Source organism: Lolium rigidum, chromosome 3 (genome assembly GCF_022539505.1).
Source record: "Lolium rigidum isolate FL_2022 chromosome 3, APGP_CSIRO_Lrig_0.1, whole genome shotgun sequence".
NCBI lineage: Eukaryota > Viridiplantae > Streptophyta > Magnoliopsida > Poales > Poaceae > Lolium > Lolium rigidum.
The window spans coordinates 345125725-345197813 of record NC_061510.1 but is presented as its reverse complement, the minus strand read 5'-3'; positions in this window follow the sequence as shown (position 1 = coordinate 345197813).

The window sequence follows — 72089 nt, the reverse complement described above, 5'->3', positions numbered from 1 at the left end:
CCATCCAAGTAGTGGCTAGCTTCTTCTCGCCACTGGGACAAGGCCGAGGGGATAGTACTTGCCCGGCCGTAACTTCCTAAGCAAAGCTCCAATCATGCCGCTAGGCGTGCGCCCCTTGACCCCCGGAGGAAATATCCAATTGCCGCACATGAAAATCAAACATTAGCACATGAAAATCAAACATTAGTACATGAAAATCGAAATTGCCAAATTAGTACACTTACTCGTGGCCACCAGGAATAATAAGGGTCTTCGCCTCATGGGTCTTAGGCTCCTTCCTCTCGTCGGGGACTCTCGCTTCCCCACGAATCTTCACTGCCTTCGGCCGCCCATCCTCCTCCGGAGTCTCAAACCCGCGGCTAGAGTCCTCCTCGGCTCTAGACTCCGTCTCCGCCTCCTCTCTAGACGTCCCCTCCAAAAAGAACCCGAAGCAACGTCGCTCGAAGCCGAGGGTGGTGGCTCAAAGTCCGGTCCTCCCCAGCCCACCTCCACCTCCACCTCCACCTCCTCCCAAGCCACCTCCACCTCCACCACCTCGTCCCCGTCCCTCGTCCTCGTCCTCGTCCTCCTCCTCCTACCGCAAAGTCCTCGTAACGCGGATTGCGACGCGGTTCCCTCTCACTCCTTCTAACATTGTTCTTGCGTTGTTGCATCTTCTTAAGCAAGCTCGACGAGTCCTCCTTGCCGCCGCTCATATTGTTCAATCACCCGCATTGAGAAAGAGAAAACAATTAAGAAGCATGTTGAAAAATATATAAATAGTAAGCATAAAGACACTAAACAATTAAGAAGCATGTTCAAGAATATATAAATACTAAGCATAAAGATACTAAACAATAAAGAAGCATGTTGAAAAAAATATAAATACTAAGCATAAAGATACTAAACAAATAAGAAGCATGTTGAAATATAAACACATAAAAGACCCTCACCAGACTCGTCATCAATCTCATCGTCAATCTCATTTTGTTTCTCCTTGCCACTATCACTATCACTATCTTTTGAGTAGTAAGTTGGATTTTGATAGACGGGTGGAGGCTCATCATCGCTATCATCTTCCACTTGTAACTTCTCGAGCATATCTATGTCCTTTAGATCCACCACCGACTCACCACGAGTTTCGCATCGTTCCCGAGGTCCTCTTCAAGAACACATTCTAACTCAAAGTGCCCGAAGTCCTCTTCCTCTTGATAGAAAATTCCCTCGTATGTTACAGGGTCAATATTGTTGTAATCGTTCTCGGAGGGAATCGGTAGGTTACCATGTGGCGATACCTGAAACACGACTTGCCAGCTCTTAAGTTCCGCTTTCTAGCATGGATAGGGCAAATAATAAACTTGCTTGGGTTGGTGAGCCACAATATAGACATCGGCTCCACTATAGGTGGTTAAAGGCCCAACTCAACTAACCCAATGGACTTGGTAATTTTTTTGTCCACCTCTTGGGTCGAACCAATGACACTTGAACACAACGAGATTGAGTTGTTTGTTTGTACGGTTGAAGGTCAGCTCGTATACATTCTCTAACCTCCCGTAGTAATCAAAGGTATCGGATCCTTTAGTGAAGACACCAGTATTTATCGTTTTTGGATTCGCCCGGCCCTTCCGGTGTGTCTCGTATGGAATCGAAACCCATTCACGTCATACTTCTCATACTTCATGACGTCACTGGTTACAACCTTGGGAAACACATCTCAACTCATCTCGTCATCTCAACGTTTGCATCAGCTCCCTACAATCACGGTTCAAATTTGTTGTGTGCATTAGTTACGTGGAATAACAGGGACAAGTCACATATTGGTAGGTAAGAGGGACAGCTTAGACATTACTTTTTTCATGAACCAAGACACAAAGTTTATTTTTACTTCGGGAGCACCCTCTTTCGGCAGAGTCTCCAACTCCGCGCCCGTGGGATCGCGCGGAAGCCACCACCGTTCATCCGTGAATTCGCCGAAAGGATACAATAAGCATTAGACCGAGTTGAGTGTAGGTGATCGAAACTAGATACAATAAGCATTACACCATGTTACCTAATGAAATCGTGACCGCCATCGTCGTCGTCCCCCCACCACTTCCTTCATGTTCATAAGCACATAGAGCATTATGCAATCCTTCTCTTCCCTCTCCAATCTATATTTTTGTCCTTTACCAGCCTTGCCACCGGGACATTGGAATAGTTGAAGCTTGGGGTCATTCATGGGCACGTCGACATTGTAACGAGAGACCGGGTTATGCGTAGTGGGAACTTCATCGAGATAGTACGTTGTTGCGGCATCCGCCATCTCCCGAAGGCACGTTGCCTCAGCCTATGCATGCTTCAATCTTGGCTTTGTTTCCAGCTTATCTTCCGAATATACTTGAACTCTCTCTCAATACAAAACCGCCACCGAAACCGCACTCGGGCCACCCAATAGTGCCTCGTTTGCGAGGTGCACAATGAGATGTGCCATCGGAGTAAAGAAGCCCGGCGGAAAGATCATCTCCAAATTGCATAGCAACTCCGGCACTTGAACTTGCAAGCTTCTCAATAACCGTAGGACATATCCGCTAGCACAGCAGCGTGCGGAAGAAATGGCTCAACTCCACGAGCACTCGCCATATTTTCTCGGGGAGATACCCTCGAAGCATCACCGGCATCAGCCGCTCAATCCATATATGATAGTCATGACTCTTGAGCCCGGTGACTTTTCCCGTCGAAAGATTGACTCCCTTGCTCATATTCGAACAATAACCATCGTGGAACATCACAACGTATTTTAGCCACTTGAATGCCTCCTTCTTTTGGATGGAATCAAGGCAGAAGTCGGCGTGCGGCTTGAACCAATTCTTTCGACGGCCGCAGGGACGTTGCATGTGTAATTTCTTCCTATCACGGAGCTTCTCAACATCGACTCTAGCCTTGACATTATCCTTTGACTTCCCGGGAATGTTTAGGCACGTGTGAAATAAGGACTCCGCGACATTCTTTACGGTGTGCATCACATCGATGTTATGGGGAAGTTCGAGGTCCTTGTAATACTCGAGCTTCGTTAAGGCTGCCTCGTGAGTCCAGGTTGTGCGTTACACCATATCCCTCAAATTGATGGCCGGATTCCGATGCCGCCGGCACGAGAGCACGTAGCTCGGCATCAACAGCTATACCATCGAACTTTGGCACCTCTCGTTACTTCATGCACAACTTTGCCTTTCTTGAAGTTCTTTTGTCTTCTCCGAACGGATGCCTCCGTTTGAGGTACTCGCCGATTCGTGTCAAACGCAACATACTTGCGACCCTTATTTAGCCAAAGGAACTCAAGTCGATGCCTCGCACACCGGGCATGGCCATTTACCAGCCGTACACCATCCGCATGTTAGGGCGTACCGGGCATGTCATGCATGGTATACCGCAACCAAACTTTCATGCGTAAGTTTGTCTTCGATGCTCGGTCGTACGTCAACGTCCCGTGGTGCCAAGAGTGGTTCAAATCTTCCACAATCGGCTGCATGTAGACACTCAAGTTCTTCCCCGGTAATGGGGCCCCGGAATGATCGGCGACGAAACATGGTCTTCCTCGTCATTAGGACTCCGGGAGGGAGATTGAGCGGAATTACAAACACGGGCCAACAACTGTAATTGGCATTCGACATACCATATGGATTGAAGCCATCCGTAGCTATCGCAATTCTCGACATTCCGAGCATCCGTCTGCCCTATGGGGGTATTTTCTATCAAAGTTCTTCCATGCATTGCCATCAGATGGATGTCCCATCTTCGTCCGCCCTCGATTGTCCTTTATTCGAGTCCCCATCTTGTGCCACGTCATCCGTTTGGCGGTCTCCTCGCTCAAGTAAAGCCGCTGGATTCTTTTTATGAATGGGAGATACCGAAGAATCGACTTTGCGATCTTTGACCGCCTCACCCGACCATCCTTTCCCGTTACCTCTTCATACCTAGAGGCCTTACAAATGGGACAAGTACTTGTCCTCCGCAAACTCGTTTCCGAAGAGAACACAGCCTTTTTCACAACAGCTCTATCCTTTGATAATCCATGTTGAGCGCCGACATGAGTTGCCTCGTCTCGTGCGTGCTTTTAGGCGTACAATGCCCTTTGGGCAACATGTTACCGCTTGTTTTCAGACTTGCTTCGAAGCCGTCACGGGTGGTGTTGTACCGGGTCTTGTCGGCTAGACATTGGGAGATGGCATCGAGCCGAGAAATCTCGGCGCCATCGTACGGAGGCGTCTTAGCGGCGGCTATCATATCATAGAAGGCCTTCGCGGCCGGCTCTGGTTCCTCCGGCTTCGGGAGGTTCCTCCCGGCTCCGGCGGTTCCTCCCGTGAAGGTGGCGACTCCGGCATGTGGGCATCGACAAGATCATCTAGAAAGTCTCTAACCCCATCGTACTCATTGCCATTGAGCCGCCGCCGCATCACCTCACCTCTCGTCACGTTCGTGCTCATCAAAGTCGATCCGCGTGACGTAACGAGGCATATACCCATATTGCGTAAGGTGTTTAAACATGTCATCCTTTCCACGACGGTGATGCTTCAAGCAACGATTGCACGGGCAAAGTGGCTGAACCTTCTGTTTTGTACCACGCGCCAACTCCTTCACTAAATGCCAAGTCTTCCTTATCCACTCATCTCGTTTTATTAGTCGCACTAACACGGCCGGTGTACATCCATCCATTATCAGCCATCCTCTCGCTCTATTGGAAGCCAAACGACAAGCATAGCATTTATATCAAATAGGAAAATGCATCATATTTTAATTTTTTTAACGAGCAAAACGAATGCATCAACCTACATCTCTACTAGGTGGGCTCCTAGCAGCCGCCGGATCCGTAGATTGAGTACGTTCTCCATGCTCTACCCGGTCCGAGTCAAGCTTCGGCAGCACCTCCCGCTGCTCTCCCGATACACGTCTCGCCAAAAGACAAGAGGATGTGCATCCGGAGAACAACGGTGAGGCGCTGCCGAAATCCTGACTCGGACCGGAGCGAGCATGGAGAACGTACCCAACTACGGATCCGCCGACTGTCCCGTAAATGCCGCAAGCGTTACGGTTGAAAATATGCCGACCACTAATGCATATTTATCCGCGTAACGCTTGAGGACGGGAAGTGACACCTAGGTTACGCAACTTGACTTGGAAAATGAATCTAGTGACATAAATAAAATGCGGAGAAGAAGTTGGAAATTTTGCTCACCCTCGGCTGTAGAGGAAGTAGTCGAACAAGCGAGTGTCGATGTCGGTGACCGTCGAGAAGCGCGTCAAGATCCGGGATCGTCACGCCGGGGTGCTCACGACGAGGCGGTCACGGCATGGCCTATTACAAATCCATATTATTAGAAGAAATTCACATTTGCATTTCTATTTCCATTATTAAACATAGCATTTCAATTTCAACTACACATTTCTATTTCTTTCCAAATGTCCAGGATTCTATTTCTATTACTATTTCAAATCAATCCTATTTCTATTTTTTTCTACTATTTACACTATTCTATTTCTATCCCCACTATCTATGTTTGTATTTCCAAATAACTTTGGTTGTCCTTCCAAATGATTAATTTCCAAAAACAATTACAGTAAGAGATTTGGATCGGTGACCATCGGCACACGAGACACAAGGTCGACTTACGCAAGCTACGCACACAAGTACATCTTGCACGGTAATGATTAGGTCACTGAAAACTACAGCGAGATGTGATTTCCGCCGCCTGCACAGTGCAAGATCTCACGAATAGCGTACGGTTGGCTAATAAGTTTCCAACAAAACAACTTGCGCGTAGGTAATGGATGAACAAATCCGGATCACACGGGAATAGCAAACTATGTATTATCCCGTATGAGGAACGGCGGGGCGCGCGGATTGATCTAGGAGCACGCGAGAGATGAGCGGAGGAGGAGGGAGGGGAGAAGAATGGTGGATACCTGGAGCGAGGAGGGAGGCGCGGCGGGCGAGCGAGGAGGAGGCCGGGAGTGAGGAGGAGCGGGGGCGGCGGGCCGGGTCAGGGGCGGCGGCGGGTCGGCGGGCGGCGGCGGGGCGAGAGGAGGAGGGCGGGGGCGGAGGAGGGAGCGGGCGGCGGCGGGTCGCGCGGGCGGCGGCGGGTCAGCGAGCGGCGGCGGGTGAGGAGGCGGCGGCGGCGGCGGGTAGGAGGCGGCGGCGGCGGCGGCGGGTAGGAGGCGGCGGCCGTGGTGTTTCGGGCGGAGAGGGCGGGGAGAACGCGAGCACGGGGCGGGGACTTGGCGAAAACGCGTGCCGACCGGTGTTTTGGAGCACGGCATGTGCCCTACGCCGAGGGCCACCGTCGGCTTAGCGCGTTGAGGTCGGACGCCGGGGCCACCCGCTAGGGCTTGGATACGCCGAGGGCCACCCTCGGCTTATGCTAGTGTCGCCCGGCTAGACCGGTGGGACAGTGGACCTGGATACGCCGAGGGCCACCCTCGGCATACTTTTTTTTTTGTTTTTCTTTCCTTGTTTCTTCTAACCATAATTAATATACTAGTGGGAGAATTATTAAGACGAGATTATTAAGGGACGAAACGCCGTGGCGGTTACCGCTTTTGCCCGTCTTCGATCGGGCGGTCTACCTCGACCTCCATCGGCGGTGCCTCCATAGGAACAAGTAGTACGAATTAATTATATCATCTTACGCCGAAGATTCCCTACTGGTACATGAAACGCTAACCTCATCAAAATTAATTTTTAGGCTCCGTTTGCTTTGCCAACCTGCGCAAAACGGGCGCACGGGACATGCGGTATGGCCGCACGGGCGCGCGCGTGCACCCGTCCGCCAACGCGCGAAACGGAAAACATTTAGCACATAAAATGACGCGTCCTAGACCTAAAAACATTTTTCCCTCCATTTATTGAGCGAAGGAAAGTGTCGCCCCAGCTCAAATCCGGTCAGTTTCCGACGGATTCGGCGAGGCACCGCAGGAAGCGGGTGGGATTCCCGGATGGCTTCCGCGCGCATATGGCATGTGATAGGTGGTGCGTAGGAGGTATCCCTACCGCCGCGCGGAGGTCCCGCGCGATACCGAAATGCGCACCATGTAGCCGCTTCACAAAAAAAGCCCTTCCAAGCACTCCGAAAATGGAAAACCGTCGCCCGTGGTTCGGATTGGAAATCCGCGACCGGGGCCTTGCTTCCCATCCTAAGGCCCACGCACGTGCCAAATATGGCCTCGTTCCGACAAACTATGTGGTGAAACGGGCCGTTTCCTACTCATTTCCCCTAAAAGCCATAGAACTCCGGGCGAGATAGCCCTGTTCGTGAAGGGTTCTCCAAGATAATTGCCGTATCCCAGTTCCGTCTTTTGAAGTGGTTACTAGGACACATAAAATGACGCCACGCGGCTCCGCTCGATTTTTTGGCTCCGTTTGCTTTGCCAACTGCGCAAAACGGGGCCGCCGGGACATGCGGTATGGCCGTACCGGGCGCGCGCGTGCACCCGTCCGCCAACGCGCGAAACGGAAAACATTTAGCACATAAAATGACGCGTCCTAGACCTAAAAACATTTTTCCCTCCATTTATTGAGCGAAGGAAAGTGTCGCCCCGGCTCAAATCCGGACAGCTTCCGACGGATTCGGCGGGCACCGCAGAAGCGGGTGGGATTCCCGGATGGCTTCCGCGCGCATATGGCATGTGATAGGTGGTGCGTAGGAGGTATCCTACCGCTGCGCGGAGGTCCCGCGCGATACTGAAATGCGCACCATGTAGCTGCTTCACAAAAAAAAGCCCTTCCCGCACCCCGAAAATGGAAAAACCGTCGCCCGTGGTTCGGATTGGAAATCCGCGACCGGGGCCTTGCTTCCCATCCTAAGGCCCACGCACGTGCCAAATATGGCCTCGTTCCGACAAACTATGTGGTGAAACGGGCCGTTTCCTACTCATTTCCCCTAAAAGCCATAGAACTCCGGACGAGATAGCCCCGTTCGTGAAGGGTTCTCCAAGATAATTGCCGTATCCCGGCTCCGTCTTTTGCAGTGGTTACTAGGACACATAAAATGACGCCACGCGGCTCCGCTCGATTTTTTGGCTCCGTTTGCTTTGCCAACCGCGCAAAACGGGGCCGCCGGACATGCGGTATGGCCGTACCGGCGCGCGCGTGCACCCGTCCGCCAACGCGCGAAACGGAAAACATTTAGCACATAAAATGACGCGTCCTAGACCTAAAAACATTTTTCCCTCCATTTATTGAGCGAAGGAAAGTGTCGCCCCGGCTCAAATCCGACAGCTTCCGGCGGATTCGGCGGGCACCGCAGAAGCGGGTGGGATTCCTGGATGGCTTCCGCGCGCATATGGCATGTGATAGGTGGTGCGTAGGAGGTATCCTACCGCCGCGCGGAGGTCCCGCGCGATACTCGAAATGCGCACCATGTAGCCGCTTCACAAAAAAGCCCTTCCGGCACCCCGAAAATGGAAAAACCGTCGCCCGTGGTTCGGATTGGAAATCCGCGACCGGGGCCTTGCTTCCCATCCTAAGGCCCACGCACGTGCCAAATATGGCCTCGTTCCGACAAACTATGTGGTGAAACGGGCCGTTTCCTACTCATTTCCCCTAAAAGCCATAGAACTCCGGACGAGATAGCCCTCGTTCGTGAAGGGTTCTCCAAGATAATTGCCGTATCCCAGCTTCCGTCTTTTGCAAGTGGTTACTAGGACACATAAAATGACGCCACGCGGCTCCGCTCGATTTTTGGCTCCGTTTGCTTTGCCAACTGCGCAAAACGGGCCGCCGGGACATGCGGTATGGCCGCACGGGCGCGCGCGTGCACCCGTCCGCCAACGCGCGAAACGGAAAACATTTAGCACATAAAATGACGCGTCCTAGACCTAAAAACATTTTTCCCTCCATTTATTGAGCGAAGGAAAGTGTCGCCCGGCTCAAATCCGGACAGTTTCCAGCGGATTCGACGGGGCACCGCGAGAAGCGGGTGGGATTCCCGCATGGCTTCCGCGCGCATATGGCATGTGATAGGTGGTGCGTAGGAGGTATCCTACCGCCGCGCGGAGGTCCCGCGCGATACCGAAATGCGCACCATGTAGCCGCTTCACAAAAAAGCCCTTCCGGCACCCCGAAAATGGAAAAACCGTCGCTCGTGGTTCGGATTGGAAATCCGCGACCGGGGCCTTGCTTCCCATCCTAAGGCCCACGCACGTGCCAAATATGGCCTCGTTCCGACAAACTATGTGGTGAAACGGGCCGTTTCCTACTCATTTCCCCTAAAAGCCATAGAACTCCGGACGAGATAGCCCCTGTTCGTGAAGGGTTCTCCAAGATAATTGCCGTATCCCAGTTCCGTCTTTTGCAGTGGTTACTAGGACACATAAAATGACGCCACGCGGCTCCGCTCGATTTTTTGGCTCCGTTTGCTTTGCCAACCGCGCAAAACGGGCCGCCGGGACATGCGGTATGGCCGTACGGGCGCGCGCGTGCACCCGTCCGCCAACGCGCGAAACGGAAAACATTTAGCACATAAAATGACGCGTCCTAGACCTAAAAACATTTTTCCCTCCATTTATTGAGCGAAGGAAAGTGTCGCCCCAGTTCAAATCCGGACAGTTTCAAGCGGATTCGACGGGGCACCGCAGGAAGCGGGTGGGATTCCCAGATGGCTTTCGCGCGCATATAGCATGTGATAGGTGGTGCGTAGGAGGTATCCTACCGCCGCGCGGAGGTCCCGCGCGATACTGAAATGCGCACCATGTAGCTGCTTCACAAAAAAAAGCCCTTCCGGGCACCCCGAAAATGGAAAAACCGTCGCCCGTGGTTCGGATTGGAAATCCGCGACCGGGGCCTTGCTTCCCATCCTAAGGCCCACGCACGTGCCAAATATGGCCTCGTTCCGACAAACTATGTGGTGAAACGGGCCGTTTCCTACTCATTTCCCCTAAAAGCCATAGAACTCCGGACGAGATAGCCCCGTTCGTGAAGGGTTCTCCAAGATAATTGCCGTATCCCGGTTCCGTCTTTTGCGGTGGTTACTAGGACACATAAAATGACGCCACGCGGCTCCGCTCGATTTTTTGGCTCCGTTTGCTTTGCCAACCGCGCAAAACGGGGCCGCCGGACATGCGGTATGGCCGTACCGGGCGCGCGCGTGCACCCGTCCGCCAACGCGCGAAACGGAAAACATTTAGCACATAAAATGACGCGTCCTAGACCTAAAAACATTTTTCCCTCCATTTATTGAGCGAAGGAAAGTGTCGCCCCGGCTCAAATCCGGACAGCTTCCGACGGATTCGGCGGGGCACCGCAGAAGCGGGTGGGATTCCCGGATGGCTTTCGCGCGCATATAGCATGTGATAGGTGGTGCGTAGGAGGTATCCTACCGCCGCGCGGAGGTCCCGCGCGATACCGAAATGCGCACCATGTAGGCCGCTTCACAAAAAAAGCCCTTCCGACACCCCGAAAATGGAAAAACCGTCGCCGTGGTTCGGATTGGAAATCCGCGACCGGGGCCTTGCTTCCCATCCTAAGGCCCACGCACGTGCCAAATATGGCCTCGTTCCGACAAACTATGTGGTGAAACGGGCCGTTTCCTACTCATTTCCCCTAAAAGCCATAGAACTCCGGACGAGATAGCCCTGTTCGTGAAGGGTTCTCCAAGATAATTGCCGTATCCCAGTTCCGTCTTTTGCAGTGGTTACTAGGACACATAAAATGACGCCACGCGGCTCCGCTCGATTTTTTTTGGCTCCGTTTGCTTTGCCAACTGCGCAAAACGGGGCCGCCGGGACATGCGGTATGGCCGTACCGGGCGCGCGCGTGCACCCGTCCGCCAACGCGCGAAACGGAAAACATTTAGCACATAAAATGACGCGTCACACTTGTACACATATGTTATGGGCATATGCAAGTTTTCCAGCGATTCGACGATTCGATGGTCCGTATCTTGAAAAACCCTAGGGCGGGGACCCCGCGGATCTACCCCTATAGCTTTCTCCGTGTGAGGGTTTACCAATGGACTTTTTTACTTGCTTTGGTTTGTTTAGGACATATGTATATGGAAACCATAGGTTGTGCATACTTTACCATAAAATAGGCTATGTTTGAGCAGTGGCGGGAGTTTCCACATACAGATCCTGCATTTCACCAAGTGCTAGCCCATGTATGCGGAAATCGTCAACGCCGGGTACATGCAAGGTTAGACAAACCTTACATCACACTTGTACACATATGTTAGGGACAAATGCAAGTTTTCAAGCGATTCCGACGCTCCGGTGATCTCGTATCTTGGGAAACCCTAGGGCGGGGACCCCGCGGATCTACCCCTATAGCTTTCTCCGTGCGAGGGTTTACCAATGGATTTTTTTATTTGCTTTGCTTTGTTTAGGACATATGCACATGGAAACCATAGGTTTGGAATGAAATAGGCCCGGATGAGCCGTAAGGCGGAGTTTCCACATACAAATCCCGGATTTTACCAAGTGTGGGCCCATGTATGCGGAAATCGTCAACGCCGGTACATGCAAGGTTAGACAAACCTTACATCACACTTGTACACATATGTTAGGGACAAATGCAAGTTTTCAAGCGATTCCGACGCTCCGGTGATCTCGTATCTTGGGAAACCCTAGGGCGGGGACCCTGCAGATCTACCCCTATAGCTTTCTCCGTGCGAGGGTTTACCAATGGATTTTTTTATTTGCTTTGCTTTGTTTAGGACATATGCACATGGAAACCATAGGTTTGGAATGAAATAGGCCCGGATGAGCCGTAGCAGGAGTTTCCACATACAAATCCTGGATTTTACCAAGTGTGGGCCCATGTATGCGGAAATCGTCAACGCCGGGTACATGCAAGGTTAGACAAAACTTACATCACACTTGTACACATATGTTAGGGACAAATGCAAGTTTTCAAGCGATTCCGACGCTCCGGTGATCCGTATCTTGGGAAACCCTAGGGCGGGGACCCTGCGGATCTACCCCTATAGCTTTCTCCGTGCGAGGGTTTACCAATGGATTTTTTTATTTGCTTTGCTTTGTGTAGGACATATGCACATGGAAACCATAGGTTTGGAATGAAATAGGCCCCGGATGAGCCGTAGCGAGAGTTTCCACATACAAATCCTGGATTTTACCAAGTGTGGGCCCATGTATGCGGAAATCGTCAACGCCGGGTACATGCAAGGTTAGACAAACCTTACATCACACTTGTACACATATGTTAGGGACAAATGCAAGTTTTCAAGCGATTCCGACGCTCCGGTGATCCGTATCTTGGGAAACCCTAGGCGTGGGACCCTGCAGATCTACCCCTATAGCTTTTTTCGTGCGAGGGTTCACCAATGGATTTTTTTAATTTCTTTGCTTTGTGTAGGACATATGCACATGGAAACCATAGGTTTGGAATGAAATAGGCCCTGGATGAGCCGTAGCGAGAGTTTCCACCGATTCGGACGCTCCGGTGGTTTGTATCTAGGGAAACCCTAGGGGCGGGGACCTCGCAAATCTACCCCTAGGGTTAGGGTTAGGGTTAGAGTTAGGGTTAGCAATGGACTTTTTTCCTTTGTTTTAGGACATATGTACATCGATAGCAGATGTTGGGCCCACTCGGATCCCGTCGACCCGTCTACGAAGAGCGTCACTCGTGGGATCTACATAAGCCATCTACCATTTTTTTCTTTAAAAAAGTAACTATTTTTACATAATTCATACTAGTACATAAATAAAACAAACATAATATAAAGTTAATGACCAAAAAGAAAAAAAGAAAAAAAAAATGTATGCCGAGGGTGGCCGTCGGCATAGGTGGGTGATGCCCTATGCCGAGGGTGGCCCTCGGCGCCTCGCCGACGCCGTGACCGGGCCGTCACGGCCGGAGCGGGACCGGAGCGGATGCTCGTGCTACGCCGACGGCCTTGGGTACGCCGAGGGTGGCCGTCGGCGTATCCGTCTCTACGCCGAGGGGATGTCTACGCCGAGGGGCTCGTTGGGCCGCTGCCCTGGACCGGACGTACGCCGACGGCCCCGACATTTGGCCGTCGGCGTACGCCACGGCCGTCGGCGCATCGCGCCATTCCTGTAGTGAATGAAGGCGACGAACTCGCTCTCACACATGACACATCCCATGTTCTGCGTTGTTGCATTATTCATTCAGGCCAAGCTTAGGGGTCTACCACAGGCATTGATCTATATATATATTACTAGTAGCTAGCCAAGCAAGCTCTTGGACCTACCGACACTGTCATGCCGACTTGCTCCGATATATCCTTGACCCCATGTCCTGCATACGGGTTACGCTTTTGCAGTGTCAGCGGCGAATATGGAGAGGGATTTCTCGTTTATCAGTGGATGTACCGTTGCCGAATACGTACGTTCTGGACGTTTACTAGTAAGCTAGCGAGCGAGCGGATCAAGCTTGCAGACGAGCCGAGCATGTGCATGCGAGGACCAAGTTGAGATCCAAGGACAACATCCATCGCATTCCTTCCCGCATGGCTTTGTGGCGCTGCATGCTAGATCTAACAGTCATGTGGATGTGTTTCTGGGCCTCTGGCCATTCATAGTTGCCAGTGCCGACATGTGATGCCTGTTTTTATTATCATGCATGCTTGCGTGTCATGCGGACCCCCCATGCATGCATGGCTGCAACTTCTGGGCGACGAGTTGTGTAGATTTGTAACTATACACTAGGCTGTATTTGGCATGCACACAAACATTCACAGGGATTAACAGTCCATTTACTCTCAAGTGAGGATGAATGGGCCTGCCTGGTTCGATCTGTATCTACACTGGACTGGAAATCTGGAGATCCTGCCGGCTACGATTCACAGTGATAAGTTACTGCTTACGCTCCATGAAAGAAATCGAGCCCGGTACAGACGATGAAAGCCGTGACTCGGCGTGCAATATTGCAATGCATGTCAGCTGAGACGTCTCTTGGGCATGATAATGCATAGTTCCATGGACAGGAACGATGCATACATGTCACCTTCTGTTTCCCACATGTACATCACAGCTGGGCTGATGGTGCACGCACGCTATTTGCTTTTCAACACACGAGCCTTTCAGATGTCCCGCTCCATCGGCGAGGCTCCGTCTCCAAGCCATGGAAAGCCGATCAACTGGACATGCATGAGGTCCACGCTTTGTGTGCAACCAACACCACTAACTCGATTCGACCGGACAAGAAATGGATTTGCCACCCCCTCATCTATTAGGCCATCTCCAAGCGGGAGACGCAAACAGACGCCGACCGTTTGCGACGGTCCAAAAATGCACCTAATACGCCGCTCGGGACAGTCGAAAGTGGCTGGCGAAGATAGGCATGACATCAAAATATCTAATTGTTCGACTAATGGGTCAACACGAAATGATATATATGAGCGTAGCAGTGGTGTGGCCGCTCGTGTAGTTTTGTCGCTGGAACGGTTGTGTTAGAAAAAGATGTGTGAGCCAGATAGTTAAGCAACTAAGAATTGTGATTTTTAGACGAAAATTGAACGATTTCGTTGAATCTTGATCAGTCTGACATTGCGTCCAGGAAGACGTTCCTGCTGTGCCTTGGAGATGTAGTGCCCACACTCATTCTCACTACTCCCAGTTAAAACAGCATTAACAATAACACGGTTCCTCGTGCCGTGAAAGCGTATTCTAATCTGTCCAGCGCACAATATTTAGAGAGAGGTGCTGGTCCGAGATCGCCAGATTTCTGAACCCGTAAAAGGAATCTCACAGCTCCCGAAATCAGTGCTGTTTGAAATGAAAAATCTACTCGGTTCTGAAGATCGACGCAGAGACCACTGTGCAGCATTTCGATCCTCTCAAAACGCAGGCTATTCTGATGGAATGCTTGGTTCCACCCGCACAACACAGCTCACTGGAGCAGCTCGTAGATGAGGTAGATGTTTCAGGCAGGCAATCTAGTAAATAAATTCCTGCAGAAGACAACCGATTTTTTTAAAATAATACGAATTTTTTATTTAATTCTAGGAATAGCGCGCGATTTCGAAAAAGTGCAAAAGTGTGATCTGATCGGTCAGCTAATGACCGATCGGTCAGTAGCAGGCCGACTCCCAGTTGGCTGTTGCGCCCCTGTCAGGGGTAGTACTAGTTGGTCGATAGCTGATCAATTGGTCAGCTACAGACCAATTAGCCAGCTACAGACCAATTGGCCAGCTACTATCCGACTAGTGCATGGATTTAGTTTAGGTCATTAGCTGACCGACCAGATCACACTTTTGCACTTTTTTAAAATCGCGCGCTATTTCTAGAATTAAATAAAAATTTTGTATTATTTAAAAAAAAATCGCCAGAAGACATGGGTATATATCGTGGCCAGGGAGATCAAATGGGAGAATGCAGTCTACTAGTCCAGGCACAGTAACCAGCGGTGCTGTTACCAAACAGATTACTGTTATCCAATCCTGGCTTCGATCGGGGCTCGTGTATCGACGGGCGAAAGGAGACCAGATCGGCAGAAACGGATCAGGCAGCTTGTCATAGATCCTCTGCATCACAGCCCGTGTGACCCCAAGGATTTACTTGCTTGCTCATCCGATGACATTTTTCGTTTGAGGTTCAGAAACTATGAGCAAGAAATATTTTTTCCTTCCCAAGGTAATGTCAGCCATTTTATCTGGTGCAGAGTGCCTCCGGCCACATCTTCCCCTTCGGTTAGCATCGGAACGCAGACGATCCTAAAACAGCAACGGAGATAGTGCTACCACCGGGACATCTACAGGCACGGCTGAGAGCTGTGACCACTGACGCTAGACACGGAAGTGCCCAGCCACCCATGCGATATTCAGTCGGCGCAGGGTCGTATCGCATGTATACACGGACTCCAGGACAAGCAATCGACTTTCCAAGGGATTATTAAGCTCGCTTAGAGCAATTCCAATAGTATAGCCAACTGTTGGCTATAACAAGTTGTCATATCATTTGTAGTCATCATATAGCTAACATGTACAATAGTTGGCTATAAGAATGTAATCTTTACTTAATATATGGCCCGCCTTTCACTCTCATGAGTGCCTTAGGAGCGTGTCTAAGAAGTGTATTATGCGTAGTAAGCACCACCTCCTTCTCTCTCCTCTTCTCTCTCCTCCAACTCATCTAAAATATATTATTTAATGTCTTATAGTCAGCTGACTGGACTCTATTGTACTTGCTCTTAAACTACTGCCCCCAAGTGCCAACTAATCGAGCTTAGTTTAAGCATTCCAAGAGCGAGAGAGGTGATCAAGGAGGGAATCCATTTATGTCAATTATATACTCGAGTGATCAGATTGTTACAGAGCCAGTGTGAGCAGCAACTATAGTATACAACGTGCGATTGATTCCTTGTGTTGGTACACCTGTTGTGAATTTGACGGACCAAACTGACTTGGCAAGGTCGAGGTCTTGGTGCGAGCACACAATATTAATTGAGGGTATTTTAGGATCTCGAGACACATCCTGTTTTGCCACTCTGAAGTCCAGCTTTCAGGCGTCGCCCTGAAACGGTTGCCAATGCAGAGGCTGTTGCAGTTTGTTAGGCAGGCAGCTATTTTGTGCTGACGGGCGCAGAACGCCTGCGTCAGGCATCATCGGCGACGGGTGCCTAATCTAATGCGTCCGTTACAAGGACGTATATATGTGCAAGTGGTGGCTAATTCCGATGTTATTAGGCTGGAGCTTTCGACTCACCTTTGGATCAAAGTAGGCACAGGCCGGAGCACAAGCTTGTGTAGCCTTCAGTACATCATTGACCCGTCTGTTCTAGCACCGTACATGTCACCAGTAAGCAGTCTATCTATTATATACTAAAAGACAATACGAAGGTCTAAAATAGAGGCACCACGTTAATCCACATCATTTAAATTATTTAGACTGTTAGATGTATAACCTGTGGCTATGATTTAATTAAAATTATAGACTACGTAACACATTAGACGTGACAGGACCAGTCAAGTTGTGGAACTCACGGAAACATTCTAACAAAAAAATCTCACGCGGAGGCATTGGTCCATCTCCATCCATGATATATAAAGAAAGTTAAAAAAAAGCTCCCACCTAAAGTACCGTATAGATTGATCACTCCAGATTAAAAAAATGAATATACCTACACACCGAAGCGCCTATAGATATATTCATTTAATAAAAAACAAAAACATCTTATAATAGTGAAAGTAAGTATATATCTACATCACCGAATAAATATAAAAAATGAAAAAACATAATTTTTAAGAGTTTTATTAATCTTGCTGGTTTTAAAAATGTGATTGACTTCCGAGATTAGGACCTAAATCGTCAGATGCATGATGATTCCACATGCACAATCCTCGAAAGACAGACTATGCAGACACTCTATCGTTCACTATTATAAGACCGTATACACATTTTATACTATACTAGATACATACCAAAATAAATGAACCTACACCTTGAAGCGCTTCTACGTACATTAATTTAGAAAAGGCTGAAACATCTTATAATAGTGAATGGATGAAGTATGTATATATCTACATCAGTGAATACATATAAAATTTGAGAAAACGTAATTTGTAAGAGTTTTACTCACTCCGATCCATATTACTTTATGCTAAAATGGATGTATCTACAACTAAATGATTCTAGATATTTTTATATTAGCATCAAAAAATATGAATCGGAGGACAAAAATACGACTAATGACTTCCGAGAGTAGGACCTAAGTTAGTCGGGTGCACGTGATTCTAGAGGTACGATCCTGGCAAGATAGGCTGTGCAAACACTATCGTCAACTTGAAAAATTATGAAATCAATCATAAATACAATCCATACCTAGGATTCAGTCAACTTAAGAGCAGACGTAGTTCCAATCGCATAATTAAATCGATGATTAATTAAAAGGTTAGGACTATCCAATACAAGCCACGTCATGCTAATATCAAATGCATGCGATCGAGTTTGTAGAACCACTACATCAAGATCGATGTAACATGGATATATTTAAATAAAACAGATCAAAAAATAATGTACCAAAATAATTGACGTTCAATAAACTTGAAGTGGTATTTTGCTATCTTTGACTACCGTGGTATAAATATGTTAATGGAAATATTGGATAGAAAAAATACGTGTAAGTACAAAAGTATTTGTCAAAAATAATGTTACTAATTTTATCTCTCTATTTATCATTAATTTTTAAATATGATAATATAATAAATGGTCAAAACATTATTGTGGAGACTATTAAATATTTAAAATGTCAAACTTCTTGAAACTACTCATATAATGTGCTGAACAAATATGGAACAATGTAACAATTCTAACGGCTTAATTTGGCCTACCTATCAACAAGGATGATTATTCTTCTTTTAGTTCATGAAGAAAATGTATGAGTATGAATTAATTACCCTCGCAGAAAAATCTAACATCACATAATAACTATATTTCTATGTATTGAGATAATAATATCACTTACAAAACAAAAACACATGGATGTTTGAACAAACAACTAATGATTATACTCATATCTGTCACATTTGGTATATCGCTAAACGAGTGATACACTACAAAGGAAGACATTTTTTTTGACAAATCACTTTCGTCATATTAAGGCCAATTTTCGTCAAGGATTACTTCGCGGTGACAAAATTTGATCGTCATGGGGTTCGTCAAGGAAGCTCCGTCATAAAATATCGGGGGTGACGGTATGCATTTTTCGTCAACGTCAAATGTTTGATGGTGACGACACTACAAATTCGTCAACATCAAAGGTTCATTGTTGACGAACAGGTTTGTCACGAAAAATTGCAACTTTCGTCAATATCTAAATCTTGGGAAGCTTCGATTGGTCCAAAAAAAGCATACGTGGCCTTACATGTGGGTCCATTTGGCTTCGACAACATGGGTCCGACGGCGCCGACATGGATATCCGGTGGGACCCACAAAATATTATGACAAAGCTTGGACCCACAATATTCGACCAGGTGGGATCCACAAAATTCGGACAAGTGGGACCAGGTTGTTGCCGACATATGGGTCCCAATAATGCTGACTCGGTGGGACCCACAAATTCGACAAGTGGGACCGGAAATTGGTGCCACGTGGTTTCATTTAATAGTGACGTTGTGACATTTTCCGTCACCTTTTGAATTTGACAAAATTTGAGAGCATTTGAATTATTTGCGAAATTTGGGAAACAAAAAAGCTGGCGAAATATCAAAAAGTAGACAATAAATATCATACTTAAATGGTGGCACAAGAAGTATATATGTCTCTCACGGACCGAAAGATTCATAAGAAAATTACAATTGGAACACAAAGAAATTAAAAGACCTATGATTAATAATGTTGTAGGACGGTGGTGCAATAGATTAGTTGCCACGGGATTGAGACATGGATGGTGGTCGGGATGTCCTCAAGAGCAAATTAAGCACGGCATCCATTTACGTCGACCTCTTTTCATAAGCCGAGTCTTTTCTTCTTGGGCTTTCTTCACGGCTTCAAGTTCTTCCTCCTGCTTCTTCTCGATCTCTTCAAATTTTTCATCTTGTTCTTGCGAGTCTTGCTCGCATGTCAACGTAGTACGTTTCAGTTGCTCGTATGGAGTTCTGCTCTTGATACGCCGGTCTTTGTTGTAGCTCTCGATGCGTGTAGGCGAGACAGAAGACTTCCTGGAACTTGTTGCGACGCCCAATCTTGGTAGGAATGTCTTGTTGCGGGTGGTGGATGGGCTTTTCTCGCTCGGAACTAGCTGAACAATTTGCAAATCGATCAAATCAGGTTCATCTTCATTGCGTGGCGTCTGCTTTTTTGCCACCATTTGATCTGCATAAAGATTACAATCATTGCATGGACAACATACAAAGCTGGATTATATTATATTGTGCTAATAAGAAATATTTCTTACATATGCACTTTTTGCTTCAAGCACTCATAATGTTATCCTTGTTAGTGTGTGTGATTCTAAAAATTCAATTGGAGAGGTTTCTTCTTCCTCGTTGCTTAGCCTTACGCTTGAAAAAATGTAGAATGCACATTACCATTGTACACTCGTGTATGACGAAGTATGAAGCTGTATTGGGAAATTCAGAACACTTACTAGATGTTCCCGGTGAGCAACATAGCTTCGAGATCCGAGTGGTATGGAAGCTGTTTCACGACTTCTCTGTTCTTTCCATTTATTGCACACGGTCCCTATGTTCGGTACATGCATTTTATTTATCCGGATCGGACAAATGTAAGAATTCGATGAGTCTATTCTTGAAAGCAATAACGTTTATGTACCTGGTACTTCTCATCAAACCATCTTTTCACCGAGTTCTTTCCGACTATTCTCTTCTACATGACCCGGCTTCTTGAGATATGCTTGCTCCGGTGTGAGATTTTTAATTTTCGGCCAATACTCCTTTTTAAGCCTATATCGGAGCTGCCGAATACTAACTTGCGGCATATCGGTGCACACATCTTGAGCCACCTCATCATTTTTGTCCATATTAAACTTTCCCTTCAAAATAGTGATGCATTAATCGGTAGATTCTTAGATAGATGATCATGTAGCATACTAATTAGGTTAAACCAAGATTGTACAGGGACTCACCGCTCATCGTACTTATAGCATGAGGAATGACATGTTTGAGAGTGTCATCTTTCTTGTACTTGTGTCCGATGTGTTGCAAGCGGCATTTTTTCACGGATGTGAATACCAACCTCATTGCTCGGCTTTGCTGACTGGACATAATCCTTGGGTCTCCCGACACCGGGAGTGAATTCAATTGGCATCTTATTGCCACCATGTCTTCTTGTGTACTCATGTAGTCCATGGCCCATGGTACGTACGCGTCCACCTCTCTTTCTCTTACTACCGCGAGATGTTGTCAATGTCTGCGAAATAAGAGATATGAAATGATTCTCTTTTATATGAAAATATGCGGTACGGTGTTTAGTTTTTACAAACTTTCATACCTTGCCGCTCAAAGTTTACAATTTGATTGTCCTCGGGAGATGAGGTGCTGCCTCCGGATGTCATGATGCGGTTAGGTGAGGGTGCTCCTTCGGTGTTCGGACCGAGCGGTGGCCATCGGCTCATCGGATGACCCGGCTTCGGGTTCGGTTGTTGCCATTGATCTTGTTGCAATGTTGGATGGTGCAACTTGAGGTATGGATCGCTTCTTCGTGCAACTATTGCGGAAGAAGCAACTATCTCGCAAGCAAAGTAGAGGCTACATTAGTAGGAAACATTTAGCATGTACGTATTTCCTATCATAGTTCGAGACATAGTTCCACGGACACGAGCTGAAGTTTTGCCGACGGTGCGCCGATCCTCATCCGAATGAAGATCATCATCGGCGGTAGCTATCTCTTACGGATTCGGTTCATACGAAGGGTCCTCTTCGACCTCCATCTCTTCGCGAGCTGAGTCCTTTAGATTGTTACTAGTTCCTATTTGTACCCCACCATACACTAATGTACGTGCAAAACCGAGAGAAATCTTTACGAAATTTGTGGGCAGGTCCATATTTTTTAGCGAAATTTTTTTCCATGCGTACTACATTTTCTTGCATTTGTTTCTCCTTGGCAAGCTCATATGCCGGCTTGACGGGGTTTTGTGCCTCCGCTGAAATAATCGGAAGAGCGGAGCGTGAACAAAACATAAGAGGGCGCCAATTCCATAGAAAACGAGCAAATAATTGTCTTTCCAAAATATTGTACGAGCACCAAATGATTGAAAACATAAGAGTCTACGTATGATGTCGGCGAACAAAACATAAGAGGGGGCATATGGCAGGCTAAGGGACATCATGTGCTTTTAGATATCTACTCGTAACAAATAATTGACACATAATGAGGTAACGGTAGTTCAGTCCTATACTAGATAGAAGTTCGGATATGTGCTGATAGAAGTTCGGATATGTCTTGATAGAAGTTCGGATATGTGCTGAAATTTGATTTTTGACTTTTGAAAGACATAGATAAACAAAAATTGTGGAAATAAATAGGCTGATGAAACAAAGTACATGATTAAAAAAACTTCATTACATTGTTAAGACGTGCATTGCACGTGCAAACTAACTAGTTCCATAGAAAACGAGCAAACAATTGTTCTAGATCAAACTCGCTTCCCTACGAAGCCGACGAATAAAAGTCGAAGCAATGTCGTTGTTCATCTGTAGCTCGTCGAGCTGTTTTCGGCAACGGCTGGAATTAGTTCGGTTAAGTGTTTCGGCAAACAATTGTCTATGCAAAATATTGTACGACGGCGGGATGGCAAAGATTGTATAGCACGGCATGATTGTCTACGCAATAAAAACGATAAACCCTATACGTATGATGTCGGGATTGGATCTATCAAATATGCAAGATCTAGATATAGGTCAAACGGGCGTGGTAGACATGTAAAACCGATCTCTGGATCTAACCATCCGAAAAACACAACAACAAACCGATCACCGACAGATTTACCTTGGCGTTTCTTCGAGCCGGGCGCCTTCTTCGGCGTGTGTGTGCGATTTTCCTTCACCACGACGTTTCGACGACTGCCGGCCATGGCGACCACCGGCCGGGGAGATAGATGCGAGATGGATGAACGTCCGGCGAAGACACCGGATCGGGGTGAGCACGAGAGGATGAGGTCGGGTGTGTGGGTAGTTAAGATGCTCGTAAATCATGGGGTAGAGGCACGACGTATATAAGGGAGGGCGAAATATTTGATAGGTGGGGTGCGCGGGAGGAGTGGAGGGAACAAAAAATTTGGGCGTTTTGGCAGCCGGCGTACTACAATTTGGAGGGAACAAGTTTTTGCAGTGAAAGAAAAAATATTACTCTGAAAATGGAACTGTACATTTATATTTTAATTAAAAAATGACAGAAAACGAGTAAAACTCATAATAAATGCTAAATTCAATGTAAAATCATCCGTAACTAGTGGGACTGAGTAAATGTTGTGACATTCATGTGCAAAATTCAAATTTAAATTTTTCATGAGGTTTGGTGTAGTTTGATGTGAATTTACACAAGTGAGGACATTTTCGGCGGAACGGTCGAATCGTCAACCCCGGAAGTTGTAAAACCTTTTGCATGTGAGGTATATGTGAGAACACATCCCACATATACATGTTATTGTTCACACATGTGAGATTTTGTCCGAAAACACTTGTGGAACCTCATGTTGGTTGGGTCGATCCATGTGTGGACCCACATCGATCATGTCGGTGAAGGGCTCTTTTTCAAGCAAGCTGCACTTCAAATACTCAGATTGAGCTGCAAATTTTTGTGAGTGGTCATGAAGGGTAGGTATGTGTGCCTAAGGAGTTTCAGATTTTTCGACATTTTTAGGTGTTTGTTGATTTTTTTATTAAAAAATGACGGAAAACGAGTAAAACTCATAATAAATGCTAAATTCAATGTAAAATCATCGGTAACTAGTGGGACTGAGTAAATGTTGTGACATTCATGTGCAAAATTCAAATTTAAATTTTTCATGAGGTTTGGTGTAGTTTGATGTGTTGAAGTGATGCCTACTTTGGTATAATTGTGCACTTCGTCCACAAATGAGCATTTGTTTTTTATGTATGTTGAAAAAATGACTAACATGCCATAATTGTTCGACCTAACCTATAGTCCGAACAAAGGCATGTAGTCAACATGTTGTTGTACATTTGAAGTTGTAAATCATATGGTTTTAAATAATTTTGAAGTGCAACTTTATGATTCAATGTATTTTTGCATGAGATACTTTGTGTTTGACTTTTGAATAACTTAAAGGATAGCAACCACCATCTACCCCACAGACCTCATTAAATAGCGGTTGTAGGCGGTTACTACTACTTATTGTATTTATAATGCCCCTGGTTGGTTTTGCCTTCTGCCCTCCGTTGTTCATGCGGTGAAGCAAGTCTCCTTCATCTTCTTTCTCTCTCTTTTCTGCTGAAAAACTCTTTTCTCTCTGAAGATTTTCGTTTGTTTTGAGAGGTAGGAAAATATGTTTTTACATGTCACTACACCTCACCTCCTTTTTCTCTGTTTGTTGAAAATCCTTTTTGTCCTCTGAATAATCTTGTTTGTTCGGATCTATGGATATATGTGTGTATGGTTTCAGATCTATGGATAGATTTCTATGAATATGCCCTACCTACCTGTATTTTTTACTAGCTTTGGTAATTGCTAAATATACACAGGATGAGCTGTGTTGTTTGTGGTTCGATGGGCAATCATTGTCAGCGAGAGGCGGGAGACTCTCGGTTCATTTCGTTGTTATCTTGGAAGCAGATTTGATGACTTTATGGTATATATCCTTTTTTAGAATGTATCTTTTTTGTTGACAGATTCTAGACTATATCCTTATTTTACGCATTTTTGTTCTCTTGTTTTTCGGACTGTGCCTTGTTTTGTGAGGAGGCGGTTCAACAACCTTGTTGGTAATATCTTCTTTGTCGTTACATCGGATGAAGTGAAGTACAAATTTCATGTTAAGAAAGGCGAGTTCGAAGACACGTGTTTTTGGTGCTTGGATACCAAAAATTTCTTCATGACTACGACCTGAAAGTTGGTGACTGTATCATGTTTGGGTTTGATAGTGCTCCTGAACTGTTTGGGATTTTTGCAGTAGGTCCTGATGGCACTGAAAAGCATCGTGTCGATGGTAATTCTGTTTTATCTTTTACCATGTGTTGCCCATTTTTTTAATATAACTGATGTTATATCTCCTCTTTTTTATTCTTTTATTAATTTTAAATTTGTATGCAGAAATTCCAACTGCGAGTTGTCCACACTAAAGGTGTTATGCTTACTACTCGCTCAAACATTGAAGAAGGAACAACTTCTCCAGTGAGCGTGGTCTTGGTCTTGGTGTTGTTTTTGTGCACACCTTGACGAATACTGATTTGAAGGGCAATGGAGTGGTATAATTCTCGTTTTCTTTATGTAATCTTAGTTATCCTTTATATCCTTCCCATATATAATTTAATTTTTATTATTCAGCGTATACCGAAGGAAGTTGTTAGGTCCTTGAATATCTGCGAAAGCGGGGAGGCATGTTTTTTTGTTGATGACTATGGCTACCACCCTCGAGGTGCATACTACACTACTGATGGAAGGATGAAGTTCGATTCCTGCTGGTCGGAGTTTACTAAGGAGTACAACTTTGAATCTGGGAATGTTGTTCTCATTCTTTTCAACCAGGGCGGCCGTGGTGGTATTGAAGTTTCAGTTGATATCCTATGATATAATCTTTATCATATGATATAATTGTTTTAGTCTACAATTTGTGTGTGCCCATTGTGTGTTTATGTCATATCGCTACCACTGGCCGCTCTTGTGTGAAGGGATTGTATAGTGGGATTATGTAGGGGGTAAACTTTACGATTGACTATTTGGTCCTCGCATTTTTTCTACTTGCCGAGTTCAATTTTCACCGATTTTAATTGTTCATTTTTTGCAAATTAATATGTACTTCCCTGGGCCTTGGGAAAAACAGAACAAGCCCACTAGGCTGGAAGTTAAACAAGCTGGGTATGATTGCCCGGGTTCCAAATAACAAAAGTAGAACATAGTCTTTGAAACATGACATAGTTTAACCATGAACCTCCGGGGGAACAACTAAACGAAACTAAATTTAGTGGAGAACATGAGGGCCAACGGCTGGACCGACGAGCGGGATGAGGCCGATCCGACGTAGTCCCCGAGGAACTTGCCAAAGGCAGCGTGCTTCGCCTTGCTAGCGAGGATTGTGCTTACGCTTGCTACCTTTTCCAACTCCCGTCGCGTCTTGGATCGGACACACGAGATCGTTCGGGAAAACCCTGCCGCAGAATGGGCAATGTGGCTTTCCGTTACGACGGAAAGGGATGCGGCCGATCTTCGGCTTCTTCGAACGAAGCGGCTCTTCCGGTCCCGGTCCTCCTTGTCGACTCGTCAACGTCCTCGAGTCTTCCTGCGATTTTGAAAGTAAAGAAGCAGTGAGAGAAGGAAATTAACTGAAATACAATTGAAGCATTAAATATTTTTGTATGAACATTATTAAGAATTAATCATGTAGAATCAACATTTATGATCCGGATCCAACCATACATAATTACTTCACTAATATAAATAACCACCAATTTAAACTGTTGTCACAACTTGTTCATGGGTAGTCCAATCATTATTTCAGTATTATAAGTAAGCACCAATTTAAGAGAAAATGGTGATTATAAATTTCATGGATCAGGGATCAATCATTTGTTCCCTGAAGATGTACTGATTCATAAAACAATATGGATTCATGACGTCAAATTGAACAAAAATTATGGTCATAAATTACATGCAACTGATAATTCACTTGTTCCCCAAATTAAAATGATGTACACACTATGCTTTCATCGTATAAATAAGCACCAGTTTAAGACAAATGGTGATTATAAAATCCATGTATCGAATCAATTAATAGTACCTATAATATAATTCTTGTAATCATAATCACTCTCGGTATGATTCATATTCGGATGAATTTAAGTTTGAAATGTAGTGAGCGTTACACTAAGCAGGTATCATTCATCACACAAAAGGAATCATTACGATTGAATCAAGATGTGCATCAAATATTACGGATCTACTAACTACAAACCATAAATCGGATGAGCAAGAACCCCAGAATCATCAATTTGTACAAGAAGTCGTTGACGGGGCAAATCAATCTACCCTATGAGCAAACCCTATGGTGAACGGTAAGATCAAGAAAAACAGGGGATCGATCGGAATAGTACGGTACCTCGCTGCAGGTTGTCGGAGGCCTCCTCTTCGAACTCGTCGCACTCTACGGGGCCATATAGCTCGCGGTGCTGCACAGGTGGCGGTAGAACGGGTCATTCGGATCGAAGCCCTGGTCATCTGCTTGTGCCGCGGGAGCGAGGACGTCTCCCGTGGCCTCATCAGCGACGGCGACCACGGCCGGTTGGGCGGAGCCCTCCACGGTCACGGCGCGATGAAGAGCGGCTCCAGTTGCGGAAGAAGATCCCGCCTCCGCGACGTCGACTAGTACCGGACCATCGCCGTCGCCTCTGTCGACGTTGACGACCGCACTCGCCTCCGGCTCGTCTCCGCGAACACGCTTCATCTTCGGGATCTTCGGTGGAAGGGGAGGTCGGTGTTGCGCTGGTGGAGGTGCAAGCAGGGTTTTTGCCGGAGATTGGGGAATAGAAGTTGCGGGTGGGAGAGACGATGGGGCCGATGGATATACGGTACGTGCTGCCGTTTGGGTTCCTCTCGTCCGACGCGTGTGTGTGAAAACGTGGATTGCTGCATGTAGTCGGTCCACTTTCCCATTACTTTGACATGGGTCCCACGCATGACGGATGGGCCGGCACGGAATTTTCGGTATGGGTATTAAAAACTCTAAAATATTTGAAATACGAATTAGTGATCACACATAGCCTCTTCTTGAGTTTAGGGGATGAATTTTTGAAAATTTTCAAACCAAACTGCCAAGATAGCATGCTAGCGTCATTACCCACATGTTGATGCACCCTTATGCCAAAAATTTTTCTAGTTTGTTATTTTCCATGGAAAGTGTTAGCCACACATTGGTCAATACACAAGGTTTGGAAAGATTTCAACAAATTTTCAATTTTATATGAAAGTTTGAGTGTTTGGTGAAACCTAGGTTGACCTAATTGCACTAAGAGGTTGTCAAACCTTTTTCGAAGTGAAACTTCTGTTGTAGGGTAATGTGGTGACGTTAAATGCCCCAAATCCATGGTGGTTTGGTCAGTTTTTGGCGATTTCCCCCTGTTTTCGTCCAAAAACCCCTCGTTCGACACATGTCCACCTTGGGGACACCAAGCCACCAACTCCAAAAAATCAAAACCCATAGCAAGCAAGGTGTGATATCACATTGTGCACAAGTGTGCCAAATCATGCCCCAAATCCATGGTGGTTTGGTTAGTTTTTGGCGATTTCCCCCTCTTTTCGTCCGAAAACCCCTCGTTCGACACATGTCCACCATGGGGACAGCAAGCAACCAACTCCAAAAAATCAAAACCCATAGCAACCAAGGTGTGATATCATAATGTGCACAAGTGTGCCAAATCATGCCCCAAATCCATGGTGGTTTGGTCGGTTTTTGGCGATTTCGCCCTCTTTTCGTCCGAAAACCCCTCGTTCGACACATGTCCACCATGGGGACACCATGCCACCAACTCCAAAAAATCAAAACCCATAGCAAGCAAGGTGTGATATCACATTGTGCACAAGTGTGCCAAATCATGCCCCAAATCCATGGTGGTTTGGTCAGTTTTTGGCGATTTCCCCTCTTTTCGTCCGAAAACCCCTCGTTCGACACATGTCCACCATGGGGACAGCAAGCAACCAACTCCAAAAAATCAAAACCCATAGCAACCAAGGTGTGATATCATAATGTGCACAAGTGTGCCAAATCATGCCCCAAATCCATGGTGGTTTGGTCAGTTTTTGGCGATTTCGCCCTCTTTTCGTCCGAAAACCCCTCGTTCGACACATGTCCACCATGGGGACACCATGCCACCAACTCCAAAAAATCAAAACCCATAGCAAGCAAGGTGTGATATCACAATGTGCACAAGGGTGCCAAATCATGCCCCAAATCCATGGTGGTTTGGTCGGTTTTTGGCGATTTCCCCTATTTTCGTCCGAAAACCCCTCGTTCGACACATGTCCACCATGGGGACACCAAGCCACCAACTCCAAAAAATCAAAACCCATAGCAAGCAAGGTGTGATATCACAATGTGCACAAGGGTGTCAAATCATGCCCCAAATCCATGGTGGTTTGGTCGGTTTTGGCGATTTCCCCCTCTTTTCGTCCGAAAACCCCTCGTTCGACACATGTCCACCATGGGGACACCATGCCACCAACTCCAAATAATCAAAACCCATAGCAAGCAAGGTGTGATATCACAATGTGCACAAGGGTGCCAAATCATGCCCCAAATCCATGGTGGTTTGGTCAGTTTTTGGCGATTTCCCCCTCTTTTCGTCCGAAAACCCCTCGTTCGACACATGTCCACCATGGGGACACCAAGCCACCAACTCCAAAAAATCAAAACCCATAGCAAGCAAGGTGTGATATCACAATGTGCACAAGGGTGTCAAATCATGCCCCAAATCCATGGTGGTTTGGTCAGTTTTTGGCGATTTCCCCCTCTTTTCGTCCGAAAACCCCTCGTTCGACACATGTCCACCATGGGGACACCATGCCACCAACTCCAAAATATCAAAACCCATAGCAAGCAAGGTGTGATATCACAATGTGCACAAGGGTGTCAAATCATGCCCCAAATCCATGGTGGTTTGGTCAGTTTTTGGCGATTTCCCCCTCTTTTCGTCTGAAAACCCCTCGTTCGACACATGTCCACCATGGGGACACCAAGCCACCAACTCCAAAAAATCAAAACCCATAGCAAGCAAGGTGTGATATCACATTGTGCACAAGGGTGCCAAATCATGCCCCTCTTTTCGTCCGAAAACCCCTCGTTCGACACATGTGCACCATGGGGACACCATATTATGTTATTGTTCACCACTTTGAGATTTTTTCGATGAAAAATTTCAGATAAATGAGTAAAAGTCATAAAGAAAATTTTAATCACAATTTTTGGTGATTTTTACGTACTGCTATGTTTTGATTTTGAAGAACTCTACTTGCTCTGAACATTTAGTTTCAAAAGAACAATTGTTAACATAAAATTGAAACCTCCCAAGACAATTGTTAACATAGCATGGCAAAATATTTACGAGTTTCAAAAGAATGGACTACTAGCCAAAAGCACCTCACGCGGGAGGGAGACCAAACCAAAAGATCGGGGGGTCATGCGGCAGAAGAGATGATCAATCCACCATCGGCGAGGACTGCGTCGACCACGATCTTGCGGTAGAGCTCGTACGAGACCCAAGCATCAATGGCTGCATACTCGATGTTCATATTTGGAAGTGGGAAGTCCCCCACGGTCTGTGGCGATGGTGGTGGAACTTCTTCTTCATATCACCGAACCATGAATCAATGAGTCTTGCTGCCATGGTAGCCATGCCAGCCCTCGCATGACCGAGTGTACTTGAAGTACTTGTCCCGGAGATCGACGTAGTACTAGAAGGAATCTCCATGTGCCATGTCCTCCGCAGAACTCTCTTGTCACCACGGATGTCAACACTCGCAAACGTAGCGCCTTCTCGAAAGAAATCGCAGATTGCCGGAGACTCCCACCAGTTAGCACTGCAGTAAACAAAGTAATGTACTAGTCACAGATCAGTTACAATTATGCAAGAACCTACAGAGGAGACGAAGATGAAACAAATTAATAAATCGGGAACAATGTGTAGCAGATTTAGATCGGGAATGTATTGCTTTTACGGAACAATGTGTAGCAGATTTAGATCGGGAATGTACTGATTTTCGGGAACAATGTCAAACGAAAATCAAAGAGAGACGAACGGCGGCAAGTAAAAAACCCCAAACGAAAGATTAAAAAAGGGGATTAGTTCTTACGCTGCGTAGTGGAACACCGAGCACATGTCGACGCATGCAGAGTTGAACCACGGCGATCTTCTTCTCGTCCTCGGCTCGATGGTTGGTGTACTCGAAGTCGAGGCCGACGAACTTGTGCTCCTCCTCCATGAGCCACTCCGTGTACATGTCGAGGACGCGGCGCACTTCCCGGGGGTCGTTGGTGTAGACCACATCCGGGTCCTCGTCGTCGTGGATGTGGACTGTGCGCTTGCTAGTCCCAGTTGTAGATTTGCTGCTCATCCATGTCCATGGCGACGCAGCGGCGGAAGACGAAGATAATGAGGGAGAGGAGACGACGAGAAGTGTGGAAAGTGGAAACCAGGATGCGGTGCGAATATTGAGACGGTAGGGGAGGGGGAAGGTGATAAATATTGACACGGCAGACGAAGAGAAAACTACGCGGGTCTAGTCCCTGCCGACGCGCATTGGACCGTGTTGTCACGTCTAAACCCGGCACCGCCCATTTGCACTCCTATTGACCTACCGAAATTTACTCCACGATATAACTTGCCATCATTTCACGACCTCCTTCGGCCGCCGCCGGATCTCGCCACGTCTCTCGCCGCCGGATCTCGCCACGTCTCTCGCCGCCACAGCTCGCCACGTCTCTCGCCGGCGAGACTTGTAAGACTCTCGCTCCGCGTCGAGACCAAGGATGGCGCCTACTAGTGGAGTACGTAAATAACATGTACGTCTCGCGATCGATCGTTGTTTCCGATTGGTAATCTTTCTTCATACTTTTTGCAGTGTCCAGTTTGCTTTGACAAGAAGGGGATGTGCGGCGGAGGGGAGTCGCGTTAGGTTTTTTCGTGCAAACACTACAAGAGGGTTTTGAGGAGAAGACGGTACATGCACTTATAAGTTTAAAATTCATTCGGATGTTTCATTAATTCGCCGCCACATCAAAGTTTAACACGTGATCCTAGTAGTGATTGATAGTTTAGTACTATTATTCGGATGTGTGTAATAATTGTTGGTCACCATATGTATTAACCGCTTATTTATGGTTGAGTTTTACGATAGTTGTGATAACTTTTACGTTCATACCAGTTTTACGATAGTTGTAGTCTGTTAGAGATAGAGGTATCGGTAGTTCAGTCCTATGCCGATAGAAGTTCGGATATGTGCTTGATAGAAGTTCAGATATGTGCTGATAGAAGTCCAAGATCCGAGACTCGGTGATTATCCGAGTAGACGCATATTTAACTTACTTTTGTATTAACTCTACTGAATTTAGGTCATCCCTTGCTACTATAGACCGTATTTCCTTAAGAAGTATGGTGTCCAGACCTCCCACGGGACAACTTTTGAAGCTGCACTCAAAACCAAAGATGGCCATGCATTTGTTGTTAATGTTACCAACAGAGCTGGCAGAACCTATATCAACGGAAGATTTTGGAACGAATTTGCTAGAGTGTACAATTTTAAGGTTGGCATGGAGTTAATTTTCGAGTTAACTCATCCGGTCGGGATACTCTTGTAATAAGCCGGAACTCGAACCACTAATCCATCCAGGTAATTTTCCACCTTTGGACACAATGATTGATCATATTAATTATTCCATCTTATGTCGGTTATTTTAATTATGCAGCTTACTACCGGTTGTCCCGTACGAAGCGTGACATTGTTGACTCGCTCGGTAGTACCGATGGAACAATGATAAATTGGAGGATGATGCATACCGTCATTCTTCGGGTGGACAACTTGGACTACCTTGTTGACTACCACAATGCTTGGAGATTATGATCAAGGAGCACTACTTGTCCCAATGCCGCATACTCCGAATTGGACAAACAGCGAAAATTACAACAAACACGTGGTAAGCGAGTAGATCATATCATTTCATTAAGTTTGCGACCTACATTACGTACAAGTGTTAACTAAACTATGTCCCTACTGTTGGAACGAGAAAATCCCTAGCCGTTTGGTTCCTAAAGGTATGGAACAATATGGTGCAATCGGTATTGTGTGCCATCCCGAGTACTTTGGTGCATTCGTCCTACGCAATTTCTTCGGACGATGGTCGTATGTGCGTCGGTGGGTGGAAGGAGTTCATGGACAAGGAAAAGCACCTTCGGATGGGTGACAAGATGCTTGTTCTTGCTTTACCCAGGAAATGCAGGGGTTTACTTGTTTGCTACCCATGTGCTCGAAATCGATCTGGAGTAGCTAGTCCGTGATTCATGGTGCCGGTGTGTCCAACTATGCAGCCCCTTTAGGTTTAAATTAAGTTGTAAGACTCTTTATGCGATTGTCGATTTTGCTTGTGTTAAAACAATAGTTAGTCATATCGTGCTCGTTGGTTGTAATCGTGTCAAGTGTCGATTAATTAAAACCATTGTCAAAGTTATGTTACCGACATGTTGGCTTTCTTATATTTGTCCATATTTTTGCTTATATTAATTTGCTCTTAAAACCTTCCGGATAATTCAATGACAAGTTCGAGATCGTAAACATCTAAATAAGAACATTTCAAATGTTTGGAACAAAACATATAGTTGTATGCATTACATGTTTCTATCAATCTAAATCACTATCTTCTTCCGAATTTTTTCCCTCGTCATCATGTATGTTCTCTTCCAAAATGAGACTATCATCCTGATTCTCTAGTTCATCTTCGCTCATATCCATGTCAACATTGGGACTATCTTCCGCATTCTCTAGTTCACGGATTGTACGAGCATCATGAATACGTACAACTTCAGCAACACGATGATCATCCTCCTCTGCTTCCACATCTGCTTCCTCGTCTAGGTCGACAACATCATGAAATGTATGGTCGACTGAACCTTCATCCTCCTGGTATGCGTCTTCATTCCGTACAAATGCATCATCGTTACCATCTTCTAATTCTGGAACGTCGTACACATGTCTATGGCTGAACTTCGCACCACTTTCCACGGATCACCAAACTTTGTATCCTCCAAATAGAAGCATGTTTCAGCTTGATCGGCCAATATGAATGGTGAATTCTTGAACCATAGGATAGAAGTGTTAACGCTTTTAAAAAAACCATCATCTTTTATCTTCGAACCCTTGCTCGCAAGGTCGAACCGATCGCAACGAAACAAGTACACGGACTCGTCACCGTGTTTGTTACTCCCATACTTGCAGTTCAAGAACTTCTTGCGAACACCATAGTAGTCGGTCTCATCTCGCATCACCAAAAGATCCCTTAGTCGCTACGCCCGAATTTTGAGTCTTCGTGTCTTTATCCCGAGTAAGCGTGCGAAACCTCGCACCCTTTACGTTGCAACCAGCGTATACTACTACACGCCGGTCCGGCCCGGCGAGCCGAGAGACTTCAAATCTTCCGATGCATTGTCCAAGCTGTCTCACATGGTTTGCAAACCAACCCGCAAACTCTCTCCGAACCGTCTCCTCGATGTCACGCACACCCCTACCTCCCAATTCTTGTCGGAATTCACCGAAACATAGAACAAACACATATGAAATACAGGACAATTATGTCTGCAACATTGAGAAGTAGTTATTAAAGTGAAGCTAACTACTTACTTGATATAACGTTCTACATCGTCACAGTTGTTCAACACATACCAAACCATTTTGTCAAATTCCTTGTCAAAATGTTTCAAAATGGATTTCCCAAGACCTTTAGCTCCAACTGAAAATACTTCCATCTCGTCAGGATCAGGTTTTCTCCGAATGTCTTGGTTCCTATCATCTTTGTTAAATCTTGTTTCTGTGCCATCCTTGAAAAATCTAGAGCAAAAAATCAAACACTCATCAACAATGTAGCTCTCTGCGATAGAACCTTCTGGCCTTGCTTTGTTACTGGACCGTAGACTTCAGATAACCTAATCTTCTCTCAACTGGATACATCCAACCATAATGAACAGGACCCCTCAAAAGAGCCTCCTCAGGAAGATGAATAGCTAAGTGCACCATTACATCAAAAAAAGCTGGGGGGAAGAGCTTCTCAAGTTTGCATAGGATCACAACAATTTCAACCTTCAATCGATTCAAGCACATCAACTTTCAGGGTTTTGGCACACAGCTCCCTAAAAAATCTTCCTAGCTCTGCAATAGCCACATACATTTCCTTAGATGCAATTCCCTTGAGCCCGACCGGCAACACTCGCTGCGAAGTATGTGGCAATCATGCGTCTTCATACCGGTAACCTTACAACCATCAATATTCACACATCTTCCCCAGTTTGCGCAATAACCATCTGGGAACCTAGTGTTTGCCAAATACCTACACAAATGTCTCTTCTGTTCCTTCGAAAGCGTCCATGGTGCAGGGGGCTTCGCATAACTTACTGCTGCATGATCATCATCCTTCTCAATTTTCTTCAACCAATACTTCTTCCACATTTTGAATTTCCTCAAATCAATTCTAGCACTAACAGTGTCCTTATTCTTGCCCTCAAGTTCAAGTAGTGTACCAACAATATTATCACATATGTTCTTCTCAATATGCATCACATCTAAGTTGTGAGCTATCTTAAGTTACGCGCAATACGGTAGATGATGTAAGCTGACTTTCGGGTGCCATGTTGGTTCACCGGGTACGATTGCACGCTTCCGCTTTCTATTTATTGGATTTTTCCCATGTTCAAAATCCTTAACCATTTCTACCTTCGCAGCCTACCTCTTTGGGTGTGTACTTCCTTGGTGGATCTCTAATCTCAGTTGTACCATTGAAAAGTCTGCTTCTCCTGTATGGGTGTTTTTTATCAAGAAATCGCCGATGCCCAATATATCCAATTTTGTTTTTCAAAGGTTCAGCGCAAGGATTCTCATCGCAATGCACACACGCATGAAATCCTCTTGTGCTTCGGCCTGACATAGTGGCATATCCAGGATAATCATGAATAGACCAAAGAAACGCAGCATGCAATGGGAAATATTCCTCTCGTGCATGCATCAAATGTCTCCACACCACTCCATAGCTGCATCATATCTTTTATCGGTGGCTGCATAAATACATGAAAATCTTTCCCCGGGGAATACTTTCCGGGGATTAGCAATGCCATCATGTAATTCGATTGATCCATGCACATCCATGGTGGGAAGTTGTAAGGAATCACAAAAACAGGCCACATACTCGTAAGGATTACTCATACTTCCAAAAGGACCGAAGCCGTCCGTGGCAAAACCTAGTCTTATGTTACGAGGATCTTTAGCAAACCAATCAAACTTGCCATCAAAGTGCTTCCATGCCTCACCATCAGCAGGGTGCCTCAGCACATTGCGCTCAACAACCCTCTTCTCTTTGTGCCATCTTGTATGTGTCGACATTTCCTTTTTAACAAATAGTCTCTGCAACCTTTTAATTATAGGAAAGTACCTTAACACCTTGTGAGGGATTTTCTTTTTCCAATGAGGGTCTCTATATCTTGATAATCCACAAACATGGCAGTTCGTATCGTCCTTGTGATCTCCCCAAAATAAAGAACAATCAAACTTGCATGCATGAATTGTCTCATAACCAAGCCCAACATCGGAAAGAACACTCTTAGCATCGGCATATGATTTGGGAAAGTCCACATCCGGCAAAGCTGTACGTAAAAGCTGAAGTAAGAGATCAAATCCTCTGTTTGTTATCCGAGCTGTATGATTTGACATGAAGGAGCTTAATGATGAACGACAACCTAGTGAAAGAGGTGCATCCCTCATAAAGTTCTTTTTCGCCGACTCAATTAGATTAGCATACGATTTGGCAGGTCGGGACCTTTATTTCCGGACTTCGCAGCTCATCGATCATACTAGACGAATCATCAACATAAGAAACACCAATGTCTTCCTCTTCATCGTTGTCACTATCATACGCACCATCATCGTTTCTATCCCGCCCTTCGTCATCACTAAAATCTTCCCCATGTCTAGTCCATCTTGTATACGTCATGGACATACCTGAACAATTGCGGTGATCCTCGATCGTTTTTATATCCCGACGTATCGGATTTAGGCGAGTCCTTGCAAGGGCACAAGATTGGTTCATCCTGTATTGTCCAAGTGTTCTCGCGCAAAATTGATGAAATCCCTAACACCTGCCATGTACTTTGTTGTGAACTTCGGGTGCCATCAATTATCCAACTTCGATCCATTGCCTACAATTCGGTTAAGAACATGCCAACGTTCTTCAGTAACAGATCTTGACAACCGATTAAAAAATCTAGACCTAACGAACAATCAGGACAACTCACCGATGATGCGTCTCGCCGCCACCACAATGGAGCCTTCACGGAATTCTTCTCACCTCGACGAGAACCCTAGTCGATTCGACTCGTTAGCAAGAGCACCTATATAGGCCGTGTCCGCTAGCGGCGCGACTTAAACGAGGCACCCTCGGCCGACATAAATATTAATAAGGGAATTATTATGTCGTAACATCTAGATCACACCATTGAAATAAATATGTAGAATAGACTACTTACGGATCCAGCATCAAAATTCCATATCTACCTTAGCGGTAAGACTCCGCGTCGGTCACGCCGAAGCCCTTGTTCGATTCTTCCAAACCACAATTTTTACTTAATTAAATATGTTCCCGACAACTGGGTCACGCATGATATATAAAACTAATAACATTTAATAAAGTAACTTAGTAATATTTCGTCACCTCGATCTTTGATTTCGTCACCTATTAACAGACACGATGGAAGCCCTTCCCGCTTGGGTAATGGGTGACGATTTTTTCTTGACGAGAAATCATACCGTCAAGCATTACCTTAAATGCTTGACGAAAGATGAATTCGTCACCTATAAGGACACATCCATGACGGTATGCATTTTTGTCACCAGGGTTTTCGTCAACAAATCTCCCATCTCTTGTAGTGATAATCATAAAACTGTATTAATTCATTTCAAATAATGTGATAACATTGATATTATAACTTCTTCTTAGCATGCTAAAGTTGATGCCCTCGCATTTGCGAGGGCCACATTGCTAGTTACGGGAAAAACGACTACGCATACCATAGGAGTTCCGTTCCAGAGGTTTGCCGCGCATCGGTGCATGACCTACTAATTAAATGCTAATCCAGACATTCAGAGCATCTCCAACAGGCGCTCTAAAACGCGCGCGGTAAAAAAACTGCTAATTTGGCGCGCGCGGGCGCCCGCGCGAAGCTCCAGCGGGAAAAAGTGAGCGCGCTAAAATCTTTACCGCGCGCGTTTGCGCTACTCCGCGCGGGAGAATTGCCGCGTCCGCTGCCGCGCGCTATAAACGCGACACGTGTGAACGCGCCAACGACCTGAATTCTCCACGCGCCACTTCGTCCCTGTTCGCTCCGTCTCTCTCCCCGCCTCTTTCTCTCTCCCGCCGACGCTCCGCCTTCGCACCGACGCTCCGCCTCCGCGCCGACGATGCCTCCGCGCCGCCGCCCCTCCTCCGGCTACCATGGCGTTCGGGCGCGGCCGAGCGGCCGGTTCGATGCGGAAATCCGCTCCGGCGACGAGCGGATCCGCCTCGGCACGTTTGATACGGCGCACGAGGCGGCGCGGGCGTTCGACGCCGTCGCCTGGCGACTGGGCCGCTTCCGCCGCACCATGAACTTTCATGATGTCTTCACGCGGGAGCAGGCGGAGATGCTCGCGCCGCCGCCGGTGATCACGCAGGAGCAGCAACGCCGACAGCGGGAGTTGGAGCAGCGCCTCCTCATCGCCGAGCGCGACGAGGCGATGCGCCTCGAGTGGGCACGACGCTTCCCCGAATACGTCGCCGCCACGGAATCCTTCTACGCGCAGAAGGAGGAGGAGAAGGCGGCGGCGAAGGCAAAGAAGAAAGCCAGCCGCGACAAGCGCCGCGGCGAGTCCGCGGCGAGGAAGGCGGCGAGGCAGGAGGAGGAAAAGAAGAACGGCGCAGGGCCGTCCACCATCGTCCTCTCCTCCTCCCCCTTCGAGTGGACAACAACGGCGGTGTCGGAGACGACTCCGAGCACCCACTCCTCGGACTTCGACTGGGAGTCGGACGAGTAGTTTCGATCTGTATTTCCGTCCTATATGTTTGAAAGTGCATGGAGCCCCCATGTGTGGTTTTGGTAATTAATGACAATCCCTATGGACTAATGTTTGCATTGAGTTATATTTGTAGGAGTTGTCCATAGGCAATGCTTGAACCATATGTTGGCTTTAAGGTTACAATAAGAAGAAATTGATGAAGGATATCAAGAATCAAGTATGTCTTGAAGATGAAGATGAAGTGAGCCCTCAAGTTACTTCAAGACATCAACATGATGAAGAATGAAGAAATGAAGTGCAAGTTCAAGATGAGCCAACTCGAAGAGATCATATGCTTGAAGCTGGCCATCCATATGGTGATCATGGATATGTGAAGATGCACCGAAGAAGTAGCTCTCCCATAGTGGAGTATGGGGAAGCATTTTGCATGACTTCATCAAGAAAGCACAATCAAGAAAGGCATTCCATCTTGTTGCGGTCAATACCGTCATCATCAAGATCAAGTGGAATGCGCAAGGTTAAAGTTTGCTCTTGATAGGGTTTCTTTCTCACCGGTCTCATGGTGTAGTTGGAGACCGGTTTATAGTTTAGTTGCCGTATATCAAGAGGGATCTCGAGTGAGTAACTCGATCGTATCCTTCGGAGAGCTCAAACCTTTGCATCCTTGCATCATCTTTCTTGGTTGTTATTTGGATCTTATCCATATGGTGTTTTAGAGCTTGTGCTGATTCTCATGACAAGCTCGAGTTCATCGAAAACGGATTCCGCATGAATCACTTGTTGCGTTTTCGATATTGGAGTTTTTCTCGGTTTCTCGTATTGAGAGGTTTCACTCTAAAATACATAGAAAAACCTACCCCACTTATTCTTAAGCTTTTCACTCTTTGTGGGGTAGCTCTTGTCATCTTCTTTACAACAATATTGGTTTCACCTAAATCCGAGTTTCCTAACTCAAGTTGTTGCTTTTTCGAGGTTGGAGGTTTTACCGGCATGTATTTTTTAGATAGGTCAAACCTTTCATCATTTATTTCTATCCTACCTTACTGGAATATGATGGTTCCCAGCATGATCTTGTAGAGCTTGTTACTAGCTTCAAAACGATCCCAAGATCATCAAAATGGGAGTCCGGATGCAAAAGTTATTCAAATTTCCGTGAAGCAGTTTTTTGGCCGGAAGTTGGCCGGAAGTTCCGGTGGCCGGAACTTCCGCCCTACTTCCGGTGAACTTCCGGAAATGACGATTCTGAACGCAAAAGTATACTGTAAACATTCCGGGGACGCCCTACTTCACCCGGAAGTTGGCCGGAAGTTCCGGGGGGCGGAAGTTCCGCCCCAAATGGCCGGAAGTTCCGGTTTTGACGAGTTTTCTTCATAACGGGCAGATTTCTCGTGCCCTATTTAAGGGGGTCTTCTTCCTCAATGTTACCCATCTGTTTGAGCTCGTTTTTGCCTCCATTGTTGACCTTCTTTGAGCTTTCTATCTCCCTCTCCCTCCCATGAATCTTGCATCTATTTGAGAGAAAGATAGAGGAGATCTAGATCTACATCTTCACCAATCAAATCCCTCTCTTTGTGAGGGAATCCACTAGATCTAGATCTTGGAGAAATTTGGTGTTCCTCCTCCTATTTGTTCTTCCTCTCTTATTCCCCCAATAGCTTTTGTAGCTTTGTTGGAATTTGAGAGAGATGTACTTGAGCATCTTTGTGGTGTTCTTGCCATTGCATTTGGTCACTAGTAGGAAAAGCCTCATTAGTGGCGCACGGAAATGAGATTATGTGGCGCATGGGAGGTGCGTCACAGAAACGTCGCCACAAAAATAAGGTTTCTGTGGCGCACCTGGCCGTGCGCCACAGAATTAAGGTTTCTGTGGCGCACTAGGTCCGGTGCGTCACAAAAATAAGTAGTTCTGTGGAGCATGTGATATAGCTGCACCACAGAAATAGGTGCGCCACAGAATTATGTTTTGGTGCGCCACAGAACAATCTACTGGTATACTCGATTTTGTGCTCCCTGGTGTACTATACAGGTTTTATACATGTTTTATACTGGTTTTATACATGTTTTATACTAGTTTTATACACCGTATACAGGTTATATACTGATATAATATAGACAGATATAATATGGACATATATAATCATCACATCATCATCACATTACTTAGAGCCCGATCGAGTTATACATATAGCTCCATACAACTCATAATCCATGCAAATTAATTAAGTTCTCATCATCTCTAGATACAAATGAAGTGACACCGGCCGCCGCCTACACTACGATGAAATAGAGTACCGCCGCGACGATGGTGAGCAAGAGCGAGAGCACAAGGAAGGTCTTCATCTTGCTCTTGTTCGCTTGGTGCGCCCTCCACTTGGCAACCGCCTCGTGTCTAGTCGGGTACCCTTTGTAGCGAGTTGCCGCCGATCTTGTGCACCTGTTTTTTGCACTCCTCCCACTCCTCGTACACTCCGGGAACCCGCCCCTCGAACACGACGTAGTACGTCATCTCTATGGACACAAGGCATATTAGTATATAACGCAATGGAAAGAGTTAGAGGGTTCACATGCATACATATTCACAAGAATTAAAGCAAGGAAATAATAATAAACCTAAAAGACAGATAGCATCGGTATCACATAAGTAATATGGTTCAACGATAACGACTACAATAGTAAATGAAGTATAACAACGACGACCACCGTTTCGAGCAAATTAAGCAAGTTTAGTTTACAACACGGTACAAATTGTCCATCGATTCAAAGTAATGCTAGGCACACCGGCCTCGGTCAACGAGACGTCTTCTTGAGCGGCTCCGGGAACGGCTTGGACAAGTCCTTCGTCGTCCACGTCCTTCCATCACCCTGCCTATGTAGGCGTTCTTCGATATCCCTCTTAGACAACCCTCTGAGTTGGTGTAAGAGCCCCGATGTGTTGGATACATCTTGTAAGATAATTTTCGAGAGCTTTACTTGGATGCGATGGAAGTCTTCTCTAAGATCATCATCATTGATTTGCCTCGACATTTTAATGAGGTCTCGCTTACTAGGTGGCAGAGACATCATCTCTGCATCCTCGACAAACCCTTTAAGGTGATGGAGGACATAGAAGGCCTCCTTAATGCTGCCGCTTGGCTCGCTTGATACAAGGGAAGTCGATCACGTGCTTGAACCCGAGCTTTTTAGTGTCCGGCCTGATATATTTCCCATTATTGTCGAAGGTGCCTCCATTTTTGGAGTAGCCAAGGATAGCCTCATCGAGAACACCCCTTATTCTCTTGTAGTCTTTCTTCGTCGTCGTACTCGACGAGTCGAAATACTGGGCTAGTGACCACTTCGGATCTAGGATGATGAGTGTGCAGTATTTGTCCCTGCTCAACACATGCAATTGAAATGGAATGTTGGAAATGATCGAAAATGGAATAAATATATAAGAAAGCATAAGTTACGATGGCAGAAGAATGGTGTTGCTGTACATGAGCATGAAGTTCTGGAGGTACTGCACCGCCTTGGTCCGTGTCCTTGAGCCGTCCTGGAGCTGGCTATCGCGCATGTAGTAGGGATCCGCTACCGCGATGTGGCGGGGTCTCTCTCTGTTGATCTTCATCTGAAGATTGATCGCGTATAGGCGGACCAAGTTATAGTCGAGCCGTTTCGAGTGAAATAGATTGAAGACGTCCTCGAACGCTATGAAGAAGATATCCGCGTGGTCTTCATGGACGAAGTTCGGTCGACGGCACCTTGACCGAGAACACCGGGTAATTTGGATCCTTTTCTTTAAGAAGGACGCTCTCTAGATAATTAATAGAGTGTTGCAAAGGGAGCATTGGTCCACTTGCGAGGTGTTCCATGTCCGGAGGCAGTATCGGTTTACCAGCTTCATGACACCGGGGCAAGCCATCCGGTGTAGGTGGTACCATGTCGTCGGCCCGGATCCTCTTAGGAGCAAGCTGGCTCGAAGATGCGCCCTTCTTGGCTCCTCTCTTCCTTGCCTTCTTCACCCGACCTACCGGGGGTGCTGGTGGTGCCGATGGTGGTGCTTCGGGTGCTGCCGGGGTCGGTGCTCGGTGGTGCTTCGAGGTTGCTGGGGTTGATTTGGGTGGCTCCCCAATGATCGTCTTACGCAGCGTGTTAGGGCTGAAAACGGTAGCAGGCTTGACTTGAGCTGGATTGCCAGCCTCCGGAGGAGTGTCTTGAGAAAAACCCGTGAAGACCAGGCGCTACTTCGTGACTGTAGTGGGACGACCAAGATGATCGCCGTGAGTGCGGAAGGCTTGTTCATCCATAGGAGGCATGTACATATCTTGGCTGCAGGTGCCAGTGTTGATGTAGGCATCGATGTCATCATCATCATCTACATCGTTGCCATCAAGTGGCTCCATGTGCTGGACCTTAGGTGGTGGCGGTTGTGATGACGTCGCTTGGCGTACGTTGCGTCTGGTCGACGGTCGTTGCGGTAGCGCTCCCAACAACTGTTTGTGGCGTGTGGTGGTGGCGGCGATCGTCGGTTTCTTCCGGGTGGCGGTGGCGACCGCCGGTTCCTTCAGGGTAGTGGGGGCGGTGACCGCCGTTTCCTTAAGGGTGTCGTCGGCGCTGGCGATCTTGGGCCGGATGATAGGGGAGGTGGCGCCGGTGCTTTTCTTAGCACTCGGAAGACCCCCCCCCAGACGAATCTGGTTCTTCGGCCATTTCATAAGCCATGAGGTGCAATCCCCAAGGGACAAAACGTCGCCCTCGTCTATGCCCGGAGGTTGAAAGGGGGGGATGGCGTAGCGATACTCTGGCACTACCATTACCAACTTGACCTTCACCACGTTTTCCGCCAATGCATTGCCGTGCATAACACGGGAAGCCATGACGATGCCGCTAGCAAGTTCCAGCAACTTGCCGTCGGGCTCCACCATTTGCAGAAGTATGCACTGTTCATCCTGAGTCAGGGGCGCCATGTTGGGCATCGTGAGATGGCAGTCACGAAAGGCATATATAGTTAAAGAAGATGACGCGAAGGAGTAACTAATGAGTTTACCTTCTGGATGGCGTCGATCTCGGCTACTGTCGATACAAGGGCGGCGGTTGGGGGCGTCGATGCGACCAGTTGGAGCTGCGGCGGCGGTTGAAGCTGCGGCGTCGGGTGGAGCGGCGGCGTCGGGTGGAGCCCCGACACCAGCGTCGGGTGGAGCGGCAGCGTCGGCGACACGTGGAAGCTTGAGTTGCTGCCGCTGATGCTGGGCACATGTATCGGCCCCACTTGACCTCCCGCATTCCAAGCAGCTAACCCCTCCATCAACCCAGGGGGGATGATCTGCCGGATCTTCTCGTCCAATAACTTGTTCATCATCTCCGTGTTCTCCACAGGCTTTTTGGCCACTGATACGTCCAAAACGTATCTACTTTCCCGAACACTTTTGCTATTGTTTTGCCTCTAATTTGTGTATTTTGGATACAACTAACATGGACTAACGCTGTTTTCAGCAGAACTGTTCTGGTGTCTCGTTTTTGTGCAGTAAATCCAACTTTCGGGAAAAACCTCGGGATTTTGACGAAAGGGCCTATTTTCCCGAATACCGATGGAGCCGTAAGGACAATTCAAGTGGAGGCCCGAGGGCCCCACACCATAAGGCGGCGCGGCCTAGGGGGGCCCGCGCGGCCCTATGGTGTGGCCCCCTCGGCTGGCCTCCGACGCCCCCCCTTCGGACTACTTATTCGCCTCGACCTAAAAACGCACAGGGAGAAGTCGAAGTCGCCAGAAACCCTCCAGAACGCCGCCACATCGCGAAACTCCGTCTCGGGAGCCAGAAGTCTCCGTTCCGGCACTCCGCGGGACGGGGAATTGGAGGAGATCATCACCGCCATCACCGCCAACGCCTCTCCATCAACCAGCCATGTTTCCCCCATCCATGTGTGAGTAATTCCCCCGCTGTAGGCCGAAGGGGATGGTAGGGATTGGATGATATTGGTCATGTAATAGCATAAGATTGTTAGGGCATAGTGCCTAGTATCCGTAGATGTTACTTTTATGATATTGTTGCAACTTGTTATGCTTAATGCTTGTCACTAGGGCCCGAGTGCCATGATCTCAGATCTGAACATGTTATTGATTCATGAAGATATTCGTTGTTTATGATCTTACCTCGCAAGTTGTATACACATGTCGCTGTCCGGAACCAATGGCCCCGAAGTGACGAAATCGGGACAACCGGAGGGAATGGTAGCGATGTGAGGATCACATGTGTTCACGGAGTGTTAATGCTTTGCTCCGGTACTCTATTAAAAGGAGTACCTTAATATCCCAGGAGTTTCCCTTGAGGCCCGGCTGCCACCGGCTGGTAGGACAAAAGATGTTGTGCAAGTTTCTCATTGCGAGCACGTACGACTATAATTGGAACACATGCCTATTGATTGATTAGTACTTGGATACCGTTTTATTATTATCTCGCAAATGCCCTGCTATGATTGTTACATGAGTTTCTCTCATCCATGCAACACCCGTCATCCGTCCCCGTGCCTACGGTATTTTAATCCCGTTGTTTACTAAAATCACTACCGCTGTCTTTGTTACTCGCTCATCGTTATTTCACTACCGCTATCTGCTATAAAACCGTTACTATCGATAAACTCTTGCGAGCAAGTCTCGTTTCCAGTGTGCAGCTGAATTGACAACTCCGCTGTTAAGGCTTTCAAGTGTTCTTTGTCTCCCTTGTGTCGAATCAATAAATTGGGTAATACTTCCCTCGAAGACTCGTTGCGATCCCCTATACTTGTGGGTCATCAAGACTATTTTCTCGGCGCCGTTGCCGGGGAGCATAGCTTTATTTGGAAGTTCACTTGGATTGATATTGTTCGCCGCAAATTCTCCATCATGGGTAAACCTCGCGATACTAAGGTCGCTATATTACCATCCACTACAAGAAAAGGTACAACTCCGAGTACCTCTCGTTGCTCTTGATTCACCATCTCGTGATTGATAAACTTGTTTCACCGCCACATGCTTCGAATGCTGGTACTTCTGCTGAATCTAAAAACTCTCATAATATTGATAATATTTCTGCTGTGCTTGATGATAGTGGTTCATTGGGAACTTTTCTAGATGCTAAAATTGTTAGGTCTAGACAAATTGAAAATGCTGAAACTCCTGATGTTACTACACCTGTTAATTCACCTGAACTTGAATACTCTAGTGATGATCTTGATGAAGATTATGTGGAACTTGATGATGATTTTATTGAAAAATGCAATGCTACTACCGATGCAAGAAAAATTAAAAAGTTGCTTGCGTGAACATACCGTTAGATATAAAGCTGTCTCCCGATCCTAAATTTGCCACATCTCCTATAAACATTAGGGATAAAGATTATGATTTTTCTCTTGATCTATCTCATATAGCTATTGTTGAGAAAACACCCTTTTGTGGTACCGAAAAAGAAAGTGCTCGTTGAACACATGATCGAGTTATCTACTACGAGTAGCTTGTTTTCTCGATGATGTTAAGAAGCGTACTTACTTTGTTGCTAAAATCTTTCCATTCTCATTAAAGGATGACGCTAAAACTTGGTATAATAGTTTGCCACCTAGTTCTATTAAAAGTCCAAAAGAATTGCTTGCTGTTTTCTTTCGGAAATACTTTCTCGCTAGTGCTCAACATGCTTGCTTTGCGGAGAGTTTATAATTTTGATCGGGGAGATGAAGAGAAATTGCATGAGGCTTGGGCGAGATTTTGCTCTCTTATTAGAGCTCGCCCGACCATGATTTAGAAAAGCATGATTTACTTGATATATTTTATAGTGGACTAACCATTGAGTCTAGGGCATACCTGGATAGTTGTGCTGGTTGTGTTTTCGGGAAAAGAACTCCGGACGACGTCGAAGAATTATTGGCTAAAATAGGCCGGAATTATGATGATTGGACTACGCCCTGAACCAACTCCAACGCCAATAGTGAAGAAGAGGGGTTTAATTAAATTGAATGATGAAGATATGAGGGAAGCCAAGAAGTCTCTCAAGGAGAAAGGTATTAAATCTGAAGATGTGAAGAATCTACCTCCTATAGAAGATATATGTGAGATAATTCCCCCTTCATCCATGATTGAGGTAAACTCGCTTCAACGCTTTACTAGAGAAGATATTCCGTATTCAAAACCTCCTGCGCAATGCTTAGATGAGTTTGATAATTATATTGTTAAGCAAGAAAATTTTAATATGAGAGTAGAGAATCATCTAATGGAAAATTCTCAAGCTATTAGTGAATTGCATGATATTGTGGAAAGAACCTCCAATGATGTTAAGATGCTTGTTAAACATTTTCATATGGTTCAAACTCAAATTGATCAACTCACTAAAGTGCAAAATGACTTGCTAGGAAATAATTCTAAAGAAAAACATGCTTATGAAGTAACAACTAGAGGTGGTGTGTCTACCCAGGATCCTCTATATCCTGAAGGGCATCCCAAAAGAATTGAACAAGATTCTCAACAGAATAAAACTAGTGCTCCATCTAAGAAAAAGAAGAAGAAACATAAAAATGTTGTAGAATCCTCTGAACCTACTAATGATCCTAATAGTATTTCTATTTCCGATGCTTGAAGCCGAAAGTGGTAATGAACATGATAAAGATAATGATAAGAATGATACTCCCGATAAAGAAGAGGTTGAAAAAGAACCCGAAAAGCATGCTAAAAATAAAAAGTATACTAAAGAAGATTTTATTACTGAGAAACATGGTAATGAAAGAGAACCTTGGGTGCAAAAGCAAATGCCTTTTCCTGCTAAGAAACTAAAATCAAAGGAAGAAGAACACTATAATAAATTATGTGCTTGGATGAAACCTTTATTCTTGCAAATCCCTTTGACTGATGCTATTAAATTGCCTCCTTATTCAAAGTATATGAAAGATATTGTTACTAACAAAAGGAAAATCCCCAATGAGGAAATTTCCACTATGCTTGCTAATTACTCTTTCAATGGCAAAGTTCCAAAGAAGTTGGGCGACCCGGTATACCTACTATTCCTTGTTCTATTAAGAATAATTATGTTAAAACTGCTCTATGTGACTTGGGCGCCGGTGTTAGTGTTATGCCTTTTTCTCTTTATAAGAGACTTTACTTAGATAAGTTGATACCTACTGATATATCTTTGCAAATGGCTGATAAATCTACTGCTATTCCTGTTGGTATATGTGAGGATGTTCTTTTCAAGTTACTAATAACTGCTTGATATTAACTGATTTTGTTGTGTTGGAAATGCCTGAAGATGATAATATGTCCATTATTCTTGGGAGACCTTTTCTTAACACCGCAGGGGCTTTTATTGATTGCAATAAAGGAAAGGTTACTTTCAATGTTGATGATAAGGAGCACACTGTCTATTTCCCCAAGAGGATTGAAAAAGCGTGCGGAGTTAATACTATTTCTCATGTGAGAACTATCAAAGTGGGAACCATCGATTGTCCTATATATGAGCCTAAAGAAGAATATCAAACTCTTATGATTGGATCCATATCAATACAATTCAAGGTAACATGATTGATTTGAGGTTTATTTCTTCATATGCTATGTAAAATTTATTTGGTGGCAAGACTTGATCAACCTTGTTAACAAATACCTTTTATATGCATAGAGGAGGTAAACAACATTTCTTTCTTCTTCCACTTGCTTTAGTTGCTGTAGAATTTTTAATTTGCAAAGTTTCTTAGTTGATTTGAGATTTCAAAAAATTTCCTGGCCAGTAATAATAAACTTAATACCTAGAAAATGTGCATTTTTCAAAGTTTTCAAAAATTCGCGAAAATTACACCGTTGGTCCTATTTTTCGACGAGGCACCTGGGAGCACCAGAGGATGACCTGTGGGGCACCACGAGGTGCCACACCACGGGCCGGCGCGGCCAAGGAGGAGGGCGCGCCACCATGTGGTGTGGGCCCCTCCTTGCCCCACTATCTCATCTCTTTCTTCCGAGCATCTTCTCTCTCCCGAAAAAACTCGAACCAACTTTCTCTCACTCGCGTTTTTGCTCAAGAGCTCAGGATTTTTCGATCTCTTTGCTCAGCCCAGATTTCTGTTTGAAATTTGGCACATTTGCTCTCCGGTATGTGACTCCTTCGATTATCCAAATAGAATTTTGTTTGGTTGAGTATATCTTGAATATTTTGCTGCTGTAGGTAACATGTTTAGTGAGCTTGCATGCTTGTTCTAAGTGGTAGAAATTAGTTTTGATGCATGATTAGTACTCTAGCAAGTTCCTATGGTAGTTTCCCTCAATTATATGTCACCAAATCAAGTTTTATATTGTTTGTTGAAAATTTCAGAAAATGAAGAAGTTCAAATTTGGAGAATTGTTCAAGAAAGGAACAACCAAGCACCGGGAGGCCTTCTAGGACCGCCACCCAAATTAGGCGGTCGTACAATGAGGACATCATTGCGCCTAGCTTCGCGCCCGACGAGGACAATGGGGCTCCTAATGCCTCATCCTTCCCATGTTATGATTTTCCGACAAATGCGGGGATATTGGATGATTTCTTCACCCTTGTCAACAGGGCGGGCTTAACCACCTACGTTGGAGATGAAAGGGAGCAATACTACATGCTCACCAAAATTTTTGTCGAGAGCTTCAAGTTCCAAAACACGGAATATAATCCGACAGTTGCATTCAAGATTTATGGTACTCCTGTTACTATGGAATTGGAGGAATTTTGTCGTGCATTGGATATTGCCCCTCTAGGTACAGCAAGGAGGATCGATAACAACCCTCGGGACTTGTTGGAGCTCTATCGAGGGGTCACCAATGATGACTGTCGCACCATTCAGCGGGGCAAGATAAGGAACATTCAACTCCCCGCCATTAAATATTTTGCATATTACGTTGCCACTAGCATACTTGGTAGGGAGAACACTAGCAATATTTCTAGTTACCATCTTGCTTTCTTGAATATTGCACTTACTCGGACGAGACATCTTATCATCTTGGTTCTCTTATTGCTCGCCGCTTGTCTACCAAGGGGCCTATTTTTGGAGGAACTATTGCACTCGCGCATTTTAACACATTTAGAGCTTCCTATTGATCCTAATGATGTGCCATTAACCCCTAGGAGGCTTGATATCATTGCGATGAAAAGCCATCAATTTGTTACCACCGAGTCTACTTTAGATAATATGGCCTATAGAATGTTGCTTGCTGACGGGGATGAGAAAGAAATCCCTCTTCCCCAGCCAGGTTTGTTCGATATTGACAGGCAACCATGGTCGCGCACTAAGGAGGAGGTGGATGAACATATGAAGATACAAGATTTCCATCAGCAGCATGACTCCGAGGACGCCGAGCCCTCCTACGATTACACTGTCACGTATCAGGGTGCTTCTTCTAGCACATACCCGGAATATGATCCATCTTCGTCGTACCACGGAGACACTACCTCATGGTCTCGATGGGGTTGAACTCCACTTAGGCCAAAAGCCTAAGCTTCGGGGGAGGTATACCGGCATCACTCATTCTTTGCATATTATGATTGCTGGATACTTGTATATACTTGTTTAGTCTCTTTGAGTGGTTTTCTAATGAGAGGAAGATGATATTTGGGGAAGTGCCGCCTGAAAACAGATTCTGGGCTGTTACCGTAAAAATTCGTGCGCACAGTCAGAACGTTATTTTGCGAAGCCAATTTTTGTGCATGTTCCCCAGGCTATTATCTAACTTTCATTAGTTGAACACTTTTTGAACTGAGCAACGTAAGATTTTTGTAAAAATCGATTTCTGTACTGCTGTCAGGTTTTGGCAGATTTCTGCCATCTCGCTTTTCTGTGTTTCTTTTAGTTTGCTATTTCTTGTTTCCACTTTGTTTCTTTCCCAAAACACAAAAAGACCAAAAATATTTCTGTTGTTTCTCTTCACCATTTGTTTATCTTGGTTTTCTTGCATTTGTTTCGCTTTATTTGCTATTGCTAGTCTGCTATAAGAAAACCCAAAAAGATTTTGCTTAGTTTGCTTGTTTCCTTTTGTTCTTGTTCTCAAATTCGAAAACACCAAAAATATTTGCTGTTCTTCTTTGGTTTGTAAAGTTCATTATGAGTTCAATGGTCTTCGGTGGCTGGAGCGTGGTTTTCATTTCATATTATCCAAGCTACACAAGTGAAAAGGCAATAATGACGATCTACGACAATCTGATTGTGGTGAGAGGCTGGTATGAACTCTATTTGTTTTCATTTTTGTACATATACTCATCCATGTGAGCATGCTTAGTTGGTTCATGTGAGGTATATGTCATTTAGGAAAGTCTAGTAGTTCATGATCTCTCATGGTTAGCTCCAATTTATTAATATGAGTAGCATGTCATGGATGTTTGCTTGCATTGTTTTATTCATAAGTAAGTATGGCATTGTGGTATCCTCCTCCGAATAATTCATTTATATCGACTTGGCACATGCTCACGCATGCATATGACTGAACAAGAGTCAATTAAGCCTCAATGATTTACATTGCTTCAGAGTTCTTGTATCACTTTTATGCCTCAGTTAATTTATTTTGCCGCAAGCATGATTATGACGAGTTCTTGCTCTCTTGATTTGTCGCTCCCTAGTCTTTTGCTAGCCTTCACTTGTACTGAGCGGGAACGCTGCTCGTGCCTCCAAACACATGAAAACCAAGTTATTCCAAAGTGTCCACCATAAATACCTATGCATGTCATTTCAAACCATTCCAAGTAAATTCTCATGCGCTACCTTTAAAACCTTCAAAATGCTTCTTAATTTGTGTTAATGTTTCATAGCTCATGAGGAAGTATGTGGTGTTTAGCTTTCGACCTTGTCATTTACTTTTGACGGACTCTCATATGGAATAGTGGCACATCCGCTTATCCAATAATTTTGCAAAAAGAGCTGGCAATGGGATTCCCAGTCCCGAATTAATTAACTTAAATAGACACTTCTCCATGGTTTGTGATTGTTGGACGGCACCCGAAGGATTCGGTTAGCCATGGCTTGTGTAAGCAAAGGTTGGGGGAGTGTCATCATCATAGTAAAACTAAACTAAAAAGGCACTCCTTCATGGTATGTGATTGTTGGCAGGCACCCAAGGATTCGGTTAGCCATGGTTTGTGTAAGAAAGGTGGGAAGGAGTGCCACATAAAAATGCAAATAATTCATGGGAGCCGCTCTTGAAAGTCCGGTTGGCGAGGTAGTTGGTGTACCCATTACCATTCATTGACAACAACAAACACCTCTCAAAATAATTTTACTCCTGTTTTACAAATGAAAAGCTCTAGCGCGTGTTAATCCCTGCTTCCCTCTGCGAAAGGGCAATCTTTTACTTTTATGTTGTGTCTCCATCCTTTCTTTGAGCACTTTCTTGAGAGCACAACTGTCATTCTTAGTATAATATGCTTGTCTCAAAATATAATTGATTGTAGTATAACTTTGATGCTTTTATCTTTGACAATCACTACTTCTAGTCTTTCTATGAACTCCAGAGGTGCCCGGGCATTTATGTTTTGCCAATCAAATACTGGCAAGCGAGATACCACTTTATCATACTCTCTTATGAACATTGCAATCCTGCTTATATACATGATTCATGATGCTTATTATTAATTGTTGGTACCTCTTCATGATTGACATAGTCTGTTAGATGATCTTATTTGCATGTACCTTATTATGAACTGCTCAAGTATTAGCCATATCATGAGAATATATACATCATATGAGCAAATGTGTTCGTGAAAGTTCTTTTATCGCTCGGTTGTTAATCGAATTGCTTGAGGACAAGCAATAAGCTAAGCTTAGGGGGAGTTGATACGTCCAAAACGTATCTACTTTCCCGAACACTTTTGCTATTGTTTTGCCTCTAATTTGTGTATTTTGGATACAACTAACACGGACTAACGCTGTTTTCGTGCAGAAGCGTTACGGTGTCTCGTTTTTGTGCGTAAATCCAACTTTCGGGAAAAACCTCGGGATTTTGACGAAAGGGCCTATTTTCCCGGAATACCGACGGAGCCGAAGGACAATTGAAGTGGAGGCCCGAGGGCCCCACACCATAAGGCGGCGCGGCCTAGGGGGCCCGCGCGGCCCTATGGTGTGGCCCCTCGGCTGGCCTCCGACGCCCCCTTCGGACTACTTATTCGCCTCGACCTAAAAACGCACGGGGAGAAGTCGAAGTCGCCGTAAACCCTCCGAACGCCGCCACATCGCGAAACTCCGTCTCGGGAGCCAGAAGTCTCCGTTCTGGCACTCCGCCGGGACGGGGAATTGGAGGAGATCATCACCACCATCACCGCCAACGCCTCTCCATCAACCAGCCATGTTTCCCCCATCCATGTGTGAGTAATTCCCCCGCTGTAGGCCGAAGGGGATGGTAGGGATTGGATGAGATTGGTCATGTAATAACATAAGATTGTTAGGGCATAGTGCCTAGTATCCGTAGATGTTACTTTTATGATATTGTTGCAACTTGTTATGCTTAATGCTTGTCACTAGGGCCCGAGTGCCATGATCTCAGATCTGAACATGTTATTGATTCATGAAGATATTCGTTGTTTATGATCTTACACCGCAAGTTGTATACACATGTCGCTGTCCGGAACCAATGGCCCCGAAGTGACGAAATCGGGACAACCGGAGGGAATGGTAGCGATGTGAGGATCACATGTGTTCACGGAGTGTTAATGCTTTGCTCCGGTACTCTATTAAAAGGAGTACCTTAATATCCGAGTAGTTTCCCTTGAGGCCCGGCTGCCACCGGCTGGTAGGACAAAAGATGTTGTGCAAGTTTCTCATTGCGAGCACGTACGACTATAATTGGAACACATGCCTATTGATTGATTAGTACTTGGATACCGTTTTATTATTATCTCGCAAATGCCACTGCTATGATTGTTACATGAGTTTCTCTCATCCATGCAACACCCGTCATCCGTCCCCGTGCCTACAGTATTTTAATCCTGCTGTTTACTAAAATCACTACTCGCTGTCTTTGTTACTCCGCTCATCGTTATTTCACTATCGCTACTCGCTATAAAACTGTTACCTACTCGATAAACTATTGCGAGCAAGTCTCGTTTCCAGGTGTAGCTGAATTGACAACTCCGCTGTTAAGGCTTTCAAGTGTTCTTTGTCTCCCCTTGTGTCGAATCAATAAATTGGGTAATACTTCCCTCGAAGACTGTTGCGATCCCCTATACTTGTGGGTCATCAGCCACCAGCTTCTCTAGTGACTCCACCTTCTTCTTCAACTCCTGAACCTCGGATTTATCCTTAGCCGACGACCTCCTCTCCAGCTTTCTCGTCTTGGCATCCGATCCGTAGTACCCGGATAGCTTCATACTTGTGCCAAAGCCGGACACACGACCACCCGACGTCGGTGGCTTGTCCAGCTCCCTATCCTTGTATTTGTTCGTCGCCCTGTTGAAAGGCGTGTCCCACGGTTCCGTCGACCCCTGGGACGACGGGCCAGCCGTACAACTAGCCTTCAACTCATCATCCTTCAGACAAAGGAACTTAAGGTTAGCCCATTTGGCTTCATTGCCTAATGAGATGAGCGAAATAATATAGACTATCCTTACCAGGTACTTCTCGAAATTCTTCACATCTTTGTGATGCGTAATAAATTCCCCCGTCTTCCGGCCTAAGTAGTAGCGGGACCGGACAAAGTTCCTAGCCTCGTACATCCTCGATTTTGTGCCGGGGGTTTTCTTTCCCCAGACGTACCTTCTCGGCATCCTCCTTGTCCCAAGTGGGCTGTTTTCCTCGGTAACCGCCGCTTCCGCAATGGTGGGTCCCTAAGTTCAAATCCTGCATTTTCTTCCCCCAGGCGGTCCATTTTTTAACAGTGTCAGTCTCTAAGTAAGACTTGAATGCATTAAAGTATTCTAAGGAGAGCGATGGGTCTTTGCTACTTATCCTCTCCCAGCTTTCACCGGCCTCGATCTTGTTCTTTAGCCGGTTCTTTTAGCTGCTCAAGGCGGTGCTCATCTTCGTGAGAGCTAAAGAGTCCACCTTCTTATTGAACGGCTCCGGGAACGTGTATCGTTGGTGAAGCTTCTGGAGGAGGGATTGGGCGATAGCCGCGTTCTCCTTGCTTCGAGGTCCCGAGTTAGGATCGGCACGGTTTCACTGGACGATGCACCCTAGTTGCATGCCGTACCCTTTGGCAACCCACGAAGGCTCCATCGGTAGGCCACTTTCGGAGACTACCGTGAAAGCATCGGTGACGTTGGCGAGCACTTGCGGCCTCCGATCCCTCCTTGGAATCCTCGCCGTCCTCTTCTTCTTAACCTCCTGAGGGTTGCCGCCGCTATCACCTTCCGTGCGGTTGGCCGCGTTATCTTCACCGGTCTCTTCACCGGTCTCGGCGGCATCGTCCCAGGTATCGTCATCGTCGCCGGTGTCGGCGGCGCCCCCCGGCCCTCTCCCTCGGAGGCGGCGTCCCGGCCCTCGTCGGTGTCGTTGGCGGCCCCCCGGCCCTCTCCCTCGGAGGCGGCGTCCCGGCCCTCTTCCTCATCGCCGGTCGACTCGGCGGCGGCCTACCGGGGCCGCTCGTAGCCTCCCAGAAGTCCTTGTTGGCCTCTCTCTCTTCTTCGTTCTGGCTCCTGGGCCTAGAAGTGCTGCCCGACATGGTTATTTGCACTTCATTAAAAACAGGCAAAAAGTTAGTACAAAAGTCAACCAAAAAATTCAAAATTTCGGCATGACCTTTGCTTATTTTGCTACGTAGGAGTGCCCATTTCTCAACCGAAACGGAAGTGAATCAACGCTTCGGGGAAAATGGGCAACTCAATGAAATCCCTGCAAAACCTGGAGCCCACATTCATCACCATATTCACAGATTCTAACCATGTTCATCATCATACAAAATTGTATCCAAATACTACTACATCAAAACCTGGAGCTACAACTACATCAAAACCTGGAGCATCAAAAACCCGAAGCATCAAAACCTAGAGCATCTACAACAAAACCTGGAGCATCAAAAATCTGAAGCATCAAACCCTGGAGCTACAACTACATCAAAATCTGAAGCATCAAAACCTGAAGCATACAACTACATCAAAACCTGGAGCATCAAAAACCTGAAGCATCAAACCCTGGAGCTACAACTACATCAAAATCTGAAGCATCAAAACCTGAAGCATACAACTACATCAAAACCTGGAGCATTACACTTATACTTACAGTAGCACTAACCACTTATACTTACAGTAGCACTAACCAAAGTAGCATCATTAGCTTGAACCAAGAATTGCTAACAAATCCTAGCTAGCAGTAGCAATAAAGAACATCAACATATAAATTCCAGAGATAATTAAATAGCAGAAGCTTGAGCATCATATGGAAATGCTAGTGACTTCAAATGAAAATGCTATTACTCATAAATATACATTACAAAAGGCAGTAGCTAGTGACTTAATTTTTTTATAAATTCAAAGAGAATTATACATTGTATTGTATTGAAAAACCTACTGCATTGTATTGAAAAACCTACTGCATTGTATTGAAAAACCTACTGCATTGTAATGAAAAACCTACTGCATAGTATTGAAAAACCTACTGCATTGTTCATTTTATTGAACCATGTACATCAACAGAGTAGTAGCAGCTTCATCTTAATATTCATTTAAACAAACTTCATTCTTTTTCAGAGAGAACTTCAAGAACTTTATTAGCTCTACTGCAAGCAATAAATTAAAAAAACAACAAGCAATGAATTAAAAAAAATAGCAAGCTTGACATCATTTATTTTGCATTATTCTTGACGACATTTATTTTGCTACAACATTATTCTTGATAGAATTTATTTAGATGCAGTGGTTTATTACTCCAAGTCAGGAAGCACTACAACCTAGTTTTTTTTGTTTTGCTACAACCTATCGGTGATGCAGTACCTAGTTTTCAATTTTGCTACTTTTTGTTCTACATTAATGCTTGTTATCAACCTTAGTGAACCAAAATAAGTGTGGAACAAGATTCAAGTCTTGATCAATGTTAATTAGCCACTGCATCTTAACCACTGCATATTAGAAATTTGTAATTTTTGCATTACAACAACCACTGCATAAATTCAACAATAGCAAGTAACTGAAAGGGGAAGAACTAGAGAAGCAATTCAACCAGAGAAGCAACTAATTGGAAGGATTCCAGTGGAGAGGAGAGGCACAACGTAGGAGGGCACTGGGGAGGGAGGCACAGCGGAGGGGAGAGGCGAGGCGAGAGGAGATCTCACCGACGGTTGGCGGGGTGCCCTCCTCCTCCTCCTCCTGCTCGGAAGCGGTGGTGGTTGGCGGGGCATCCTCGTCCTGCTGCTCGGCGGCGGTGGTGGTTGGCGGGGTGTCCTCCTCCCTCCTCGGCTGCGATGGCGGTTGGCGGGGCGCCCTCCTCCTCCTCGGCGGCAGCGGCGCTAGGCGGTGGCGATGGCGACGGTGACAGTTAGGGTTCGTGCGTGAAGAACTGGGAAGGGTGGGGAAGAAAAGGGTTCGCGACTATTTCACCAAGTGTAAATATTCCGTGGTGCACCAAAGTTGGCATGCGCCATAGAATTCCTTAATTCTGTGGCGCACCAAGTGGGACATGCGCCACAGAATTAAGGAATTCTATGGCGCATGCAGTACTAGGTGCGCCACAGAATATTTACACTTGGTAAACAAACTGGGCTAATGTTGTGTTCTGTCAGAAATACAACATTAGCCCAGTGGTTAAGCCCACTGGTAGGCTTGGGTAACCCAGGTTCGAACCCTGGCTGCCCCTACTTTTTTCTTACATTTTCAAAAAGAACACAACATTTAATAATTACTAGGGATTTTCAATTACAAATTACTTGTCTCACACACACATGTTCTTGTCTCTCTCACACACACATGCATGTACTTGTCACACACACACACCAAAAAAAGATCTTCTTCGTCCCGGCTTCGAGCTCTAGCTAGCGTCTCTTCGCAATCTTCTTGCCCTTTCGGTTGTTGGCGGTTGAATACTTTATGCCGGCCACCTTGAGATTTCTTCGCGTGAACGGACAACCTTTAGAGGGTAGGGATGTCTTCCTTCTTACTTTACTAGTAGTAGGCATGTCGAAGTGCCTGTCGAATTCCTCCTCGATCTTCGGTCACCGTTCTTGTCCAAGTCTTCCTCGTTGGCGTCTCCTTGCATTCCTATGATGCTCCTCTTGCCCCTCCTCACGACAACACGGCTAGGCCTCGACGGATCGGTGATGAAGAAGCATTGGTCAACTTGGCTACCGAGTACCCATGGCTCATTTTTCGCGGATGCGTTCTTCGATTTTGCATCGGGTATAACCATGGTGGTGAAATATCGGCCTTCTTTTTCGACCTTCTTGGCCCATCTCACACGAAACATTGGCACCGTCTCTCCATAGTAATTGAGCTCCCATATATCCTCGATCCTTCCAAAAAAATCTTTCCTTGACATTAGTCTCGTCATCGGCGTATGACATCATAGTTACTCCTGAGTTTTGATTTTCACTATTTCTGTCCTTTTCCTCGGTGTAGAATCTGTAACCGTTGATGTCGTACCCCTGATAGGTCCTTACGTTATGCCCGGGGCCCTGTGATAAGGTGTATATGAGTTTTTCATCTTCGGTAGAAGGCATTTTTCTCTGTGCTTCAACCAGTTGAGTTTGCTTGAACCAACGCGTGAAGCTGGAGTTGTGCTCTTTGGTTACGTCACCCATCTTCCTCGGCTGGCGCATATCGATGTAATTCTGCTCGATCATGCTTTTGTGCTCTTGCGCGAAAGGTTCGATCAGTTTTAAGTGTTGTAGCGCGACCCGGTGAGCCCTGTCAAAGTCGTCGCGTCGATTGGCAATGCCGACATGGACTGAGCGGTAGCCCTCGCGGTGACCGACTCCAGCCCAGCCTCGCCGAGGTGCGTCCCGGGGGTAGACCAACATGATCCTCGTCGTCCTTGGTGCTTAGATAATTCTGGCAGAAGGAGATGCACTCGTAGGTTAGAAACCACTTGGCCATGCTTGCGTCTGGACAGGACCTATTGCGAACGTATCCTTTCATGACACCGTTCTGCCTTTCGAAAGGCATCATGTTGTGGAGGAACGTCGGGCCAAGCTGCTTGATGTCTTCAACGACATGGAGAAGGAGATGGACGCATATATCACAGAATGCGGGCGGGAAGTAAATATCGAGCTCACATAGTATCACCACGATCTCATCCTGTAGCATCTTGAGCTGCCTCACGCCGATCGACTTCCTGGTGATAACGTCAAAAAAGTTGCAAAGGCCAAACAGCATATCACGGACGTGCTCGTCCATTATGCCTCGGATCGCAACGGGAAGTATCTGCGTCATGAGCACGTGGAAATCGTGAGACTTCATCCTGGTGAACCTCTTCTTCGCTACGTCCAGATATCTGCTTATATTCCCCGAGTAACCGTGAGGAACTTTCACTCCTAGGAGGCACCTGAAAACTCGCTCGAGCTCCTCCGGACTCGTTGTGAAGCGGTGTAGCGGGAAGCAGCACCGCGTTCTTCTTAGCCCTTTTGCGGAGACGTTGAGTCCCTTCCGTCCGATCATCATTCTCATCATCGTCGTCGTCGCGTATCGGGGCTTGAAGATCTTTCCCGATGCCAAAATGTTTCATATCGTATCTTGCTTTCGGTCCATCCTTGGACTTTTCTCGAGTTGCAAAGAGTGCCAAGCGGACTCTCGGTAACGTTCTTCGTAATGTGCATGACATCGAGGCTGTGGGGCGTGTGGAGGACCTTCCAAGTACTCCAAGTCGTGGAAAACAGACCTCGCTTTCCATACACCAAGCAGCCGGCTCTGGCTTTGGTCGCTTCTTTCCTGGCGCTGGGCACTCCTTCCAATTTTTCGAAGATCATCGATTTCTGCACCGCTCCTCGGGCGTGGGGGTCCATCGGGCTCATCTTTACCATTGAACAGGTCACCGCGTTTTCTCCACGGGTGATCCAAGCGAAGCCACCTTCGAGCACCTGGGTACACGGTTTTCGAGGACCCTTGATCCCTTGGTAGCTGTAGATGAGGGGTCTCGTCCATGCACTTCACACAGCTGTTGAACCCGTGGCCGACCTGGGCAGATACATATGCGTAACTAGGATAGTCTGTGACCGTCGTGATCAACGCGGCTCTCATATCGAAATAAGTTCTAGTGTAGGCGTCCCACGTACGGGGTGGCGTCTTCCACAACGTGTCTAACTCATCTTTCAGCAGCCCGAGATACAAATGCATGTTGACACCTGGTTGTTTCAGCCCCTGAATGAGAATACTCAGGTGTATGTACCTTTGCTTGGTGCATAGCCAGGGGGTAGGTTGTAAGGCCATACAAACACAGGCCAGGTGCTATGCGTGCTACTCTGGTTGCTGAACGGATTGAGTCCATCAGTGCTCATACCCAGCCTGATGTTCCTTGCGTCGCCCCCGAACCTAGCAGGGAAGGCGATGTCCAGTGCTTCCCACTGTCCAGCGTCTGAAGGGTGTGTCAACACATAGCCCATCTCCGGATCTTCTTCGGGCTTCTACCTTTCCGCGTGCCATTGCATGAGCTTTGCTTCCTTAGGGTCCACGAAATAACGCTGCAGACGGGGAGTGATAGGAAAGTACCATACCACTTTTCGAGGTACCTTCTTGTTCCCAACCTTGTACCGTCCGTGGTCGCACACCGGACATGTGGTTCTGTCCTTGTACTCGCACCTATAAATCACACAATCATTAATGCAGGCGTGGTATTTTTCGTGCGGTATGTCAAGGGGGCACACGACTTTCTTGGCCTCCTCGATACTACTTGGCAATGTGTTCCCCTCCGGGAGACGATCGTGCGAGAATTTCAAGTTCTTGCTGAAGCTGGAATCGGTCCACTTGTTCTGCGTCTTCATCTGCAGGTAATCAAGCGTTACATGCAAGCGCGTATCCTGCGGACGGCACCCGTGAAAGATCGGAGTCATCCCGTCTTTCTCCATTTGCGACAGCTTGGCTCTCTCTCTAGCTGCAACTCTATCGTTGCTCGTCTCCTGGAGGAGCAGATCTTGAACATGAGAGTCCCGCAAGGCCGACATTAGCGGGGTCGCGCCGGAATCTTCTTCTTCATCATGATGATCTTCTCCGCCGGCATCTTCTTCATGATGATCTTCTCCGCCGACTTCTTCTTCATGATGATAGTCCCCGTCGACATGATGATAGTGTTCTTCATGATGATAGTCATGTCGCTCGACATGGTCTTCATGCGCACCATTTGATGGGTCCGGTCGCGCCTGGTTGTCTTGCATGAAACCGCGCCTCAGCAGGTGCTCCTCCAGTTGTCCGGAATCAGGGTTGATCCAGCGCTCGAGTTTGCATGATCGACATGGACATCTTATCTGGCGCCTATTGTTCCGAATCATGTCCTCCTTCGCGTCTATCTTGTATCTAGAGATTCGAGCGGAACTCATCGAGAGTACCATGCTTGCCTCGCAAATGGTATACATATAACAGGAAATTAGAACCGCAACACATGCACACACATGCAAGGGCCGTACCTCTCCTCAAGGTATTACATGTAGCGGAAAAATTCGGCATGACCTCTCCTCAAGGTAGGACATATGGGTAGTGCAAAAATTTGCCGAAACGGAAATGAATCAACATTTCGGCAAACATCCATGCACCACACCGGCACACGCACACACACAAGCGCTTCACCTGCAACAAGCATCCATACACGCAACAAGCATCCATACACACGACGGCCACACAAGATCTACAAGCATATGCATGTCTCCTCCAAGCATATGTATGTCTCCTCCAACTACTCACCTTGTAGATTCGATACCGAGACGAGACCACGATCGATGAGTTCGAGAGGAGGAGAGAGTATGGAGAGCCTTATCCTCAACTCCAATTATGTATCAACCAAAGTAAGTGCAATAAATACCCAAGCAAGTGAAAAGTAGAGCCAAAATGGTATGAGAGAGAAGGGGGGACGAGCTAGATGGAGGAAGAAGAATGGCTTGTGTAGTGTGGTATGTGGGAGGTTGGCTCACTTTTGTATATCTGGTTCGCTAATTCTGTGGCGCACCGAGCACAGTGCGCCACAGAATACCTTATTTCTGTGGCGCACCGTGCAAGCTGCGCCACAGAATAGCTTATTTTTGTGGCGCACCGCGGACCTGCGCCACAGAATAACCAATTTCTGTGGCGCACTTGGGTCAGTGCGCCATAGAAATAGTAAAACCAATGATTGAGGGTGACAGGGTGTGGGCCCCACTAAGTTTTTGTGGCGCATGGTTCCCTGGTGCGCCACAAAATTAAGCTATTTCTGTGGCGCACCTTGCCTGGTGCGCCACAAAATAACTTTCTGTGGCGCATTTGTAATGGTGCGCCACATAACTAAGCTCCACCTATAAGCGTTTTCCTACTAGTGGGTGCATCGGTTTGAGTTCTCCACGGTGATTCGTGGAAGTGAAAGCAAGAAAGTTGTTACTCTTGGGTTCTTGGAACCCTAGACGGATTTGAGGCCTTTGTGGCGATTTCTTGGGAGCCTCCAATTAAGTTGTGGATGCGTGCCCCAAGCTTTGTGTAAGGCCCGGTTTCCGCCTCGAAGGAAATCCCTTAGTGGAACCATGACCTAGGCCTTTGTGGCGAGGGTCACCGGAGAATAAGGTGAGGCGCCTTCGTGGCGTTCGGTGTGTGGTGTGAGTACCGCATCTTGAGGTGAGGCCTTTGTGGCGTTGGTGTGCATCGAGCAACCACACCTCAAGGTGAGCCTCTTGTGGCATTCGGGAGCACTAAGCCACCGCACCTCTCCAACGAAGATTAGCACTCGCAAGAGTGTGAACTTCGGGATAAATCTTCGTCTCCCGCGTGTCTCGGTTATCTCTATACCCGAGCTCTTTACTTATACACTTTACCTTGTGATAGCCATCGTGCTTGAAGTTATATATCTTGCTATCACATAGTTGCTTGTATTGCTTAGCATAAGTTGTTGGTGCACATAGGTGAACCATAGTACATAGGCTTTGGACTTGACAAAGTAAACGCTAGTTTTATTCCGCATTTGTTAAGCCCATCTCGTAAAAGTTTTAAATCGCCTATTCACCCCCCCTAGGCGACATCCGTGTCCTTTCAATGTTGCGCTGTATCGTTGAACTTTTAATATATTCGTATTTTCAATCAAATTTTCATAGTTTGTTTGATTAATTTTGAAATGAACGGTCGAATTTAGCAGTTTGCACCGCGCGCTGCAAAATAGAGCCTCCGGTGGACGTGTTTTTTTCCTGTACCAACGCGCGCTGCAAAATGAAGCATCCGGTGGGGAAAAATTCGGTATCACGCGCGCCAGCGGTTTAAAGCGCGGCGAAACGGAGGGCTCCAACGCATCAGCGGTTTAATGAGCCTCCAACGCTTTTTGCACGCCTGTTGGAGATGCTCTCAGGAGCTACCGGTGTTTCATGGGTTACTCATGGCTCAGTTTTGACATAGTTTCACATGGACTCACTAGCTGGATCCACAAAAGAAGTGTTCAACTAGATGGAATGTGGCGTTTTGGAGCTTGGGCTACACAGAGCCCGTTTTTTCAAAAATTAAAAAATAACATTTTATGCTTTTGAAAAATTATGATAAAAAATTCTAGAGGTAGATGATGATATAATCTACCACTATGAATAAAAGCAGTAAGAAAGACTCAGTATTTTGGATTGTGCTAAATTCACAAATCTGTGGATCTGAAAAGGTGAAAAGTATATATTTTGAAACCTCCAACATTTGTTAGAATTTTTCATTTTTGTGTAGCCTATCCAGAGACACTAGTAGAAAAAGAGGCTTACATCTGCCCCCATTAGTCCCCAAAATATAGGAACCGCGACTAAAGGGGTCTTTAGTCGCGGTTCGGGAGGCGACCCTTGACTAAAGACCTGGGCCCAGCGCGCTCGGTGGCCAGCTGGTGGACGGGAGGAGCTTTAGTCGCGGTTGGCCAGGCCAACCGCGACTAAAGGTCCTCAGGTCTGGCCCGAAGGCCTTTAGTCGCAGTTGGCCAGGCCAACCGGGACTAAAGGCCCATCCCTATAAAAGGCAGCTCAGCTCAATTCACTTAGCCATTTGGTGCCACTTCTCTTCACAATCTTCACAAGGGGTGGTGAGTTTGCTTTTGGTTCCTCTTATGCACACAAGGTGTTCGATGAAATGCCCGGGAGCATGAAACAAATATGATATGAAGTGTCTGAGCCACACTTGAGCTTTCTCATTTATTTTTCCTCCTCGATCGCGGTTAGCAACTTGAACCTTTCATGTGTCATTGATAAAATATGCATGTGTGTAGTTTATTGTTTAATTTCTATTATTTCTAGCTAGTTAGTTTAACAAATGCATGATGGTTAATTATATACTTTATATAATAATAATGCAGATGAATCTTCTTCAAAATTAAAATAAAACACAAAATAAAATATAAAAGAAATAAAACAATACAAATTAAAAAGAAACCAGATTTAGGGGGGGCTAAAACCCTAACCTGCGGAGGCCTTTAGTCGCGGTTGGCCAGGAGAACCGCGACTAAAGGTCGTGAGAGAATGGATGGGAGAGGTCGAGGGGGAATTGGGACAGGAAGTGGAGATGCATTCCAAGCGAGTTGGCGCTATAACGCCCTTGCATACACGGAAGGCCGGGTTCGTATGAATGAAAACAAGAATGGGGGAAATAATGGGGTACAAAGGAATGGGAAAGAAGGCGAGGAAGATGATACAACGAGTAGACCATCGAAGAAGGATGCAATGATCACGGATGCTGCAAATTCTGCTGACTCTGGGACCAAAAGATAGCTTGATTTTGATGTTACAGAGGATGAGGATATTAGTTTGGATGTCTTAGAGGGAAAGACTCGATGAACTGGAACAAGTTGCTGATATTACACATGATGGTGTGATGGTTATTCCACCAAATTCAAATGTGGAAAATCTGGCTAGTTTATTTGATAAGGACATGAAGAAGAGGTCAAAGAGGGACGGAGCTATCTCCCACTTACTAGGATCGGCAGGTTCCCATGAGGAGCCTGTCCGGTCGCAATGAGGATCTTAGCTTGGAACTGTCGTGGTTTGGGGAATTCTGCGGCACTTCTAGCGCTTCTAGATGTTAAGAGGCGCAATTCCCCGGAGGTTGTGTTTTTGTCGGAGACACACCTTGACCGCTATCCGGCAGAGTGTTTGGGTAGGCGTTTGACTATGGACTTTTCGATTATCCAGCCAAGTGATGGTAGAAAAGGGGGTGTCATTATGTTCTGGAGAAAAGAGGTGAATATCACCCAGATTTTTGCTTGTCCAAATTACATTGATGTCACGATTGATGAAGGGTTCAACAAAATATGGAGGTTTACAGGTATGTATGGTGAATTCAAGTGGGCGGAAAAATATAAAACATGGGATCAATTACGCAATATTCATCAACAGAATAGTCTTCCTTGGCTTGTTATGGGGGATCTGAATGAGATCCTCTTCAATTATGAGAAAGAGGGAGGCCATCTTCGGCCTGATAGATTCCGTAAGGATTTTCATGATGCACTAGATGATTGTCAGTTGAATGATATTGGGTATACTGGTGATCTGTTTACATGGCATAGAGGACAAATGAGAGAAAGGCTAGATAGGGGTTTAGCTAACTCTAAATGGATTCACATGCATGACAAGGCGGCTATTGTTCACCTTGAGTATAGTCACTCTGATCATCGGCCACTGTTTATGGATACTGAATACTATATACCAACCCCTGGACCAACGGTCTCTAATCAGCGATGTTTTGAAGCGAAGTGGTTTAAAGAGGAGGAATTCAGGGGGGTGGTTCAGAACTGTTGGGAAGCTGCCCAGGAAGGCACGATCGACGTGCATGGCAGATTAAGAGCCAGCATGCATACCGGGCTACATGAGTGGGATCGGATCGTTGTTAAAGGGCCGAAGCATTCTCTTCGAAAGGCCCAGCGGGAGCTTGACGTGTTGATGTCTGGCCCGATGTCTCCAGTTAGCGATCAGAGGAAACATGAACTTGCAAAATTAGTTGAAAAGTTACTCGAGCAAGAAGAGATTAAATGGTGTCAAAGATCACGAGCTAGTTGGCTCCAGAACGGAGACAGAAACACCGGGTTTTTTCACTGTTTTGCTTCAGCAAGGAAGAGAAGAAATTATATCAAGCAATTAAAAGACCCTATAGGTAATTTTCGGGAAGGTACTGATGCTTTGAATCCAATTATTCTGGATTACTTCTCGAACCTATTCACATCGGATAACCCTGTGGTCGACCCAGCTTTCCTCCATAAGGTGGTTCCGAAAGTCTCGGACATTATGAACAATATGTTGATCGCTCCATATTCAGCAGAGGATGTCAAGAAGGCTGTTTTCAGTATTGGCGATCTAAAGGCCCCATGGCCGGATGGTTTACATGGCATTTTCTTTAGAAAATTCTGGCACCTTGTGGGTAATGATATTACTACGGCAGTACTCAAGGCGATTAATGAAAGAATTATACCTGTTGGATGGAATGAAACAGTTATTGTCATGATTCCAAAAGTGGATAATCCAAAAGAAGTATCGCAGTTTAGACCTATTTCTCTTTGCAATGTGGTGTATAAAATTATATCTAAGATGCTAGCTGTGAGGCTTAAAGTTATTCTACCAGATATTATCTCCCCCACCCAAAGTGCTTTTGTTCCTGGAAGACTCATTACAGATAATGTTCTGGTTGCATACGAGTGTGTGCACAAAACTAAGAATAAGAGGAAAGGCAAATCTGGTCTCTGTGCAGTTAAACTTGATATGCACAAAGCTTACGACATAGTTGAGTGGGAATTCTTAAGGATGATGATGTTAAGGCTGGGTTTTCATGAACAATGGGTTGATCTTATTATGGCATGTGTTACTTCTGTTTCCTATGTGGTCAGATATAATTCTCAGTTGACAGATGGATTCACTCCTACCAGAGGTATAAGACAAGGGGACACTATGTCCCCGTATTTGTTCCTGTTGTGTGCAGAAGGTCTATCTAGTTGCTTGATGCATGAAGAGGAGATTGGTGGCATTGAAGGGATTAAGGTGTGTAGAAATGCACCATCAGTATCACATCTTTTATTTGCTGATGATTCTTTAATTCTCTTGAAGGCAGATTCGAATAATGCAATCTCGTTGCAACAAGTGCTTGACACCTATTGTGCCATCTCAGGACAAATGGTTAGTGTGCCTAAATCGAGCATCTTTTTTAGTCCTAATACAAGTGTGGAGGTGAAGGTTGAGATGTGCACTATCCTCAATATAAATACTGAGGCTATTTCTGATAAGTATCTGGGTTTACCAGCTATTGTGGGGGCTGATAGAAGTGACTGTTTCCTGCACTTTGTTGAGAGGATCCTTCAGAGAATAAAAGGGTGGAAAGAGAAAATGCTCTCAATAGGAGGAAAAGAAGTATTGATAAAATCAGTAATCCAAAGCATCCCTGTTTATGCCATGTCTGTTTTTCTTCTGCCTAAAAATATATGTAAAAAAATAATTGATATTATTGCCCAATTCTGGTGGGGTGATGATGATAAGGGAAAGAAAATGCACTGGTACGCTTGGTGGAAAATGTGCTTCCCGAAGAAGGATGGGGGTATGGGCTTTCGAGACCTACACTCCTTTAATAAAGCTATGTTGGCTAAGCAGGTATGGAGGTGGATTGATGAGCCAAATTCTCTCTGTGCCCAAGTTCTGAGGGCTAAATACTATCCAAATGGGAACATCCTACAGGCTGGACCCAAATCTGGATCTTCATTTACCTCGCAAAATATTTGTGCTGGGATTCAAACATATAAAAGAGGATGCATTTGGAGAATAGGAAGTGGAAAGTCCATTGACATATGGAGGGACCCCCGGATCCCAACTAGTCCCAACAGAAAGGTGATATCACCAAGGTGACATTGTATACTTTCAAAAGTGGCGGAGCTTATTGATCCTATTTCTGGTCAGTGGGACACGGAGATCATCCAATCAAATTTTCACCAAATTGATGTGAATAGGATTTTGTAGATCCCTCTGAGTATAGATGGTTTTGATGATTTCTTAGCATGTCATGGGACAATATCAGGGAGATTTTTTGTGAGGTCGGCATACCATACGGAATGGCGCCATCAATTTAATGGTGTGACATGCAGGTCTCTAATTACTGATACTCCTCTTGACAGCCAGATTTGGGGATTACTTTGGAAGTTGCAGGTTCCTCCAAAAGTTAAAATATACTGCTGGAGAATTTTACATGGGCTTATACCACTCAAAAATATTCTGTTCAAAAGGCATATAGGCACGGATGGCATTTGTCCAATCTGTAAAGTTGAGGAGGAAGACGTTCTTCACATGTTATTCAACTGTCCTGAGGCGGAATTAATTTGGAATGGGCTCGGTATCACCGGTGTGATTCAAAATGCTAAGACAAATGGGCCTTCTGGCTCCGAAGTGTTGGCATCGTTGCTAAATATGAGCAACCTAACTGTTCCTTGTTTCAACTCTATTCATATGAGAGAACTAGTGGCGGTAGCTTCTTGGTATATCTGGTTGAGAAGGACAAGATCACATGGTGAGCAAGTTCCGCCTATAAGGAAATGTATTACCTCTATTCGTGCAATCACATCAAACAATGAGCGCATTAAGACCTCAACTGAGGTACACGATAGAGTGATTTGGGTGAAACCAAGAAACAACTATGTGAAGATTAATACTGATGCAGCGTTTATACAAAGCGAGGAAGCTGGGGCGACGGGAGCAGTGATCCGTGATAATCAGGGGGTTTTTCTAGCTGCAGGGTCTACGTTCATACCCCATGTCTCTTCGACAAGTATGGCAGAAGCTCTGGCTATGTGTCACGGATTGAAATTGGCGAGGGACCTCGGTTATACCACTGTTCAGTCAGAATCGGACTCATTGGAAGTGATTCAACTTTGCACAGGTACTGAACGAATTTAGAATGATGCAACGGCGATCTATGCGGAGATCCTAGAGTGTGCTGGTAGTATTGGTGTAGTAGAATTCATGCATTGTAGGAGGGAGACAAACATAGTAGCCCATGATATTGCTAGGCATTGCTTTAGGTCTAGAACTTCTTGTACCTGGATCGATGAACCTCCTAGTTTTCTCCTCCAACCTCTCCTTCATGATGTAACTATTATGTAATTTTTGTGAGGCGGCAAGCTTTTTGAACGCACTTTTTTCTTTCCAGGGTACTCATCGACCTAATAGAAATGATGTTATCAAAAAAAAAAAAAAGGGTTTGCTACAGGTCCCGGTTATGTCTAGCAGTTGATCTTTCCGGCGGACCGGCCGGCACGCAACACGTGCACCCAGCCAGCGCACAGCCGACTGTGCATGCACGCGCGATGTCTGCTCTTTTTTTTAACCGTCCGCACATGTTTTTTTTTCCATGGGTCGTCTCGCCCACCGCGATGGCTGGTCTCGTCTGGGTGGCCACTCATAAAGCTGACGCGACCTCACCTCACACTCTCACAGATGAGATGCAATACAGGTCGATCCGACGGGACAGGACATCACTTGCCATCCTATGATTCTTCCTCTACCAAGAGGCAAAAACGGAGAGCTTCGCTTGGCTCCCGGCCGGGCTACGTAGCACTGAAACACAAGGTTTACTACAGTAAGTACTACATTCTCCTTCTCGAATAACTAAATTGAATTTAGTAAATTCTGCGTCCAACTTTACCATAGCACAGACGTCGTTAACCTCTCATCATCAACGACTAGTAATTCAAACGTGAATTTTCTGCAGGAACTTCGATGACTCGAGCAAATTCTTAAGAAATTCATGTATCCTGACCTGGGATGCCTGAATGGATTTATTAGGTGCCTATTAAGTTCACTTTACTTTTGTGATAGTCAAGCTCCCAATAGGCGACAAGATAGGTAAACTATGCTAAGACTAGTCATAATGGGAGTATCATAAGTAGAGTATCATGCATGCCATGTTGGCAAAAATCTGATGTGGCACATCAATTAATGAGGTGAGAGATGAGAGTGGTATCATAATATGATACGGTATCATAGCACGTAAAAATATAAAACTCAATGGCAAACACATCATGTACACACATTTGCATTGAGATTCTACAAAATATTAAATATGATAATACTATGATACTATCTTATGATAATATGCATTATGGGGTTAGTATCATAAACTAGTATCATGTGCATGATACTAGTGTATGATACTTCCCATTGTGACTAGTCTAACAAAATCTGGTTGCCTGCGCGCTAGCACTCCCTAGCTCCTAGTCTCTCACAATTGCCAGTCAGATTCATACTGCTGCTGCAGTGTCAAGTCTTTTTTGTTCAGCTTAATTACTCGGATCTGAGTTAAATACGACGAAGCAACTTACCAATCGGAAAGTAACAAGACGCAGCGGCGACTGGTTCGTCAAAGCAAACAGTGGGAAGTTATGGTACCTGTGACTGTGAGTGGTGACCCTCTGATCACATCCTCCATTCCCTCACATCCTCCATTCGCTCTAGCATTCACCTACTAGCTGCTGGAGAGCAACATCCTTGCAATCCAATCACACTCATCTTGCCGTCGGACCGCAACATCTCTTCTTGCTCCGTTGCTCTCCGATCCGATCTTTCACTTGGTGGAGTTAAGAGAAGTTCAATAATAGAGTCAAGTGGGCTATAAGACATGATCATATCAAGCTTAGTTGTTTGGCTCTGTTCGTTATGTCCTCGTGAGCGCCCACGAGCTACTCATTAATATCGTTAAGAAATATTGGCTAACAAGTTAAGTAGTAGTGCATCACTGATTTATCCAAGCAGCAATATGGTACATGAGGTCATGTATTAGCCAAACATACTAGTTGAGCACTAGGATTTGGCTCCCAAAACAAACTATACACATGCAGTTTTGGTGCTTCAGGCCAGTAAGATGGATAGGGTCATAATTAATGAGCTTAACGAGCTCCGCGCGAGGCTCACCGGCTTGCTAGTTTAGCTCATTAAACATATCCAGCAAACAACCAATGTTTGGTTCTGTTCGTTACTACTTCGAATGTTTGGCTAAATGAGTCAAGCAGACGAGCGTTCATTTAGCTCACCGAGCTTCAAGCTTTACATCCAGCTCTACTACTGGGCACATGGAACAGTCCACCGTCGTACATCCAGGCTAGATCGTGGCTGTCACAGCTTATCTATCTCTCGCAACAACCCATCAACAGAAACAACTCGCTCATGTCTCATACACATGCAACTCCAACTGCAGCGCGCGGCTAGTGTAGGTCAGATGTATTATCGTTGTAGGCTGGCCAAAGATTCAGCTACACATGCCGCGTGAGATTAGCATATACTCCCTCCGTTCAAAAATTATCTACATTCTAGCTTTAAAATATGTTCTGAAGTAGTTTGTGTTCTAGCTTTTAGTAGTAGTAGTTAACAAAAACACTGAAAACAAAGTGATTTTTGCTCTTTTTATTGAACATTGTTATTTTCAATGTAGTTTAGATTGGTTATTAGGATATTATAAATGCAACATTAGTTTATCTCATTTTCCCACAAAGCCCCTCAATACTATCATTAAGAAAAACATTGACAGAATAAGTGTAAAGACACGCTCCAAATCCTGTTGCGGTCTACCTGTCCGCTCATCGGATTTGGACCTACAAAATCTATTCCCGGGCGCCTCAAGTGGTGTTGTTGTTACATTTAGGAGCCCAATGGAAAGTGTTGTGGGTATACTTTATGGGTATATAAACGGCATGGCCTAGATCCGGCAACCCCGGGTGGCCCACAGATGGTGGTGTGGCATGTGGCCCAGTTGCTGTAGATCCTGAAGGATGAAGTCCGGTCCAGGAACAGGAAGCCGGATCCCAACCGACCTACGAAGGAGGCCGGATCCGTGAAGGCCCATGAAGTATCCGGATCCAGCACGTACTTAGAGGAAGGCGGATCCTTGACGTACACAGCAAGATATTGTACTGTAGTTAGACAACTTGTATTCCGGCTAGGACTCTCCATGTAAACCCTAGATCCGTGCGCCTTTATAAGCCGGATCCCGGGAGCCCTAGAGGCACAACCACAACTCATTGTAACAACGCGAAAGCGCCCAGAGAATTCCAGACAAGCAGCAGTAGGTCTTGCCATCGTGCAGGTGATCCGAAACTGGGTAAATCGCGTACACCGTCCCGAGAACTCTCCGCCCTATGGCCCCTACTTCTTCTTCCCTCCATGAGGATCCCTCCTCTGGAGTACCGTCGAATAGGCAACAGAAAGAAAGTGCGAACACACACGTTGACAGGGACCACTGACGATGGACTTGGTGGTAGAATTAGCATGTATATAGATTTGGACGCTCTCGAGCTCGCTGCCTCACTCGTAACAGCAGCAGAGGTGATGGATGGGCAAAAAATATACGCAACGACCCGACTAACTAAAAATATTGAGGCACTCGTATGGGGAAAAATAAATTCGAATGAAAGCTCGGACGCATAATAATGTGGGCGTGGAGAGAGACGTGGATGGGCGAACCGATCGGACCAGCCATCTCGCAGTCACCATTGCACTCCCGATAGAGACTAAAATTCGCGTCCCGTGGGCCGTGGCTCTCCGACGGAGCCCCAACGGCGTGGTTCCACCTCCGCTTGCTCGAAAACGACCCAACGGTCGAGGCAGCTGCAGATGTCTTTGGGATGTTGGACTGGACGGGGAGCACTGTGGATTAGTTCATGCACAGTGCCGCGTCGTCGTGTCAAGATCGGTGTTGAAATATGTGTCAAGTGTTATTGTAGCACAACATCCGCAAAGTCAT